This window comes from Heptranchias perlo, chromosome 11, assembly GCF_035084215.1.
Source record: "Heptranchias perlo isolate sHepPer1 chromosome 11, sHepPer1.hap1, whole genome shotgun sequence".
Taxonomy (NCBI): Eukaryota; Metazoa; Chordata; class Chondrichthyes; order Hexanchiformes; family Hexanchidae; genus Heptranchias; species Heptranchias perlo.
Window position 1 is genome coordinate 32,108,463 of NC_090335.1, and position 61,050 is coordinate 32,169,512.

Genomic DNA, 61,050 nt, shown 5'->3' on the forward strand with positions numbered 1-61,050 from the left:
GCGTGGGGAAGCCACAGAAGCTTTCCTGTCAGGCCAACCTAGCAGGAAGAGGAGTTGGGACCAGAAGAGGTGAAAAAAGAAAAGTGGTCTTACTTTTTTTGATTTTTCTTTTGGGGCCAGGGGGATTAGGGGTGCTTCTTCGGGACCCATGAGAAAAATTTAGGCTCCCCCCGCTTGATTGTGAGGCCCTCCCAAACCGCCTCCTGGTGACTTACCTGCGTGCTGGCGACCGTTCCTTCCATCCCTGGTGATGGCCTCCTGCCGCCTAACATTCCACTCCCACCCGCCGGCCTCCTGCCACTTCCCACCAGTTTCGGGCAGGAACCTGACTGAGCCTATGCAGAAGAGACTGGGAATTAGAATCTCCCGGGCCTCACGTTGCCGAAATCAGGACAGTTTTCTGCCCACATGACTGCCACCTTGAATTAAAATCGGGGATAAAGACAGGTCAGATATTTAATAAGTATTGAATTAAAGGACACCACACGTAGTTTTAAGATAACAAATTAAATCTGAAATGGCATTGAATGTAATTCCTTTATTGACTTGGAAAAAGAACTTTGCTTCGCAATTACCTAATAATAAAAAATTATTTACTCCACAGTTCATATATAGGATTTATTTTAACAAATTAAATTAACAAAAACAGACCTTGACAAACATACCAACATATTTACAACAAATATGTAAAACATCACCCAAAATATAATGGTTTGCACACAGTTAGTTCAATAAGATCCTGAAGAAATGATTACAATGGTGATGGCACATGTACTGTACAAACGGAATAAACCCCATGATAGTGTATCAATCACCCCGGAAACAATTTCAGTTGCATACCCTGCCAGGAAATGCTCTCAATTTAATTATTTGGGTACATAGTTGTAGTGACAGAAATCCGTCTTGGAATATGCTGTCCATGATTTTTGTAAATGTGAGCTATGGCCATTTCCAAGTGGATCTTTTCAACGAGGATTAGTTGAGAATTGGGAGAATGTTAAGGACGTTAAGCTAATAAAGTGGTGCAGATGATGCTCTAACCCACTATAGACTTGGAATCACATTGGCATGATTTATATAAAGAAAATATGCCATGATTTTATGTGGTCAATTTATTCCGTTTATTTTGTCTGTAGAAGCTAGCACTAAGTTCATACTGTGCAACTGATGCCCGAGGTCTGATCAATTCTAGGATGAACAATCCTATGCCCTCCAGACATATGTCCAAAAGACAGTGGGAGACAGCGGAGGATGCCAGGTGCTCAGCATCATGAACATGGATGCAGTGCAGGAAGAAGTTCAATGATTTGACATGAGTGGGCAAGGTGAGTGAGGTCAACTGTCAAGTGGCATCTCCTACCAACTGCACCACGCATTGCAGCCCCCATCACCCACATACCAACAAACTCACTCTTTCCATCAGTACTCAACTCTTCCAACCAGATGCTTCTTCTCACCCTTACATATTACCACTGTTTCAAGCCATCCACCCACAACTCACAGGCCATGCACAATGGCAGCTATTCAACCATGTAGCACATCACCCAGACACACGTCCCGTTTTCTTACAGGAGAAGGTGGTGCATATCAGGAGGCAACAAGTGGCAGTGGCATTTAGCCTCTCCAGCCTGTTCCACCATTCAGTGAGATCATGGTGGACCAGTGACCTAACTCCATATACCTGCCTTAGCCCCATATCCCTTAATACCCTTGGTTCACAGAAATCTATCAATCTCAGATTTAACATTCACAAGTGAGCTAGCATCAACTGCCATTTGCAGAAGAGCATTCCAAACGTGTAGAAGCATTTCCTAACTTCACTCCTGCATGTCAAGCTCTAAATGTTAGGCTGTATCCCTGCGTCCTAGTATTCAAGTCTAGGAGACCTCCAAAAACACTTACAAATGTCTCAGCGGCCAGAAGCAATAATCCAGCCACTAACCTGTAAATCCTGCATGGTCCCTTTTAAATAGCGCTGGTGGGGAGTCCTCCAGGTACTCTCAGATACGTTCAGATGGTTGAGGTTAAGATTGTGCGTTGTGTTGAGCGTTAGACACCGTTTTGGGACTTATCACTTTAAATCAGCGTTACACAGGGAGTGAAATAATTTTCTCCCTACTTTACATGATTCCAGTGTTCGTTATCTGTGCCTGCGCTAACTCCTATACCAAGATGACGTCTGGCACACTTCACACTGGAAACGTGTGTGCGCATCCAAGACGCCATCTTGGATGTTGGAGAGGCTGTGTAGCGCCGAAACAATGGGCGTTACATGGCCCAATTTAGCGCCCAGTGTTACAACACAGTAGTGCCAATTCTCCTTCCCATGCTTCCTGCGAGCGTAGCTCCCCACACGGCGCATAGGTTCAGCGAGTTTACTCTTGCATCTTTTTATATGAACTTTTAGCTACACTGAAGTTGGCAAATTCAAAGTGATTTCTTATAAGTGCTCACTGAAAAAGATTCCTCTGCCTTTGTGTGAGCGTAAGCAAATATACAGGGGCTTGAATTTTCCCATGTGTTATCTTCATATGGCCATATACCATTAATTTTAAATGGCTTACCGCTGGTGTTAAAATAACGATGATTGGAAGATCCAGATCACGTTGCTTGGTGTGAGACCCAACAGCCTTTAAAACTCTTTATAGGACAATTAAAGTTTTATTTATTTTTACAGCCTGACACAAACGGCATTTAAGATATTAAAGGGGGAATCTTCTGACATTGTGCTCCTGGTAAATCTTCCAGTTGGGAATGCATAGTCAGAAAATGATGCCTTACTTCTTAGCCCCTTTAGTGCCATATATATAAATGTATATTCCATTATTCATACTGTTGATCAGCTTGTGTAGGATGAAGAATCATTAGAATTTTAGTTGAGTCATTAGACATGAAGGGGAAAATAGCAATTCCTTCCCATCTGCTTGTTTAACTCAGTTTATAATTCAGGAATTGCATCAATGGAAACTCTATCAACACTGATTTTGTTTAGTGGGTTAATATTTAAGCACCTTACTGTACTGTTAAATGGAATCAGAATTGTATTCATTAGTTTTAAATCTTCAACTTGTGCTGTAAATTCAACACATACTCCAAGGAGAAAATATTTTTTTATTCGTTCATGGGATGTGGGTGTCGCTGGCAAGGACGGCATTTATTGCCCATCGCTAATTGCCCTTGAGAAGGTAGTGGTGAGCCACCTTCTTGAACCGCTGCAGTCCATGTGGTGAAGGTTCTCCCACAGTGCTGTTAGGAAGGGAGTTCCAGGATTTTGACCCAGTGACAATGAAGGAGCGACGATATATTTTCAAGCCAGGATGGTGCAAGACTTGGAGGGGAATGTGCAGGTGGTGTTGTTCCCATGTGCTTGCTACCCTTGTTCTTCTAGGTGATGGAGGTCACAGGTTTGGGAGGTGCTATCAAAGAAGCCTTGGCAAGTTGCTGCAGTGCACACTGCAGCCATGGTGCACTGGTGGTGAAGGGAGTGAATGTTTAGGGTGGTGGATGGGGTACCAATCAAGCGGGCTGCTTTGTCCTGGATGGTGTCGAGCTTCTTGAGTGTTGTTGGAGCTTCACTCATCCAGGCAAGTGGAGAGTATTCCATCACACTCCTGACTTGTGCCTTGCAGATGGTGGAAAGACTTTGGAGAGTCAGGAGGTGAGTCAATTGCTACAGAACACCCAGACTCTGGCCTGCTCTTGTAACTGCAGTATTTATATGGCTGGTCCAGTTAAGTTTCTGGTCAATGGTGACCCCCAGCATCTTGATGGTGGGGGATTCGGCGATGGTAATACCGTTGAATGTCAAGGGGAGGTGGTTAGATTCTCTCTTGTTGGAGATGGTCATTGCCTGGCACTTGTCTGTCGCAAATGTTACTTGCCACTTATCAGCCCAAGCCTGGATGTTGTCCAGGTCTTGCTGCATGCGGGCACAGACTGCTTCATTATCTGAGGGGTTGCAAATGGATCTGAACACTGTGCAATCATCAGCAAACATCCCCATTTCTGATCTTATGATGGAGGGAAGGTCATTGATGAAGCAGCTGAAGATGGTTGGGCCTCGGACACTGCCCTGAGGAACTCCTGCAGCAATGTCCTGGGGCTGAGATGATTTGCATCCAACAACCACTACCATTTTCCTTTGTGTTAGCTATGACTGCAGCCACTGGAGAGCTTTCCCCCTGATTCCCATTGACTTCAATTTTACTAGGATTCCTTGGTGCCATACTCGGTCAAATGCTGCCTTGATGTCAAGGGCAGTCACTCTCTCCTCACCTCTGGAATTCAGCTCTTTTGTCCATGTTTGGACCAAGGCTGTAATGAGGTCTGGAGCTGAGTGGTCCTGGCAGAGCCCAAACTGAGCATCGGCGAGCATGTTATTGGTGAGTAAGTGCCGTTTGATAGCACTGTCGACGACACCTTCCATTACTTTGCGGATGATTGAGAGTAGACTGGGGCATTAATTGGCTGGATTGGATTTGTCCTGCTTTTTGTGGGCAGGACATAACTGGGCAATTTTCCACATTGTCGGGTAGATGCCAGTGTTGTAGCTGTACTGGAACAGTTTGGCTAGAGGTGTGGCTAGTTCTGGAGCAGTTTTAAATTTAAAAAAATAGTGGTTGCAAAAGACTTCATGTTAATCACAGCAGCATTATGGGCACTGTGTTTAATATTTGTAACTCATAGACTGATACACTGAGATGTGATCTGCTTCACCAGGCAGATGCTAAAGTTCCCATGTTATTAATTGGAAAGGTCAAAAAGGTAACCTGGATGTCCTGTCCAAAATCTCCCGCCCGCCACCCCCCCCCACCCCACCAAAAAAACCCCTACCCTACCAATCTATCTAAAGTACTCTGCTTTACCCAAGACCTCAGTGTAAATGAAAAATGCAATTTCATCAACTCATCCTTGTCTTAACACTAATTTATTGAATTAAGAGATAGCTTCTATTTCTGTTTGTGTATGAGGCAATATGTGACTGATTTCTGTGTTAATGTTTTTTAACCTCAACATTTAATCAAAGTATAGGAGCTTCTTATTGTGAATGGCACTCCGAAGAACTAGAAGTTATTATTCTTGCACTCTATTTTGGTGCTTGAAGTAATGAGTCAAGATCATTACTCATTAAGATATCACCATGCAATGCACTCATTTGGCAGCATTTTTAGAGTGATTGAGCAATGTACACTGGCAAGTATTATATTTTTATGATTTTTAAAAAATTTCTGCTTCAGTTTATTATCAGGCTCGCAGATAGTTGTGGATTAGAATGGCAAAGCTACAGGCAGAGCTGATTCTCTTATCACAACAGAACTCTCGAGCTACGCAGCTGCAAGAAAGATATGGATCTTCCGTAACTCTATGAAAAGTCAGGACACAACGAGTTTCCCTTAGCGTTCAGTAGCGATGTTGTACATATAGGTATGGGGATCTGTCGTTTCTGAAGCCCATCTAGTAGTTGAAGTGAGCAGCTGCAGGCATCACTGTGTGTAACAGAATGATGATGCCCAAATATGGAGTGCAACACACACACAGCAAATTTAATATATTAGATGAATGTTGCTGTAACCATAAGGACCGGATCATTAAATTGTACACAAGCATACTGTAAATTCTGGAATTAAAGGGAGTCTCTGGTGCCTGCTGGAGGCAGGTTATAACGGGCATGGATGACAGCCTTGGAACGTTCTATGTGTCCCTCTCTTGGCTGTGGGCATCAGACTAGGCAGATGAAGAAAAGCCAATTTAAAAAAATCCAAACAAAAGGGGGAAAACTTGCCCAAATACTTCATTTAAAAAAAACTACAGGTAAAAATGCATTTTGTTCGAAGATTAGTTACACACGAATATATGACATTCTAATTGATTGACTATGGGGGTTATCGTTACAAGATTTTACATGATCAAGAATGGAGCAACTTTATTGGTTAACCAGTGACACATATTGTCGAGTAAATTGTCAGTCACATGACTGGTGCAAATGACCACTGATTTCATCCTATGGTAGTTAATCCTTATATTAATATATTGAACATCAAATACAAACATACAAAGGTTTTAAGTAATTAACCACTTTGTAAAGCCTCAAAGATTCATACGTGCCAACTGACTGTTTCATGGTGACAGCCAGCGTATCAGCATTTGCTAACAAAAAACCAGTGTAAACCGGGTGCTCCGAGTCCGGCTACAGGGGAGGGGAGAAATTGATGGCATTGAAGGGGAAAATGGATGATAAGGTCGAGAACAGGGATAGGAAGGATTAATGCATGGCAATGAAGGTGGGAGGGAAGGGGCAGAATCTGAGAGTAGTGCTTTAGGACGGGGAGAGAGAAGAGATCAGAAGCGGGGAGAGGAAATGTCAGCATTAACTAAGAGGAATGGGGAGAATGTGAAGGGTCAGGACAAGTGCTGGCTTGAAATAAGAGGTTGGAGGGTGAACAAGTGCTATCTTGAATAAAGGTGGGGGAGAAGAATGCCAATGTGAATGGGGAGGGGTGAATGCTGAATACCAACTTGAACTGGTTTGGAGGGGGAGAATAATGCCAGGTTGAATTGACAGGGGAGAAAAGTATCTAATTGAATTGAGAGGTGAGGGTGTCTACGAACTGGGAGGATTGGAGGAGGAGGAGGGTGTCTCTGAGAAAGGGTGGGGAGTTGGCTGGAATATATTAAAATGAACCTGCATGCATAATTCTTAAAATAAATATTCAACATTTTCAGGGGAACATGCTTCTGGATCCCCCTAGAAATGCACCACCATATTTGTGTCTTCTGGCTTTCATGTACTTATGTTTTTTTTTAACCTCCAATACAGGAATGTTGGATATGCCTGCAGCTGTGGAAGTACTGGTTTTTACAAATCATAGGTTTGTAATCAAGGCCATTCTTGAGTTGTCAGCTTTTTTGCTAGATTTTTAGGTTGGCATGTATGAAGCTTATCCTTTTGTTACATAAAGACAATTAAGTGTCCAATTCTAATCAAGTCCAATCCTTCCTCAAATTAACTCAGTTGCAAGATAAAGTCTATAATCAGCAACAGAGAGATTTCACTAGTCCGATCACTACATTTTGACATCTTCTAAAAACAAGATGCTAAAATAAGGTACACAAGGTCACATTGTTTTGAAGTGAGGAAGCTGCTTGCGATTGAAGGAATTCTTTATCGGGGGTCTTTGTCGTGTCTCACATCAGAAGCGATTATCCTAACTTTCTATTCCCAGGCCACGATAACTTTACTGAAGTTTACAAATACGCCTTTTTTCAACTTGCTGTGAGGAAAACAGAAAATTACAGTTAAACTATTCAGATGATGATGCAGTAACATTTACATTAAGTATAGTTAATTACTGCCACTAAAGTTGCCACCAAGATTTTCACCTGAAGGTCTTTAGGGGTAAGAATACTGTATATCTTCTCATGCATTAGATTGCTTTCGCCAGACCTTGCACTGTCTTCACAACAGCTATTGTACTTTTACGGTTCTAAGTTGGGCCACTAGTATCAGTGAAATTCTAAATGTTCAGTATAAGATCTTGAATCGAGTCATGCAGATAACCATTTCAGTCAAGATTGCACTTGCGCTTCATGTCTCCTCTCACTAATCTATGCTAACTTGGATGACAGCAGAGAGCCTCCATTGCTCCTGGGAGTGTGACCGAGGGTACTCACTGACCAGAGAAGGCTGCAGGACAACCACTGTGCTCTTTACCTGCAACACAATGAGAGGAGCAGTTCAAAACTCTGCTGTAAATATATTTTACCTCACATAAACTCCATCCTGATTTGACCTGACCGATGTGTTGGAGGAACCATGACCAAAAAGGCATTATGTTATCCATGTTCTGGTCATATCATTGCCTCCAGACATTTCTAGACCACGATCCTGCAAGCTGCAGCTACTGTCGCGGGTCTTACCATCATGTAGACCCATCCTCATGACTAACTGGCCTGCTTAACCAGCTCTCTTTTGGCAGCAAGAGACAATACACCCTTCAGATGTGGTACAACCTGGCACCTATCTGAGCGAGTGTCACAAAGGTTGTGTACAGAACTAGGGAAACATAAGATATGGTCCCATCAGCACCTCAAAACACTGCCTAAAACATGCAGTGATATCGAATAAGCTCTTGTCAGCCCTCAGTAGTTGATGGTAATGAAATGTGCAGAATGATGTATGAATCTCATTGTATTTATCAGCAACTACCATGTAATGCAACCTGCAATGTATCATAACCCAGCCTTGCTTGCTTTATTAAAAACAATTTAAAAAAATTATACTTGCGCAACATCAAAGTAATAGAAAACTAATGGGATGCCAAGCCAAATGATTTAAGTGTTGCTAATTGTTCTGAAAGGTATGCAATTACAGTGGTGACATTCTGTCGGTATGAGTTCTATACATCTTTTATGTCTGTTTCAAAGACTCTGAGATTAAGATGCTCCATCAATTTTATTCTACAAAGATATACTTATGCTGTGTCTGCAACAATATCCATTCTATTAGTAAGTTTGGTATACTTTACTATTACAACTCTTATCCCCTTCATCTCCATATTACATTTTGTATTTTTCATCAGTCATATTTGTGTTTAAATCACCTGTGGAATGTATTACCCTCAATTGCTTGCATATGTGTGAAAATAAATATCTCTTCCTCGTTGATGTGGTTTTAAAGAATTTTAAAGATATTTACTAATGGTCACTATAGAGGACATAATAACTACCATGGTGAATTGTTCACATTGCATGCTGCCCTCTGTGGTTAGAGATGATGTTGCTGTGTTGTGCTTAAAGGCTAGAACATTCGCTGCAGACAATACTGGTCGTTCAGAATTGTCGTAACGGGCTCACGTGGAAATATGAAAAGTGAAATAAAGCATTATGATCCCCTGTAAGCAAATAGCCATTATTAATTTGTGGGTATTGTCATTGTTATGTATTCAACCAGCTTCCTCCAACAATCAGTAATATGGCCAAGCACACAAATCATTAACACTGCTACACAGGAGCTGACCCAAAATGTGATGCATATTGGGTGCATGATGAATATTTTTCCGGGGTTCTCGTGTCGTAACTCCACTATTTGATAAAAGCAGAAATTTAAGTTAAACACGCACACTTTAAGTATAGTTTGCTTCAAATCCAAACTTACCAAATGAAATAACGAACTCCTTCAAATGTTCCATCATGTTGCCCGACTTCATTACCTTCCAGTTCTATTCCCAGATATGCTTCCTGTCGACCCGGTAGGAGACCCATATATTTGATCACACCTTTGCTGATTTTACCTGCAGGCCGGGAGAATTTAACGAGATGTCCAATTTTTAGATCAGCAATGCTCCTGGGAGCAAATGGACGTCGGGGCAGGACTGCTTTATTAACTATCGACCTGTTGTAAAGAAAGGAAATCTTTTACTCCTGATTGCAGGTTGTAACTGCTCTAACAGGGTTCTAACCACTTCAAACTTACTCAAATGCCAGGGGGACTGGGTTACAGAGTGAATTAAAACATTGTCCATTCAAATCTAGGATCTTGCATGACATCTTGTCAGATAATAGTGGCCTTTTAAGGACATTATTTAGGCAGTGTAGATTAAATTTTACCCTGGCGTCAATTTACATTGAGGCTACAGCACAGAAACAGGCATTCGGCCCAACTGGTCCATGCCGGCGTTTATGCTCCACACGAACTTCCTTCCACCCTACTACATCTAACCGTATCAGCATTTCCTTCTATTCCTTTCTCCCTCATGCGGTTATCTAGCTTCCCCTTCAATGCACCTATGCTATTTGCCTCAACTACTCCTTGTGCTAGCACGTTCCACATTCCTACTACTCTTTGAGTAAAGAAGTTTCTCCTGAATTCCCCATTGGATTTATTAGTGACTACCTTATATTTATGACCTCTTGTTTTAGAATTCCACACAAGTGGAAGCATTTTCTCTACGTCTACCCTTTTACATTCCAAGTGTGGTCTAACCAAGGTTCTATACAAGTTTAACATAACTTCTCTGCTTCTCCATTCTATCCCTCTAGCAATTAAACCCCAGTGCTCGGTTTGCCTTTTTTATGGCTTTATTGCCCTGCATCGTTACTTTTAGTGATTTGTGTATCTGTACCCCAAGATCCCTTTGCTCCTCTATCCCGTTTAGACTTATTATCCAAGCAGTATGTGGCCTCCTTATTCTTCCTACTAAAATGCACCACCTTACATCTGTATTGAAATTCATTAAAGTGATAATGAAGGATTACACGTCCATTCTGCAAGTTTATTAACGTCCTCTTGCATTTTGACATGTTCTTTGCATTAACTATACCCCCCCCAATTTGATGTCGTCTGCAAAATTTTGAAATTGTACTTCTGATTCCCAAGTCCAAATCATTAGTGTAAATTGTGAACAACCGTGATCCCAGTACCAATCCCTGTGGAACACCACTTCCCACCTTCTGAGTAGCTAATCTTAATCCCTACACTCTGTGTATTCTATTTTGTAGCCAGCTTGCTATCCATTCTGCTACCTGTCCACTGACTCCACATGCTCTGACCTTAGTTATGAGTCTACTATGTGGTACTTTATCGAAGGCCTTTTGAAAATCCAAATATATTACTTCTATTGTATTACCCTTGTCTACTCTTTCTGTTACTTCATTTTACCCATGGCACCCAATCCTGGAAGTACTAAATACCAATCTTGGATTTAAAAAAAACTATCATTCCTTAGTCCCACCCCATATAAATATGCACACTTACCCATCCCCCCCAAAACCTAAATTCAGGTATTTGTAGATTGCTTGATTGCAGGTAGAACACTTACATGTATAATCCTGACCAAACGCACCATGAACAACTGTCTGTGTTTTCAGTGTTGCACACTGTTTATCCATTGCCCGATCTTCTCCAAAAAAAAAGTGGCACTTCGAAATCCTTCATTGTCACTTTAACATTGCGTTTTTCTTAAATAACTATAGTTATGGTACATTATGATGGTTTAATTTAGATTCAGTTGCATGTTGAGTGGTAGTATGCGATTTTAGATGCTGACATTTTTAACAAACAAAATGTTGCTTTTGTTTCCTATTTTTGCACACCCCATTTAGTGCTCACAGGTTTATGAACTGAGGTAATAAATATTATGCAATCTTTCTATTTCTGTTCCTGTACCCCCACTATGATACCAACATGATTGTTCATTGATGGGGAGTATTAATTGTCTGTTACTGGTATCTGAATCTCTGCTGCGGCCCTATTTTAGTAATAAATTTACTTGTGGGGGAGTAGTTATGCTTTAATGATCCAACTAGATTGGTAATGGGCATATTCTCCTAAATAAAATGGTTGGACAAGGCAGTTAAATTTTAATTAAAAAAATATATCCGATTACATTAAAAGAACAATGCTATAACTGGAAGCATGTTTCAATCAGTCCAAAGGATAAGAAAAATAGTGTGGCTGTTACATCACAACAAGGATATATCAGCTGATGTTTAATATAAACTGCATTTTGTGCAACTATTCCTATTTTATGTACTAATTTTATACCGCTGTGAAGTATCACTTATGACTACATTCTGATCCACAGTTCACAGGTGTCGCCTCTGAATCAGAAGCTTGTGGGTTCAAGTCCCACTCCAGAGAATTGAGCACATAATCTAGGCTGACACTTTAGTGCAGTACTGAAGGAGCGCTGCACTGCTGGAGGTGCCGTCTTACGGATGAGATGATAAACTGAGGCTCCATCTGCCCCCTCGGGTGGACATAAAAGATTCCATGGCAAAAAGTTCTCCCTATTGTCCTGCCCAATATTTATCCCTCAACCAACATCATTAAAAACAGATTATCTGGTCATTATCACATTGCTATTTGTGGGAGCTTGCTGTGCTCAAAATTGGCTGCTGCGCTTCCTACATTACAACAGTGACTGCACTTCAAAAGTACTTCATTGGCAGTAAAGCGCTGTGGGACATCCTGAGGTTGCGAAAGGTGCTTTTAAATGCACGTTCTCTCTCTCACGGACTGCAGCGATTCAAGAAGGTGGCTCGCCACCACCTTTCTCAAGGGCAATTGTGGATGGGCAATAAATGCTGGGCTTGCCAGCAACGCCCACATCCCATGAATGAATTTTTAAAAAAACACAACTGTATGGAGATCTGTTAGTTCCTTACTGGTTGGTCAGCTTAGTGGGACCTTTGAGAAGAAACTTTAGATAATTTTCAACTTCACCGTCTGGGCAATAATGTGCTCGAGCAGATCTCCCGCCTATTTTAGAACCCATCCTAGTTTCATCCCATTGAAATCGATAGGGTGAAAATCGGACAAGTTCTATAAGGGGCGGATGACCTGCTCTGCCACATTAAAACAAAATGTGACAAAAGCAATCCTTTTGCAACTCTCTAAATTCAAGTGCCTAAGACTTTTCCTCACTAACCTCATTGGGTTGTTCCTGTTGAGGCAGCTGCTCCAAAAACCAGGAAATGAAGGTATGGATTTACAGGGAGTTGAACTGGAGCAGTGAGTATACGGGAACTGATGACGACCATTAATCTGACTTATAGATGACATGTCATCATCGCTCAGCTCATCCAGGTCCAACAGGCTACCTAGAAGTGGTGTGGGGGGGGTAAATAATAGTTAGATTTTTGCAAAGTCTACCATGCTGTTCGTGGTTCTCAAATTTGCTGGGCAAGGTCATGTATAACAGGAGACATTTTTTCTTTTTTCTTTCTTTCTTTCTTCATTATTCTTGACTACAAATCAGGCCATAGGCTGTGAATGAAGACTGAGCTTGTTGCAATCTCTGCTGTGCAAAAATGTGTCAAACAAGGAAGGGATTTTGCCAAATGAATATACTCCGTCCCTAGATTGGTACATTGGTCTAAGGTGCAGTAACAGTTTAAAAATTCCTGAGTTTCACATTCATGAGAATCGCAGCCATCTCTCTTATTTGATTGCCCCTGAAAGTTCAAAGCACATGCTAGTATATTGGTCAGATTGTGAAGAAGCTAAATGTCAGCTGTGGCTCAATGGCAGCACTTTTGCCCCTGAATCAGATGATTGTGAATTCAAGACTTGAGCTTGATTTTTCCGTGCATTACTGAAGGGATGCTGCTGTCTTTCAGATGAGACGTTAAATTGACCGCACCTCCCTCTCCCCCCGCCGCTCCATGGCACCACTTGAAGAGAAGTGTTCTGGTCAACATTTATCACTTAAATTACCAGTTAATCTGTTTTAGTTATCTCACTATTGTTTGTGATACCTTGCTGTGTGCATGTTGGTTGCTGCATTTGCCTGCAGAACAACAGTGACTACACTTCAAAAGTAATTTATTGCAGTAAAGCATGTTTAGATCTCCTCCATAGAATTTTACAGCACAGGAGAAGGCCATTCAGCCCATCGTGCCTGAGTTGGCTCTGAAAGAGCTAATCAATTAGTCCCATTTCCCTGCTCTTTCTCCACAGCCCTGCAGGTATTACCTTTTCAAATATTTATCCAATTCCCTTTTGAAAGTTAATATTGAATCTGCTTCCACCACCCTTTCAGGCGGTGCATTCCAGATCATTACAACTCACTGCATAAACACATTTCTCCACATCTCCCCCTGGTTCATTTGGCAATTGTCTTAAATCTGTGTCCTCTGGTTACTGACCCACCCGCCAGTGGGAATAGTTTCTCCTTAGTTACTCTATCAAAACCCCTCATAATTTGGAACACCTCTATTAAATCCTCCCTTAACATTCTTTGTTTTAAGGAGAACAATCCCAGCATCTCTAGTCTCTCCACATTTTTTTCTGCTTCTTTCCTACTCTCTGATTCTTTCCATCTCTCGAGGTGTGACACTCAGACTTACAGTGATGACACTGTTTCTCTGATTCTTTTTCTCCCTCTTTCGGTGTCTCTCCTGTTGGTCTTTTGAATGTCTGTATATCTCACACATTTTCTCTTTCTCTCTGCATAACTGTCTCAAACTTTCTCTTCTTTTAACTCAGACCGTTGAAGTTTGCCGTAATGAAATTTAATGCCTTGGTTTGTGACTCTTCTCTCAAACAGAACATCAAGTTCAATTATATCATGGCAACTATTTGCCAGATGTTCCCTATAAATGCTAAGCATAGATGAGTAAGGCCAGGACTAACAATTATTCTCTAATTGCAGCATACAGCTCATTGGAGGTCACGTGGGATACCCACCACCTCTTCCTGCCTCTTCTGAAAGGCACAAGATACAGATTGTTAATTAATTCTGGTTCATTATTCAACATCAGATCTAGTATAGCCTGTTAACTTGTCGATTCTAAAACGTGTTGGCCTAGAAATTGGATTGTGCTACGCCCGTTTTACAGGCGCACACCAAGCGCCTGAGTCCAATATGGCAGGTAGCGTGCGCGCGCTCATTCCATACTGCATGTTGGTTAGGGCTCCTCCATAGGCATCCAGGGCGAGGTGCCTGAAACTGACGTTAGGCCATTACATATGCAAATTGGGGGCCTAATACCTGTTTCAGTTCCCTTTGCGAAATTGGACTCTGAATAACTGGAGTTAATATGTTAATGTTAATTTGATGGAAAAATATTAGTAATGTCTAACCTTTAATTACATTTCTTGAAAAGCTTCTCTCCTTTTCTTCAGCCGTTACAATTCGCTTCTCTTTGAGTTTGCTCAGAATCTGCAGCCGGGCAGGTGTTAATAGGATGTCAGTGATGACATCACTCATTGCATCATTAGAACTTCCAATGCTTTGCTTTGTCTGGATATCTGGGTGGGAAAATAGAAAAAGTAAAAGGCTAAAATAAATCTGGGTAATCTCAATAACTTTCAAAAGTATAAATATCCGTACTGCAAAGCTGTCTACATTTTGCCATTAGCTGGTCACTATTATCAAAGAGCTGATCTGGATGCGTAAAATGGAAATGTCACACTGGTGCAACGGGTGTAAGGCTGCGATATTTTAGTGGAAGCCTTACCTTAACTTTAATTTTTTTTTTATTTAACCTGAAAGTATTTCCTATAATCCTTAAGAGTACAAACATATTATGGCCCAGGGGTTGGTGCAAACAGTGGATTTGCTTCAACATATGTGGCAAAGGATCTGCCTGTTGCCAGGATCAACGAGAGGAGAATTAACATTATAGTTATGCTAAGGTGGCTGTCATTTTTCAGGCTTTCCCCAACACTTTTGTCTTGTGTTCGCAGTGAAAAGGCAGCTTCCGTGAGCAGACTGAGTCTACTATGATTTGAAACCTTATATATGCTAAGCATGGATTAATAAAGCAAGGATTAACAATTATTCTCTACTTGCAGCATATAGTTCATAGGAGATCACATGAGATGAACACCACCTCTTTTGAAAGGCATAAGATACGGTACCAACAGATTAATGCACATGAACTAAAACTACTTGTTTAAATCAAAACAGCAACAACACCTATAATGTAGTAAGATGTCCCAACGTGCTTCACAGGAACGATTTTCAAACAAAATTTGACACCAAGCCATAAAGGAGATATTAGGACAGGTGAGGTCAAAGAGGTTTTAAGGAGAGTCTTAAAGGAGGAGAGAGAGATAGAGGCGGAGAGGTTTGGAGAGGAAATTCCAGAGCTTAGGGCCGAGGCAGCTGAAGGCATAGCCACCAGTGGTGGAGTGATCAAAATCGGGGTTGCGCAAGAGGCAAGAATTGGAGGAGCGCAGAGATCTCGGAGGGTTGTAGGGCTGGGGGAGGTTACAGAGATAGGGAGGGGTGAGGCCATGGAAGGATTTGAAAAGAAGAGTGAGAATTTTAAAATCGAGGTGTTGCTGGACAGGTCAGGGAGCACAGGGGCGATGGGTGAAGGGGACTTGACGCGAGTTAGGATACGGACAGCAGAGATTTGGACGAGCTCAAGTTTATGGAGGGTGGAAGATCGGAGGCTGGCCAGGAGAGCATTGGAATAGTCGAGTCTAGAGATAACAAAGGCATGGATGAGGGTTTCAGCAGCAGATGAGCTGAGATGGGCAATGTTACGCAGGTGGAAGTAGGTGGTCTTGGTGATGGAGCCTGTCTTGATTATCAAGACATTAGATGAGAACTGATCTTTTTGCTTCTTAGTAAAAAGCCAGTCTAGTAATTACCTTCAAGGTGATGTTCCTTTGAATTGGAGGCCTGACCAAAGGTCCCATTGTTGCAGGATGCAATCAGAGCCTCTGTGCAGTCACTATCCACTGAAATCGGAGAAGCACTACCTGTTGCCCTGTCTTTATCTTCATCTGTGGGTGGAAAGCACGGTACCGCTATGTGAGTCACGCTAGGTGTATTGGATATGCATGCAATCTGATCCAATGATCAGATCAGAGGAGACCAAAACAATACAGTTTCATCATATTCTCCGGAAATGTCATCGGGGGTGTAGTAACTTTGGTGGAAGTTCGGTGGAAACCCTGTTTATACACGTATCCGGGATTTCTGCCGAAGTTACGGCAGCTGATCAGGACGACCCCTGAGGAAATTCCCAGCAATTATGAAATGGATCAAATGAAGGGACCAGCAAACTGGGCTTGATTTCGATGTTTAGTTTTGTTTGAATTCAAGAAGGGCCAGATTTTATGAAATAGAATAAAATCGACTACAAAATGACTATTAAAGCTCCCACCCTTCCCCCCCCCCCCCCCCCAAAATATACCAAGTGTAAGTACATTTGTTATGGCAGGGATGGGAGAATTTAAGGGGTGATTTATAATCACGCACTGCCAGTGGGCAGCTGTGCTCAACTCGTATTCTCTTTGAAAATGCTCTTGGAATGCTGTTTCTTCCATGCTGCGATTGTGGAATGGATTCCAGGAGTGTGGCTGCACGGATTGAGTTCTTCACCTGTGCATTTTTATTTAAAGAGACAAATCTAACCTAAATTGCTTCAATTCGAACCAATCTCTGAAATTCGACTAACTCAGATCTCCAAAGCCTATCCTAATCAATTGTCAAACTGCAAATCTAATATTGCACCAATTTATTAATTTATCACCATTCTAGCAGCAATGAGGAATATGGCCACAAATTTACAATGACCTAAAATAAAGTGAAATTATGTCTCCGACTAATGTAGAGTTGCACCTTGTTTAGAAACCATCCGCCTATAAACTTTGATAAGCACAGTACCAGATTGAAACTTCTGTACTGGCTATGTGGTAAAAATAGTGGAAGTAAATTTTCACCACCTTTCCCATTCATGCATTTTATTGCACTTAATAGAAAATTAACTAGAGCCTTCTTTAACAGTTTTCTTACCTGCTGTTCTTGTTTTATTAACCTTACATACAGTACAAGGTGATGTTAAGCAAGATTAATTTACCATCCCATGATTGGAGCCTTTGATCAAAAGTCATATTGTTCACTCCCTCGCTTGCTTTAGTTGGACCATTTTTCTCTTCAATGTTGAAATATTCAAATCTGTCAACAGTTTTGAAAACAAATCAAGATAGTCAGTTAATTTATCCGTGAATGAAAATAAACAATCTTCTTCACCCCCACAAGGGAGTTAAACATGATTCTGTTTGGCCTTGATGTTGTAATAGCATTTCTTGTGAGACAGGACATTCCGGCTGACACTGTGTACAGACTCATCCACTTACCCTCCCACTACTCTCTGACAGATGCTGCCAGCTGGACTGGGTTCTCAGCTATGTTCTGACAGAAACTGTCTACCCTGCACAGTCAGTCTGCAGTTCCAAATGGAAAAAGCTACTGGCCAATGTAGAAGAATGCCAATCTCTCTCCTTTCATTAATACTCAAAGTAATTGTTGGGGGAAAAAAATACATTGGAAATGGGTTTTGAGAACTGTGTCTCAGCACAGCCAAAGACAGCCATCCTGTCACTGCAGAATGACATTAACCAGCATTTTCTCTCCTTACCTGAGCTGTGAAGATGTGGAGACACAGTGCAACTGGGACAGAAGAGGAGACTTTTTCTGTGGGACAGTCTCCTGTTCTTTTTTATGCAGTTCTACCTTCTGTGCTGATATTGCACCATCACCTAGCAATCCAAAAACACATAAATTACTTGCCAAAAGAAAATGGAGAGGAATCCTGAGAGCTGACACAATACAGAGATTTAATGATATGGAACCAATTAGGTCAAGTCACCTAACTTCTTTTATGCCAGTGACCAAAATTTTCCATTTTAATTGGAAGTATAAAGCACAGGATGGGTTAAAATTAATTGTGAAATTAGTGCATTGGACACAGGTAATACACAATGAAAAATACATTAAAACAAGTAGGAACTTTGATCTTTGAACCACATGACTTTATGTGGCTTATATGTAGATCTCTAGTTTCAAAGATATACAAAAAGCTATCACATCAAACTTGTACTTTGAAATTGGGCTCAGTTACCAACTCACTTACTTTGTGAGTTAGCACCTCTGTTAAAATAAAGGATAAAGGTATTCCACACAAAACGTTAAGTGTCCGTGCACTAATTTCGAAGATTTAAAATGTAAAACCTGTGTAAAAAAAAAACTCATCAGCTGTGTTCCTTTACTGGACTTATTATTTTCCATTACCAATGCACTGGACAGCTGATGCAACTTTTTCACATATTGTCGGGCAATCTGTATGTCTAAAATATTAACACTTGCTTTTGAAAAGTAATGTAGAAAAGTTAAACTATGCTTGCATTTTATTTAATTTGAAATACAAAATTTGCTTGTGAATTGTTGTTTATTTCACTGAAAAAAAAATCTGCATTGCCTCCATGTGCAGCGCTTCCCACTACCAGCACCCCTCTGTGCAGTTCATCTACTTGGCTTCAGGCTTTTCTTACGCCTATGAAAAAGTAACAGTTTGCTTGCCTCTGACAGCTCTTAGATTTTTAGAATTTTCCTTCATGTGTAGAAGTACTTATTCTCTGGGTTCTGATTTCATTAACATATTCATAGCAAAGGCATCTTGACTGGTGCCAATAATTTTGCAATTGCAAACTTCCAAATGTCTAAATCAAAACGAGAGACCAGGACTCGATAACTTAGTGACTCCCTTGATAACTTAATGAAAGAACAGGGGAGTGGGGCTAATTGGATAGCTCTTTCAAAGTGCTGGCAAAGGCATGATGGGCTGAATAGCCGTCTTCTGTGCTGTATGATTCTAGTGGGTAAAGATACTTCCCAGTGCAGCACCAGGCCCAACGCACACAAGGTTCCACGGTTAAGCCCTGGTATGTGCTGAGTTATCTGATCTCCGCCTTGGTAGCAGTTAATCCTAGGGAGGGAGGAAAAAAACAGCCAAGTTTCCTGCTCTTGATCTAGTGACGTCTGCGACATAGTACGTATGTGGAAATTGGGTGAAAACAGGATCAAGCTCGCCTGTGTCATCTTCACTGTCTTGGCTCACACATAATGAGTGATCAACTTGGGTGAGGTACTGAAATGCTGCAGTGTTATGAACTGCACTGAAGTGAGAATGAATGCTTTTAGGAGAGAAGGGAGAAATTAAGAGAAGAATAATTAAAAGAAAGAAAATGATATTAGTACAGCAGAAGATGTTAAGAGATTCATCCCATAATAATAGGCTTAGTGGTGCTTTTAGCTCACATACAGTAATCCATTTTCACTGTGTTAAATCTTGTCCTTGCTCATCTGATGTAGCACTACTACTGCCAAAACTACCTTTACCAGTGAAATTGCCATTGTTGCTTGGCAGTAATATGAATAAGAAAGGAGGAAAGACCTGGGATTTATATGGTGCATGATCAAATCATCCAGATGACTGTACACACTTCAGAATTAATTAATTACTTTTCAAATCACCGTTCTTGTGCAGGCAAATAAGATAACCAATTTGCGCAGAGCAAGGTACCAGAAACAGCAAATGAAAAATGCTTTTGATGGTGAAAAATGCTTTTGATGGTGATGGTTGCGGAAGGATCGCTGGCCAAGAGACCAGGACCTCTGGTCTTCTTCAAATAATGGCAAGGGATCTTTTACATCCAGGCAGAGTGGGTCTTGATTTAACATCTCATCCGAAAGATACACCCTCTGATGATGCAGCACTTCGTACAGAAATATCAGCCCAGATTGCATGCTCAAGTCTAATGGCATTTGACACAGAGGTGAACCTAACAGACCGAACAAACAAGTTCTTAGCAATTTCTTTGTACCGTATCAATATAAGGTGTCAGCCGTGGCTCAGTTGGTAGCACTCTCGCCTCAGAATCAGAAGGTTGTGCGTTCGACGTCCCACTTTAGAGACGTGAGCACAAAATCTAGGCTGGCACTGCAGCGCAGTGCTGAGGGAGTGCTGTACTGTCGGCAGTGCGCTGTTTTTCGGATGAAATGTTAAACTGAGGTGCCATCTGCCCTCTCAGGTGAATGTAAAAGATCCCATGGCACTATTTTGAACAGCAGGTATCCTGGACAATATCTCTCAACCAACATCACTAAAAAAAAAGATTTTTTTAAAATTCAGCCATGGGATATGGGCGTCACTGGCAAGGCCAGCATTTATTCCCCATCCCTAATTGCCCTTGAGAAGGTGGTGGTGAGCTGCCTTCTTGAACCGCTGCACTCCATGTGGTGAAGGTTCTCCCACAGTGCTGTTAGGAAGTTCCAGGATTTTGATCCAACAACGATGAAGGAACGGCGATATATTTCCAAGTCAGGATGGTGTGACTTGGAGGGAAACATGCCCTTGTCCTTTCAGGTAGTCGAGGTTTTGGGTTTGGGAGGTGCCGTCGAAGAAACCTTGGCGAGTTGCTGTGGTGCATCCTCTGGATGGTACACACTGCAGCCACGGTGCACCAGTGGTGAAGGGAGTGAATGTTTAGGGTGGTGGATGGGGTGTCAATCAAGCGAGCTGCTTTGTCCTGGATGGTGTCGAGCTTCTTAAGTGTTGTTGGAGCTGCACTCATCCAGGCAAGTGGAAAATATTCCATCACACTCCTGACTTGTGCCTTGTAGATGACGGAAAGGCTTTGGGAAGGCAGGAGGTGAGTCACTTGCTGCCGAATACCCAGCCTCTGACCTGCTCTTGTTGCCACAGTATTTATATGGCTGGTCCAGTTCAGTTTCTGGTCAATGGTGACCCCCAGGATGTTGATGGTGGGGCATTCAGCGATGGCAATGCCGTTGAATGTCACGGGGAGGTGGTTAGACTCTCTTTTGTTGGAGATGATCATTGCCTGGCACTTGTCTGGCGCGAATGTTACTTGCCACTTATCAGCCCAAGCCTGGATGTTGTCCAGGTCTTGCTGCATGCGCGCACGGACTGCTTCATTATCTGAGGTTTGTGAATGGACCTGACCACTGTGCAATCATCAGCGAACATCCCCACTTGTGACCTTATGATGGCGGGAAGGTCATTGATGAAGCAGCTAAAGATGGCTGAGCCTAGGACACTGCCCTGAGAAACTCCTGCAACAATGTCCTGGGGCTGAGATACTTATCTGGTCATTATCATGTTGCTGTTTGTGGGACCTTGCTTTGTGCAAATTGGCTCCGTTGCCTATATTACAACAGCATCTACACTTCAAAAGGACTTCATTGCCTCTAAAGCGCTTTGGGATATTCAGAGGTCATGAAAGGTGCTATATAAATACAAGTTCTTCCTTTCTATTAAAGCCTAGATTTTTTTTTACACACAGCAAATAATATTATTCCTGTTCTGTTATAAATGTGGTTGTTGACCATTTCTGTTGAATATTTCAGGAAAACTTTGACGTTCTGAACTTGCTGCATTTTAAAATCATACCCCTTTTGTTAATTTCTACATTCTCCAGCTTTTCTTTGAATCTTTTCGTTGAGATCCATTCCCGCTGTCGCTTGAAATCCCACAGTACGTCTTTCAGTTGACGGTTTTCTTCATCAAGTCTGTGGTTGGCGTCTCTGAGCTTCCGGGACTCATTCCGTAATTGTTGGATTTCTTCCAGTAAGTCAAACGTGTTGTCCTCCAATATATGCCGGGCTGGACCACAGTGCAATCTGTTAATCTGTGAGTGTGAGAATTGGAGTAAATCAGAAAGCCTTGCTTATAAACTGCACATTGACATTCCAGTCACTGAAAGTGGTGAAGCACCGAATTGCCACTCTTATTCAGTTATGCATATGATACAGTGTAGGCTTTCTGACTGGGGTCTCTGCGATTTCTGCCTGCTATCAGACGCTTGCAATTGTTGACTTACTCGCACATTACTTCTGTTGTTATAAAAATGTTTTCTGCCATGATGGTACTGCTTTACTATGGACAGCTGATACTTTGAGGTTAGGACATATCATCCCTGGGAATGTGGCAACATTACACAAAGAAAAGTTTGAAAGCCACGAACACAGAATATAGTGGAAATGTAAAATTTGTCTGGGGGAATGACTTCAGACTAAACTTCTTGATGATACAATGCAAGAAATGGGAATAGCCACTAGATGGTGTCTGTGCGCTAATTTAACAAATTTTATATATTTATTTGAAAAATATAAGAGAAACAAAAACAGCAAATTCTGGAAGTGCACAGCAGGTCAATCAGCATCGGAAAGAGAACAGATTTCCTGTGATAAGTCCCAGCTACAACATTAGCTTAAAGATGATGAGTCTGTACACTTCCAGCATTTTTCATCTTTATTTCATATTTCCAACAAACCTCATTTTCTTTTGATATATAATTAAAGAAAGTTTAATTTGCATATAATGGATAAATAACACACGCTGGCTGGCTGATGTATGGAAAATGAACTTGTCATTTTCATACACTATTGCTAATTTGAGTCTATTCTTCATTTAATCTTTTGTTCTGTGTTTTAAATGCATCAAATTGCCAGACACACAAGGAATGAGTTACATTAGTACAGTTTCAACAAAGACAAGAAAAAACTGAGGGTACAAAGTTGAAAAATTATTCCTTATAGGCAAGTTGAAGCACATTGTAAATTATATAATTTTTTTAATGTGTTTACGATATTAGAAACCTTAGGTTGGAATTACCTTGCATGGGATATTGGTGAAAAGGTGGCAAAATTGGACCGTAAGGCTGCTGCATTCCTGCCTTGAGCTAGATTTTCCTTTTGCTGCCCCAGCCGCCGCTGGATCTGCTGCTCGCCGCCCCTTCCCCACCTGTCACGTGCAAATGTTCGTGGGGCCGAGATTCCTAATGGAATTTCCTGCCATTTGCCTGTTGTCCTGCCACTCCCCGAGACCACTGAGTTCTTTGAATGGAGGGAGATGGGGTAGTAGCCTTATTTTGTTTTAGGCCTCGGCCTCATATGAGGCCAAACAAAGAATTCTTGGCTTTTCTTGGGGTTCTTCTACCCCCTTTAAATCCCTGTCTGCCTCTTGTGGTGCTGCTGTGGGAGTTCCGCCAGTTTTTGAACTCCCATGGTGGCAGGCTCCCTCTTGGTAGTGGGGATCCCACCACCAGCGCCCCCCACCCCCCTCATTACAAGTGACCCCCCAATCCAGGAAAATGGGTCGGGGTCATTGTGGGGTCAGGGAGGCTGCCAGACGCAACATTATGTTATAAGTTTTAACTCTTACAACTTCCTATAGATCCCTCCTCACTTCCTGAAGGAATTGGGGGTGAAATTGGGTGGTGACGCAAAACGGGCAGTAACGCAAAACGGGCAGTAGTGCAAAACGGGCAGTAGTGCAAAACGGGCAGTAACACAAAATGGGCAATAGTGCAAAACGGGCAGTAACGCAAAACGGGCAATAGTGCAAAACGGGCAGTAACTCATCGGCAGCCCGTTTTACACTCTGCCACATGAAATAATCGGTCGGTGTAAAACGGGCTGCTGATTTGCAGGACTGCCCAAGATGAACTTATTAACTCCCTTTTACTAGAGTACAGTTCCATGGGCAGTGGTTGTCCCCCAGTTCTTCAACCAAGTGACCATTAATCATCTGCAAATCCTGACGGTGACAGTTGGCAGACTATTCGATGATGGAAAACATCACATCTAGGTCCGATCTTGCTTTCCAACAGTTGTCATTTTAGCAATGTAGCTATTTTTAAATGGTAGCTGGTAGTCCTAATAATTCTTAAAATTGAGCACCTTATCTTTAAAGTAGACACTCTCTTGCTTGGCATCCTGCAGTTCTTCCGCATGTTTAGTTCTTAGTTTAGCTATCTCGCCTCTCAGTTGGGAGATTTCCTCATCAGCTTTGGTGAGTTCATTGATAGCACTATCATTGGCCTCCTGGAGATCCTTGAGATGACTCTTTAGGTCCTCTGAAAAAACAAGGACTTTCGTTGTAATCAAGTGAAAGAAAATAAAAACAATTACTGGAATTGTTTATAAAGGAATGAACATATGTAGGCTGTGAATGATGGGCCAGAGACACACGCAGCAGTAAGTTTGCCCAAGGACCCACCTGACGGGAGGTTGGCTGCAGTGAGCCACAGTGCAAGTGGTGTAATTTGAGTGCTAGTACCTTAGAAGGTCTAGATGGAAATTCAACGTTGTCTTGGATTTATCTAACCTGTGGTTGTTTACTTACCCCAGAAAAATCAAACAAGCTTTGGAGAGTCAAAGATTAAATGGCTTCTTCTCTTAACCATCTGTTCTTATACACCATAGATCATTTACACTGTATACATCGATAAAGATCAGTGGAAACAGGATCATATGAAGACAATACACATTCTATATATAAACAGTTGCACTCGCATGGCAGTAATTTGGACTAACTAAACATCAGAAAGTTACTTCTTCATTTCTCACTTATGCAACATTAGTGACTGTCTCAGTGGTCTGGGAATCTCAGATGGTATTGTCAGACATGTGAACTATTTGCTGGACAAGCTGCCTTCTTTGGAGGAGTGAAGGGACATCAGAGCCACGTTACAAGAGAAGGGAAGAAACTAAAGGCAGAGGCATAGTAGAGAGCCCAGGATAACTGGATCACCATTTCCAACAGGAACCTTCCCAAAAGAGAAATTAAACATTGAACATAAAAGGAAAAAATAAAGAAAAGTGGTTGCAATTCTTGTTATTGCTCATTTGATTTTCAGAATACCCATCACTGTACCAAGATAGAGTGCCTTTTTGAGTGAGCAATTGCTGTTTTGACCCTCCGTGGTGTGTTGGAGGACCGACATGCAATGTCACAGAGTGAGGGGACACTGTTTTGATGTTGAATATGGCATTTGACGCACTCACTAACGAGTCCTCAGTTTGTGTCAGACTCTCAGGTTTTTAGCAAATGCAAGCATGCAATAACCAACATTGCTTGGAGCTAAAGACAGTCCTGGAGATGCTGCTTTTTATAATCTGAGATGTGCATTTCATCTATTTGAAACTATACATGGAATATGTGGAAGGAAGGCTTACCTATTCGTTGCTGCAGCGCAGCAGGTGCAGTTGGGTTATAAGCAAAGTAATCTGCTTCACTTTCATCTCCTTTTACCTTGTCTTCTAGAGCTTTGTTAGTCTAAGTAGTTAGAAGAGTAAATGATCTCACTAAAAATTGTTACAATTTCATTTAGTGCATTTATTCACTAATTTCACATAAATTTGATCATCTTTATTCAACCATCAAATCATTTGTTATGTCACATTAGTCTTCACTGAAGATATCTAGACAATACAAAGATCAACAACTGAGTCAGATGTATGCTGTTAAAATTGTGCCTTCACAGCAACATAAATCTAAGCCTGAGCCCAGTCAAAGCTTGGCTTTCATTCATCTTTTATGAGAGAACCATATTAAAATAAGGCCTGATTTCAGGTCCCGATTAACAGCCCCACAGGCTCCACAGAAAGTGCTTGCAGCAAGAGCGGAGCCAGGGACAGGGTACACCCCCTCTCTGGTAACTGGGCTTTGAGTTCTCATTATGTCAACTGAATATATTTGCATACATTCTCTGTCATGAAATTTGCATACAATTTACAGTTAATCGTCTGTGCAAATGTAAACTAAATAAAAAATATCCATACAAGGCTCTCCCAATCCAGTGGGTATCCTGACCCATACTAACCAGCAACGCACCAGATTCAACTCTCAATCAGTGCCAAATTAGCTCTCAGCTGGGGCAGTAGAATTGGCCTCAGTTCCATCCACGTTTGTTATCACTATCCAGCAACCCCTGCTGAAGTGCACACGAAGCCATCGGGTGAGGAGAGGATCAAGCACAGCTTTGATACCCCCTGCAGTCAAACAGCCTGTTAACAACTCACTGTCAAGGCTCACATTAATAGTGGACACTTCACCATAGCCTTTCTTTTGATAATGTCAATCTGGCTCATTGCATTGTGGAATGCGTTGAGACTGATTTTAACCCGAACCGCCCAGTGGAAACTGGGCAGTTAAAAACGAGGGGGTTATTTACCTGCTCAGAACTCGACCTTCTCATACATTTTCCAACTTTAACCTGCAGGGTTCTGCAAGCAATTAAGGCGTCCGCCTCAAGCAGATGGGAGGGGGCCTCATGAATTTATGCAAATCAGGGTCCTATACATCAGGAGGACCCCCAATTCCATTTGAACTCGGGACTGAGCAGGGAAGCCACTGTGGGTCTGTACGTTAGCAGGCCTTGACAAATGTTTCCATTTCTAGATGTATTTTTTTGTTGTAACTAGTCAATCTCCTGTGGTGTTGCACATGTGAAGGTCCGATAGTGCCGCCACTGGGAGGAGGATGTTACTGCAGTATGACAAGTTTACATAGGCAGTTTCCATTATACATGTGGATATAGGAACATATCATAAAAAAAGTTGACACAAAAGTGTCGTAAATACACGACAAGATGTGCATGCATTTGCAGGATTTTTAATAATTGATGATGGTGGGATGATTTTTTTTACCCCTGAAGTTCACCTTGCCTCTTATGTGCCTTTTACAATTTGTTTACATATGTCAGAATTCCTGCATGTTGGTGAAGACCATTGATGCTGGGGGTGCATAAGATGGGAGCTATCTCTAACACTTATGTATTCATCCCAGACTAGAGGCTTTCAAAGTGAGGTTCCAGAGGACCACAAGTCAGATTTCTGTCTGGTCATCCCATTCCTACACCTGTTGACTAACACTTTATTTCTATTGCTGTGTACTAATAAAAACATTTTGAGCAACAAAAGTGCTACTTCTTTCAGTGAATTGACACAATCTTTTGGAGGTTAGGACAGGGGGTCCCTGGATTGGTTACTGTCACACAGAAAAGTTTGAATAACTCTGATCCTTGACTGAGAGTCTGACGTGTGAGATTGTGATATTGGCTCTTCCTCCTCAGAGTGGTGATCTCACACTTACATGGACCATAATGGTTATCTCCAGTTTCCATCATATATTTCATTTGCTATCCAGTTAAAAACCCCAAATAGCACTGGATACAGCAAAGGCTATGGGCCCTGACAACATCCCGGCTGTAATGCTGAAGATTTGTGCTCCAGAACTAGCTGCGCCCCCAGCCAAGCTGTTCCAGTACAGCTACAACACTGGCATCTGCCCGACAATGTGGAAATTTGCCCAGGTATGTCCTGTCCACAAAAAGCAGGACAAATCCAATCCGGCCAATTGCTGCCCCATCAGTCTGCTCTCAATCATCAGCAAAGTGATGATAGCACTGTCGACGACACCTTCCAAGCACACTTAGTCACCAATAACCTGCTCACCGATGCTCAGTTTGGGTTCCGCCTGGACCACTCGGCTCCAGACCTCATTACAGCCTTGGTCCAAACACGGACAAAAGAGCTGAATTCCAGAGGTGAGGTGAGAGTGACTGCCCTTGACATCAAGGCAGCATTTGACCGAGTGTGGCACCAAGGAGCCCTCGTAAAATTGAAGTCAATGGGAATCAGGGGGAAAACTCTCCAGTGGCTGGAGTCATACCTAGCACAAAGGAAGATGGTGGTGGTTGTTGGAGGCCAATCATCTCAGCCCCAGGACATTGCTGCAGGAGTTCCTCAGAGCAGTGTCCTAGGCCCCAACCATCTTCAGCTGCTTCATCAATGACCGTCCCTCCATCAGAAGGTCAGAAATGGGGATGTTCGCTGATGATTGCACAGTGTTTAGTTCCATTCCATTAGTCCGAGCCCGCATGCAGCAAGACCTGGACAACATCCAGACTTGGGCTGATAAGTGGCAAGTAACATTCGCGCCAGACAAGTGCCAGGCAATGACCATCTCCAACAAGAGAGAGTCTAACCACCTCCCCATGACATTCAACGGCATTACCATCGCCGAATCCCCCACCATCAACATCCTGGGAGTCACCATTGACCAGAAACTTAACTGGACCAGCCATATAAATACTGTGGCTACAAGAGCAGGTCAGAGGCTGGGTATTCTGTGGTGAGTGACTCACCTCCTGACTCCCCAAAGCCTTTCCACCATCTACAAGGCACAAGTCAGGAGTGTGATGGAATACTCTCCACTTGCCTGGATGAGTGCAGCTCCAACAACACTCAAGAAGCGCGACACCAACCAGAACAAAGCAGCCCGCTTGATTGGCACCCCATCCACCACCTTCACCACCGGCGCACAGTGGCTGCAGTGTGTACCACCCACAGGTTGCAGTGCAGCAACTCGCCAAGGCTTCTTCGACAGCACCTCCCAAACCCACGACCTCTACCATCTAGAGGGACAAGAGCAGCAGGCACATGGGAACAACACCACCTGCACGTTCCCCTCCAAGTCACACACTATCCCGACTTGGAAATATATCGCTGTTCCTTCATCGTCACTGGGTCAAAATCCTGGAACTCCCTTCCAAATAGCACTGTGGGAGAACCTTCACCACACGGACTGCAGCGGTTCAAGAAGGCGGCTCACCACCACCTTCTCAAGGGCAATTAGGGCTGGGCAATAAATGCCGGCCTCACCAGCGACGCCCACATCCCATGAACGAATAAAAAAGAAGACTGCGTTCACATTAGTGCTAATAGAACAGAAAACTCAAATTAAAGTATAGAAATTTAATCTACTGCTTTGGATGATTCTTATATTGTAGGCACAAGGCAATGCCTTGGGAATGCTGTTGACTTGTGACTGAAAATCTCACAGAAGTTCCCTTTGTTGACAGCCCTGCACTAGGTAACTACAAGAAGTAACAATGATTCAATATTCAGTTTTAATTTATCTACAAAGCATATATTTTTTTAAAATCCTGTTAAAAATGTTTGACGTTTATTAAATAGCAAAATGTGCATCCTCAGACTGGTAAATCCCATCAGTTACAATCAGTGAAACCCAAACTAGCACTCGCTTCACTGTTACCATGGTGATCAGGCCGATACAGGAGAAGCAAGATTTAAACAATCTCGAGTTAAGCCAGAGATCTTAGCTCAGCCATAGGTAGTATCAGTAACTGCCACATGAAAGGCCACCAATAAAACATTGAGCTTTAAAGCAATACTCCATTGTAGATATCATTTCAGTGTACAGTTATCAGGCTGTGGTTCCAATTTTTATATCAGCTTCTGTGACAACATTTAACCTTCTTAATATTTTAATAGATTTCTAAAAAAAGACATTTGTCCCCATCAATCACCCAACAAGTTAATCCATGGAGTAAGCTAATCAATACCGGCCAGGAAGGCCCCAGCACTCATCCTTGGTCTGTACCGACTTCACCCGGAGTGGCAATAGGGATACTTCAATTGACCTCAGCACTTGAGTTAAAGGAGGAAGGATTTAGGCAGGGTTTCTGCTCTTAATTGCTATCCAGCATTTCTTTTGCCAGAAATATGCACCAAGAGGATCAGACTCAGCCCATTAACCAGCCCATTCACACTCACCGTCAAGGCTCAGACATTAATAACTGTGAGGTATGAAAGGGCGACCAGCATTTGTTGCACCATACTCAACAGAGAGTCAATGATTTTCATATAGGAGGATGGGGGAAATTGGCAGAAAAAGTTGAGGAATAACATTTTATTTAAAATAAAATTGGGAACAAAATCAAAGAGCAAATACATTGCAAAATTAATGTGTACCTGGAGAGCAAATAACACTCTGCAATGCATTATACCTATAACAATTAATTTTAGCAGCATTTCAGTGGAGCTGCTAAATATATCTTTGGTGATTTTTTAAAAAAGTACAAAATGACATGTCATATTCTGTGGTATAAATTGTCCTTCTGCCCATATTACAACTGTGCACCTACTTAAAATGTCACAATCAGATATGCAGAAGTCTGGCAGAATTACTTATAGCATCAATGAAGTTTACAGCGCAGAAGGAGGTCGTTTGGCTCGTTGTCTGTGCCAGCTCTTTGCAAGTGCAATCCAAATACTAATCTCACTGCCCCACACATTCCCTTAGCCCTACATTGTCCTCTGCTTCAAATCTTTATCCAATTTTCTATTAAAAGATGCAATGGTCTCTGCATCAACCATTCCCACTGGCAAAGCATTCGATGCTCCAACAACCCTCTGTGTAAAGTAATTGCTCCTAATCTCTCTTCTCAGTATCTTAGTGACAATTTTAAGTTGATGATTCTTCATCACTGACTCCCCAACCAAAGAAAGAGTCCTTTCATATTCCCTCTATCAAAACTCTTCATAAATTAGGAAAAAAAAAATCCAATGAACTTGCTGTTAGCCTTCTCTGTTCTAGTGGAACTAATCCCAGAACCTCAGGTCTCTCCTCATAATTATAGTTTCCCATCCCTGGCATCATCTTGGTGAATTTATATTATATTCTCTCTATGATTTTAATGTCCTTTCTATAATGGAGCACCCAAAACTGCAGACTGTAGCCTAAACAATGTTTTGTTTAAATTTATCATTACTCATTTACTTTTATACTCTATGCCCCCATTTATAAATTGTTACTTTTATATTCTATGCCCCCATTGTTAAAGGCCATTTTTATGGCTTTATCTATCTGGACTTGCACTTTCAGGGAATTATGTATTTAAACACTAAGTGGGTGATTTTAAACCCCAAGAACGGGTGGGTTGGGGGCGGGCGGGAGTTGAAAATAGTTGTTTTTTTGGGTCGCAACCACAAAATTTTCGGACATTGCATTCCCAGTGGGAAGCCTGTACTTTTACACGGTGACATTAAACCCGGGTAGTGGTCGCGACCCAAAAGACAACTATTTTCAACTCCACCTGACCCCCAGCCCACCTGTTCTTGGGGTTTAAAATCACCCCCTGTTTATCCACATCCTTCAGCATCTTTCCATTGAATATACATTACACTTCTTTTCCTTGTTTTTCCTCCCAAAACCTGGATACCTGGTTTATTCACATTACATTGCCACCTATCCCACTATTTTTGTGTCATCAGCAAATTTCGAGACTGTGTTCCCTATACCCAGTTAAAATCATCTATATATACGGAGAACGCAGCACTGACCCTGGGATATACCAGTTCCAAACCTTCTTCAGTCTGAGCAACACCTATTTAGGCTACCTTTGTTTCCTGGTAATCGGACGACATGAATTTTGTTCTGAATAAACATTTTTTCTTCAACTACTTATACATTAAGGTTTTAAAATGGCTTCCTAACAAGGTAAGAGTATAATTGGGTTTTTGGCATGCGACAGATGATGCTGTTGTCTTGAACCACATTGAGAAACTGTCTCTCCCTAATTTCTTGGGTTATCAAAAATGAAATCACGAAGTTCCAAGTTATAAACTATGACCTTTTACCCAAATCCCAGTTGCCTGCCTCCAAATAGCTACATCACATTTAACATGGAATTTGATCTTGTGCGATCTCACAGTTAAAGGACTGACATTTTACTTCTTCAGGATACACTGCTAAAACAAATAGAATCAATTTTACAAAAAGTGTTAAAGCCTGTGAAAATAATCATAAATATTATCCATTTCTTTATACAGCTGTCAATGTCAAAATATATTTTGTGCTTAGCATGGAAGTTTTGAATTCCTTTGTACATTTCTTTACTCAGTTGTATTCCTTAGTTTTGTTTAAAATTGAATTCATTCAACTTTTAATACAATCTTTTTGCCAACAAGAGTTGAGAGAATTGTCTTTACTCACCATAGACACTGATTTTCGATATGACAGTGTAATAATCCCTTCTCGCACATAAGCAGCTGCAACCTATCACCTAAAAGTTCTCTGCACTTGCTCTCTGTTACAGTCGCCTTTGATCCTTTGTATTGAACGCAATGTCCAATGGTGATGTATCAAAACCAGTAAGGTTTTGGTTCAGTGACTCAGTATTCCAACATACTCCAGTGTGTTTCAGATAGATCAAAGAAAGAACTGCTCTAGTGTCATAATTAATTCTGGGCGACGTTCATTTCATTGAAAAGCTAAGCTGTTTTCTTGTTGTTTATTACCCTCTAGAGCAAACAAACTGCCTCCTACAAATCTTGAATAACAAACAAGCTCTGTCCTCCGTTCACCTGTACCATAGTGAAATGTTATTGAATTTTGGTGCTCTGAGGTTTATTGGAACAGAAGAAAGTTGGTGTGGGGAATTTTAATTCACCCCGCTCGGAGGGGCTTTAAGATGGAGCGGCTCGTTTTCCCATTCTGTTCCCGCTAATTTTGGATTTTAAAGCCACTGGCTTGGTGGCAGATGAGGCTCCCTTCGGACTCAGGCAGGTAGCTCATGAGTTAACGCAAATTGGGGTCCCATGATGTTAACGGGACCCTGATTGTATTTTAATCCCAGCCTGAGCAGGATAGCCCACGCAGCTTTCCTGCCAGGTAAAACCAGGTCGAGAGTTACTGGGAAGAGGAAGAGGCCCTCCAAGGTAAGTGGGGCCAGGACCAGCAGAAGCTCACCTGGCACAAAACTAAATTGCTGCACTTCAGAGTTACAAATCCTCCAGTTTCCACCACTGTGAATGACAAAACCATAGAGATAGTTGACAATTTCAACCACCATGGGAGTTTGATACACAACTTAGGTGCCTCTGGAGGAGATATCTTGGCGATAAAAGAGATCGCCAGTGGTGTTACGTGATCTCTCAAACAAACCAGGAGGCTTTTCATTTGTATCACGGACTAGCTGCAGTGCTTTGCCTGGTCCCACAAAAATAAACGTTAAGGACCACCGGCCAGACAGGCTCTGCTCGTTTGTACCTCAAAATTGCAGTCAGGGACCTAGGACCCCAAATTGCATATTACAAGTGGTCTCCAGCCTGAAAGAGGTGGGCACTTTGGCCTCTCATCTCAGGACCCTACCCAGTGGGGCAGCAACATTTTTCTTAGTTTCCTTTACTTCTCTTTCTGTTCATTGACAAGGTCAAATAAGAACTGACTGCTGAAAGCTTTCATTCTAGTACTTTGTCAACTCCTTTATCTCCTTTGAGTTCAAATACAACAAAGCTCTTGTGCTGTAGGGTAATTCTTGTCACTGATGTAGCACAGCCAATTAACTCTCTTCAATTTATGCTGTAAGGCTATAGTCTGGGTGTTATGTTACATAGAATTACATTGGATTCTATGCAACTCTACACCCAGACGATAGCCTTACAGCATATTCTTTCAATTGTACAGGCGAGACCAGCAATTATATCTGTAAACCAATACAAGACTGTCCGTGAAATTTCAAACCTATTCACAAAGTTTTGACAGATATGGAATCTGTTGTTTGTTTTTTTGCCTCTCCCCACTTTGTTGTTTGCTGATTTTTATCACTCACAGTCATTTTCCATTTAACTCCCTGGCTGTGGAATATTAGCAAACTACCATCAAGGAATTGGTGCGAGAGCAATGGCCATATATTCAGGTTGCAGTAAGTAAACTCAAACAGCAATCGTTCTTTCCCATCTTCTTTAACACACTTTTCAGAGTAGTTTCACCAAGGATAAGGAGCACGCGTAAAAACACCAACCTTTTCGATTTCTGGGCCTGCTTAGCATGGGTAAAACTGCTGTTCCAGAAAAACGGTTAGTCCACAACCACACAGATGACCTGGGATCCAATGCGTAAAATCATTTTTTTAAATTCCACTTACTGTCTGAGATGTGGGAGTCCTTGCACCTTGTGCCTTCTTGAGTGAATTGTTCACTCCTCATGACTGACCGCTCCCACTCCCCCACCCCCACCCCCAGCTGATCTTTTCCTTTCTGTACCACCCAGGTCATTTCATTTTCACTGGCTGACCCTCCCCTCCACCCCCCTACCCCCAATCCTGTTCAAAATACCAACCTGAAGATATCGGTAAACATGCTTTCCTGCTTCCTTCTCCCTCTGCCCATCCGCTCTGTTTATCTCCATGTTGACAGCTGTTCCTTTGTGGTGCTGACTGACAGTTCGGGCTGGGGGGATTGGGGGGATTGTGGGGGAGGGGGTTGGGGGACAACACCCAGGCCAGTAGTATTTTTGCGAGGCCAGAAGGAGCATTCCTCCTGTCCCCACAAAATGCTTTGAGTCATTTCTTTCTGACCAACCTCCAGTGGTCCCTTTAAGCCGCTCAACTCCAGTACAAATGGGTAGAGTGTACGTCGTGCATGCTCTGACCAATCGTACCTCAAAATTTCACTCGGTATCCTATGTACATCATAGGTCCTCAATTTGCACGTTAAAAGTGGCCTCTCACCTGAAACAGGCGGGCAATCTGGCCGCCCACTTAAAGGCTCCTACCAAGATGGCAGCAGCTGTAACACCGGCATAAACAGGGTGGTAAATAATACACCACCATTTTCAGGCCACTACGTTTACGCCAGGCGGCCATTGTTAAAACCGGCCCCGATATATTTATTTTTCCTGTCCCTTTAACTCTGATATATAAAGAAAATGTAAAAAGATGTGTTGTATGGATTTCCAAGGCATTTTGAAATACGCACCTTCTCAACATGTATGAAATTCTTATTTACACATTTGTGCATGATATGAACGGAAAGAGAACCTGATAACTGAAAAAGTACCTCTTTCTGAAGTTTTTTATTTACTGACATTATTAAGCATTGTTCCTCCAGTAATTGGTTGTTGATGAGCTGAAGTTTCTTCAGTTCTTCGTTGAGCTGATTAAGATCCTCATCTTTTTCAGCCAGGAGAGTTCTCAGTAGAGCCACATGGCTGACTTGGGTTATACCCACTTCTGTAGCCTGAAAGCAAAAGAAAATGTATTCAATTTCTGGGAAAATAAATCTGTATATTTTTTAATTATGGCAATTATGTACAATATATCTGAACAATAGTATCCTAGATGCTTGTTCCCTCAAAAATCATTTCATCGTGCAGTTCAACATGTCTTCAACATTTGGTAGCACTCTCACCTCTGAGTCGGAGGATTCTGGGTTCAAGTCCCACTACAAGTTTCAGTACACAATCTAGCCTGCTACTTCAGTGAGATCCTGAGGAATTATCAGATGAGGTGTTAGATCGAGGCCTCGTTTGTCTTTCAGGTGAATGCAAAAGATCCCATGGTACAATGTGAAGAAGAGCAGGGGAGATCCCCCAGAATCCTGGCCAACATTTATCCCTCAACCAACACCACCAAAAGAGATTAACTGGTCAATTATCTCAGTGTCGTTTGTGGGACCTGGCTCTGCACAAATTGGTTGCTGTATCTCCCTACATAACAACAAAGACTGCACTAGGGCGGTGGGGTGGGGCGGGGGGGTGGGAGTGATATCAGCCAAGTTTCCTGCTTCTACCCCTGTCCCTGCTGAAAAATGCCTTGTACATGGATGTCAAATGGAGACTGGATCAAGCTTGGCTGTGCTGCATCGATTAAAGAGACACCTTCCAAGATTTGCTCGTAAGTGACAAATGCCAGGCAATGATCATTGCCAACAAGAGAGAGTCTAACCACCTCCCCATAACATTCAACGGCATTACCATCGCCGAATCCCCCACCATCAACATCCTGGGGGTCACCATTGACCAGAAACTTAACTGGACCAGCCATATAAATACTGTGGCTACAAGAGCAGGTCAGAGGCTGGGTATTCTGCGGCGAGTGACTCACCTCCTGACTCCCCAAAGCCTTTCCACCATCTACAAGGCACAAGTCACGAGTGTGATGAAATACTCTCCACTTGCTTGGATGAGTGCAGCTCCAACAACATTCAAGGAGCTCGACACCATTCAGGACAAAGCAGCCCACTTGACTGGCACCCCATCCACCACCCTAAACATTCACTCCCTTCACCACTGGCACACCGTGGCTGCAGTGCGTACCATCCACAGGATGCACTGCAGCAACTCGCCAAGGCTTCTTCGACAGCACCTCCCAAACCTGCGACCTCTACCATCTCGAAGGACAAGGGCAGCAGGCACATGGGAACAACATCACCTGCTCGTTCCCCTCCAAGTCACACACCATCCTGACTTGGAAATATATCGCCGTTCCCTCGTTGTCGCTGGATCAAAATCCTGGGATTCTCTACCTAACAGCACTGTGGGAGAACCTTCACCACACGGACTGCAGCGGTTCAAGAAGGCGGCTCACCATCACCTTCTCAAGGGTAATTAGGGATGGGCAATAAATGCTGGCCTTGCCAGCGACACTCACATCCCATGAACGAATAAAAAAAAAATTTAAACGGTTACATTGTTAACTTTTGCTACAATGAAAGACTGCCATTTTCTATATCAGCCGAAAATTGGACAATCCCATGTGGTGCATGGCTTGAAAATAGTATCCGTATTACAAAGCACAAACTGAGATTACAAGCTTTAATTACTGCATCACTTATGGCTATTGGTCACAACTGCACAACTATTTCGCTCTGAATTTTAATATACTTTCAATTTTAAAATATCTGCGAAGACTACAAATGTAGCCGAGAGGCAAAGTAGGTCAACGAGCACAGGGGTGATGGGTGAACGGGACTAGGTGTGAATTAGGATACGGGCAGCAGGGGTTTGGATGAGCTCAAGTTTACGTAGGGTGCAAGGTATGAAGACTCTCCATAATCTATCAGAAGCAAAGAGTTCATTGTAGTTCTTCTTGTTGCAGTATGTCCCCTTATTTTGTGTCTCCAAGTTAACAGTTATAACAGCATCAACACAATGCAAAAGCAATCAACTTTTCAGAACTGCTGCTATCTCATGCAAATGATTATATTTGACATTTTCTCCACAGACTCTTCACAAACAGCCAAAAAAAAACAAACTTGCATTGATATAAGACGTTTCACATCCCTTGGACACTCCAAAGCATTTCTCAGCCAGTTAATAACTTTTTGCAGCAGGAAATTTGTACACTGCAATGTCCAACAAACAGCAAATGAGATAAATGATCAGGTAATCTGTTTTGGAGATGTTGGTAGAGAGATGAATGTTGGCTGGGACACCAGGAGAACTCCCTGCTCTTCTTTATATTCACCTGCACAAGCAGACGGACTTTGCTTTGACATCTAATCCAAACAATGACACTTGCGGCAGAGCAGCACTCCCTCAGTACAACCCTGAAGTGTCGGCCTAGATTACGTGCTCAATTCCTGGGCCAGGATCGAACCTGCAACTTAGTGATTCAAAAGTACGAGTGTTACTACTGAGCCAAGCTGACATAGTGCTCTCGGCCTTTTTTAGTTCCAGGCCTTTGGCTGTCAACTTACTAGATAAGCATTTCATCTATGTTTCTATACATGATGCAAATATTATCTGAATCACCATGAAAAAGGCAATTTTTATAGAAGTATATTTGAAATTTAACATAGCTCTGCAAAAAAACACATTGCAAATATTCACTCCAAGAACTAACCAGAGAATCGTAGAATTTGACAGCACAGAAGGAGGCCATTCAGCCCACTCCGCCTGTGGTACCTCTGTGAAAGCTTGGTCCCAATCCCCTGTCCTTTCCCCATATGCTTTAAAAAAATTTCTTCTCAAATATTTATCTCATTTTCTTTTAAAGTCTATTATGGATCTGTTTCCAATACTGTTTCTGGTAGGGCAGTCCATATCGTAACAACCCTTTGCGTCAAAATATTCTCCTAATCATAGTAGGTATAGCACAGGAGGATGCCATTAGGCCCATTGTGCCTGTGCTGGCTCTTTGAAAGAACTAGCCAATTAATCTCTCCCTTCTTTTCTTTTGGTGATGATCTTAAATTTATGCCATCTAGTTACCAATTTACCGACCAGGGAAACAGCTTTTCGCTATTTACTTTATCAAAACCACTCAATTTTGAACACTTCTACCAGATCTCCTTTAAAACCTCTTATCCCTAGTATCACCTTAGCACATCATTAATGTATCCTCTCCACAGCCTTGAGATCCTTTGTAAAGTAGGGAACCCAACTGAATAGAATATTTAACGCAGCCTAACCAATGATTTAGCATTACTTCTTTGCTTTTGTGCTCTCTGCCCTTTTCATAAAACTTAGGATCCCCTAAGCTTTTTAAAAAACATACATTTAGCAATTTGCCTTTCTACTTTTAATATGCATCTGAACCATTAATTGCCCTGTGTGTCAGCTGTGGCTCAGTCGTAGCAGTCCAGCCTTCTGAGTTGGAAGGTTGTGGGTTCAAGTCTCACTCCAGAGTCTTGAGCACAAAATCAAATCTGACACTCCAATGCAAAACTGAGGGAGTGCTGCACGGTTGGAGGTGCTATCTTTCGGATGAGATGTTACAACAACAACTTGAATTTAAATAGCACCTTTAACATAGTAAAACGTCCCAAGGTGCTTCATAGACGTGTTATCAAACCAAATTAGACACTGAGCCACATAAGGAGATATTAGGACAGGTGACCAAAAGCTTGGTCAAAGAGGTAGGTTTTAAGGAGTGCCTTAAAGGGGCAGAGTGAGGTAGAGATTTTTAGGGAGGGAATTCCAGAGCTTAGGGCCTAGGCAGCTGAAGGCATGGCTGCCAATGGTGGAGCGATTAAAATTGGGGATGTGCAAGAAGCCAGAATTGGAGGAGTGCAGAGATCTTGGAGGAGGTTACAGAGCTAGGGAGGGGCGACGCATGGAAGGATGAAAATTTTTAAATTGAGGCATTGCCGGACCAGGAGCCAATGTAGGTCAATGAGCACAGGGGTGATGGATGAACGGGACTTGGTGGGAGTTTGGATACAGGCAGCAGAGTTTTAAATGAGCTCATGTTTATGGAGGATGGGAGATGGGAGGCCGGCCAGGAGAGCATTGGAATAGTTAAATGTAGAGACAACAAAGGCAAGGGTTTCAGCAGCAGATGAGCTGAAGCAGGGGTGGAGACGGGTGATGTTATGGAGGTGGAAGTAGGTGGTCTTGGTGATGGATGGAGATGTGAAACTGAGACCTCGTCTGCCCTCTCACGTGGACGTAAAAGATCCTATGGCATGATTTCGAAGAAGAGCAGGGAAGTTCTCCCCAATGTCCTGGACAATATTTATCCCTCAACCAATATCACTAAAACAGATTATCTGGTCATTATGACATTGCTGTTTGTGGAAGCTTGCTGTGTACAATTGGCTGTTGCGTTTCCTACATTACGACAGTTACTGCACTTCCAAAGTATTTAATTGATTGTAAAGCACTTTGAGACGTCCTGAGGTTGTGAAAGACGTCATATAAATGCAAGTCTTTCTTTCAAATTCTCCCTGGTCCTTTATTCCTTTAAAAGTTTTACCATTTAGTGTATATTTTCTCTCCTTATTCTTTTACCAAAATGTATCACCTCAAATATCTCTGCACTAAATTTCATCTGATATCTATCTGGCCAATTTACTAATCTATGTCCTCTTAAAGTTGCGCATAGTTCTATTCCCAGTTAACTATGCTCCTTATTTTTTGCCTTGTCTGCAAATTTTGATACTCTGGCCCCTTACACCCAAGTCCAGACCATATATCTATATTGAGAAAAGCAATTTTCTTAATAATGATCCCTGGAGCACACCACTGTTTACATAACTACAGACCAAAAACATCCATTAACCACTACCCTCCATTCTTTGTCCTTTAGCCAAATTAATATCCATGTTGCCACATTCCCTTTAATACCATGTGTCTTGAATCAAGGAGCCTCCTATGTGGCACTCACGTTTCTGGAGTTTTTGACCATTTTTTCATGGAAAGGATTTAGATATGAGTTATTTTAAAATGTACTTTTAAGTTACTATTTAATTTAAAGGGGTTGAATGCAAGATCTGGCAGGTGTGTATTAAATTTCAGATGGGGCATCTGAAACCAGCATTCTGGAGACAAAGAAAGATAATTTGACATTCCTGTGACATTGCAGTCAGACTTTTAAAAAGAGACACAGACACCAAAAAGAAGTCTGGCTTTTGGAAAGAGTGCCGATGCACAGGCATTCAAGCAGCTCAAGGCTGTGAAGAGAAGAGTTTCTGCCACAGGACTGTAGGACAGAATGCAGAGGGTTTATTCTGTCTAAGTTAAAGAAGACGACCCACCGAAGTGGGATAGTGTCACCGGTTCCTTATCTTGTATAATTACATGAATATAAGTTGTGCCAGTTGAGTGTTAATTCAGTTTGCCTTCAGAGAGATCGAAGTAACAGACGTGCGAAAGGTCCAAATCACAAGGGGGTGCTATTGGCTAATCCCTGGGTCATGCTATTGTATGAGTGTAAACAATTTTACAACACCAAGTTATAGTCCAGCAATTTTATTTTAAATTCACAAGCTTTCGGAGGCTTCCTCCTTCCTCAGGTAAACGTTGTTGGAAATGAAATCCTCGAAATTTCAAGGATTTCATTTCCAACAACGTTCACCTGAGGAAGGAGGAAGCCTCCGAAAGCTTGTGAATTTAAAATAAAATTGCTGGACTATAACTTGGTGTTGTAAAATTGTTTACAATTGTCAACCCCAGTCCATCACCGGCATCTCCACATCATTGTACGAGTAGTTAGAATGCAAACTAAGATGCTCAGACCAGTTAAGAGAGTGACTGACACCAATGAACCCTCAACGGTATGTTTAGCAGATCTGAATTTGTAACAGGCACTTTGTCAAACAGCTTTTGAAAATCCATATTCACAATATCTGCTGCATTTCCTTTATTAGTGCATTCTGTTATTTCTTCAATGAACCCCATTAAATTATCAGCATAACTTGCCTTTTGCAAATCCATGCTGGATTTAACTTAATTATCCCATGGGGCGGAAATTCCTTTAGACCCTTATTTGGGTCTGAAATGGTCGTCGCACACGGAGTGCGTGCCCCAACCAGGAGGCTCGACGCCCGCCCAAAATCGAGCCTTGGGTATCATTGACATCTGGGTGAGCTGCAGGCACCTGTTGTGCCTCCACAAGCAGCTTACCCATTTGATACAGATAAACTTTGGGCCTCCTGCCTTGCCGGCAGCGGCCCAAAGATAAGTCTCGGGGGGGTGGGGGTGGTGGGTGGAGCTCCACAACAACAATTTTGAAAAATATTTAAAACCTCACCTTTTGTTGGTGGCCGCTGCTTAGGCGGAGGCTGCTGCAATCCGGAGCAGAAAATCCCAGCCCCTACTCATCCTAAACCAATTTCTACACATGTAAGCAGCTTGTTTTAGGCGGCCACCAAGGACGCTTGAAAAATGGCCCAAACCAATATCAGGTCGGATGTCTTTTAGGCGTCCTTTAGGCGCAAGACGTTGTGCGTAAAAAAAGGCGCAACGGGGTCTAATTTCTACCCCCCCATGGCTTTCTGAGTGTTAATTTTATTGCCTCTAGATGCTTATCCACTACCAACGTTAGGCTGACTGGTCTATAGTTATTCTTTTCTCCCTTATTGAACATAGATCTTACATAAGCAATCCTTCAATCCTCTGGCACAAAAAGATGTTTGAAAGATTATGGCCAGAACCTCTGCTATTTCCTCTCTAACTTCCCTCAACATTCCAGGATGTATGGCCTCAAGGCCTTTTCCATTTTGAGTTCGACCAATACATTCAGTACGACTTCCTTATCAATAGTTATCCCATCTAATTACTTCACCTCCTCCTCTTATATCCTTTCATCCCCACTACCGCATTCTTCTGCAAAAAACAAACCATAGTAACCTTTTAGTAATTCTTTAGTAATGACAGTTCCTTCATTCTCCATAAATAAAATCTGGAATTAAAATACTAGTATCAGTAATGGTGGCCATGAAACTACTGGATTGTTGTAAAAACCCATCTGGTTCACTAATGTCCTTCAGGGAAGGAAACCTGCTGTCCTTACCCGGTCTGGCCTATATGTGACTCCAGAACCACAGCAATGTGGTTGATTCTTAATTGCCCTCTGAAATGGCCTAGCAAGCCACTCAGTTGTAAAATCTCGCTAAAAAAAGTCACAATATGAATAAAACCGGACGGACCACCCGGCATCGGACCACTAGGCACTGGACACGACAAAGGCAAACCAAGCCCAGTCGACCCTGCAAATTCCTCCTCACTAACATCTGGGGACTTGTGCCAAAATTGGGAGAGCTGTCCCACAGGCTAGTCAAGCAACAGCCTGACATAGCCATACTCACAAAATCACACCAGAGGTGGCGGTAAAGTGATATACAGTCAGGAGGGAGTGGCCCTGGGAGTCCTCAACATTGGCTCTGGACCCCATGAAATCTCATGGCATCAGGTCAAACATGGGCAAGTAAACCTCCTGCTGATTACCACCTACCGCCCTCCCTCAGCTGACGAATCAGTCCTCCTCCATGTTGAACACCACTTGGAGGAAGCACTGAGGGTAGCAAGGGTACAGAATGTACTCTGGGTGGGGGACTTCAATGTCCATCACCAAGAGTGGCTTGGTAGCACCACTACTGACCGAGCTGGCCGAGTCCTAAAGGATATAGCTGCCAGACTGGGCCTGCGGCAGGTGGTGAGCGAACCAACACGAGGGAAAAACTTACTTGACCTCGTCCTCACCAATCTACCTGTTGCAAATGCATCTGTCCATGACAGTATTGGTAGGAGTGACCACCGCACAGTCCTCGTGGAGACGAAGTCCCGTCTTCGCACTGAGGACACCATCCAACGTGTTGTGTGGCACTACCACCATGCTAAATGGGATAGATTCAGAACAGATCTAGCAGCTCAAAACTGGGCATCCATGAGGCGCTGTGGGCCATCAGCAGCAGCAGAATTGTATTCCAGCACAATCTGTAACCTCATGGCCCAATATATTCCTCACTCTACCATTACCAACAAGCCAGGGGATCAACCCTGGTTCAAATAGGAGTGTAGAAGAGCATGCCAGGAGCAGCACCAGGCGTACCTAAAAATGAGGTGCCAACCTGGTGAAGCTGCAACTCAGGACTACATGCATGCTAAACAACGGAAGCAACATGCAAAAGACAGAGCTAAGTGATTCCACAACCAACGGATCAGATCAAAGATCTGCAGTCCTGCCACATCCAATCGTGAATGGTGGTGGACAATTAAACAACTAACAGGAGGAGGAGGCTCTGTAAACATCCCCATCCTCAACGATGGCGGAGTCCAGCACGTGAGTGCAAAAGACAAGGCTGAACCATTTGCAACCATCTTCAGCCAGAAGTGCTGAGTGGATGATCCATCTCGGCCTCCTCCTGATATCCCCACCAACATATAAGCCAGTCTTCAGCCAATTCGATTCACTCCACGTGATATCAAGAAACGGCTGAGTGCACTGGATACAGCAAAGGCTATGGGCCCCGACAAATCCCGGCTGTAGTGCTGAAGATTTGTGCTCCAGAACTAGCTGCGTCTCTAGCCAAGCTGTTCCAGTACAGCTACAACACTGGCATCTACCTGACAATGTGGAAAATTGCCCAGGTATCTCCTGTCCACAAAAAGCAGAACAAATACAATCCGGCCAATTACCGCCCCATCAGTCTACTCTCAATCATCAGCAAAGTGATGGAAGGTGTCGTCGACAGTGCTATCAAGCGGCACTTACTCACCAATAACCTGCTCACCGATGCTCAGTTTGGGTTCCACCAGGACCACTCGGCTCCAGACCTCATTACAGCCTTGGTCCAAACATGGATAAAAGAGCTGAATTCCAGAGGTGAGGTGAGAGTGACTGCCCTTGACATCAAGGCAGCATTTGACCGAGTGTGGCACCAAGGAGCCCGAGTTAAATTGAAGTAAATGGGAATCAGGGGGAAAGCACTACAGTGGCTGGAGTCATACCTAGCACAAAAGGAAGATGGTAGTGGTTGTTGGAGGCCAATCATCTCAGCCCCAGGAGTTCCTCAAGGCAGTGTCCTAGGCCCAACCATCTTCAGCTGCTTCATCAATGACCTTCCCTCCATCAGAAGGTCAGAAATGGGGATGTTTGCTGATGATTGCACAGTGTTCAATCCCATTTGCAACCCCTCAGATAATGAAGCAGTCCGCGCCCGCATGCAGCAAGACCTGGACAACATCCAGGCTTGGGCTCATAAGTGGCAAGTAGCATTCGCGCCAGACAAGTGCCAGGCAATGACCATCTCCAACAAGAGAGAGTCTAAACCACCTCCCCTTGACATTCAACGGCATTACCATCGCCGAATCCCCACAATCAACATCCTGGGGCTCACCATTGACCAGAAACTTAACTGGACCAACCATATAAATACTGTGGCTACAAGAGCAGGTCAGACGCTGGGTATTCTGCAGCGAGTGACTCACCTCCCGACTCCCCAAAGCCTTTCCACCATCTACAAGGCACAAGTCACGAGTGTGATGAAATACTCTCCACTTGCCTGGATGAGTGCAGCTCCAACAACACTCAAGAAGCTCGACACCATCCAGGACAAAGCAGCCCGCTTGATTGGCACCCCATCCACCACCCTAAACATTCACTCCCTTCACCACCGGCGCACAGTGGCTGCAGTGTGTACCATCCACAGGAGCAGCAACTCGCCAAGGCTTCTTCGACAGCACCTCCCAAACCCGCGACCTCTACCACCTAGAAGGACAAGAGCAGCAGGCACATGGGAACAACACCACCTGCATGTTCCCCTCCAAGTCACACACCATCCCGACTTAGAAATATATCGCCGTTCCTTCATCGTCGCTGTGTCAAAATCCTGGAACTCCCTTCCTAACAGCACTGTGGGAGAACCGTCACCACACGGACTGCATCGGTTCAAGAAGACGGCTCACCACCACCTTCTCAAGGGCAATTCGGGATGGGCAATAAATGCCGGCCTCGCCAGCGATGCCCACATCCCGTGAATGAATAAAAAAAAAGATTTGCTTTATTGTCAACAACCTTACCTTTCCTTTAATTATTCTTTTACTTTTCATGTGTTTATAAAATCCTCTGCTAATTTCCTTTGTTACCCACAACTTACATGACTTCTCTTAGCCTTTCTTATCCTTTTTTGCTTCCCCTTTATATTATCTATACTCCACTTGATTTTCTTTTGCATCATTTTTCCTAGACTTAAAATATGCCTATTTTTAAGTCTCATTTTAATTTCTCCACTCATACAAAAAGATTTTGTTGTACCTCCTTTCCGTCTTGTGACAGTATGTCTAGTCTGTGCCCTAATCACGTGTTGTTTGAAAGTTTCGTACTGTTTTATCAACTGTCTTATCTGCTACTTTTCTTCCCAGTTTATCTGAGCTAGTTCCTTTCTTATCTTATTGAAATTTTCTGCTTTCTAGTTAAGTACCTTCAACTTTCAAATTTTTCAATTTTTATATCAATTTATATGTTATGGTCAATCCTGTCTGAAAGCTCTTTTAAAAGACTGATGATGCCTCCTTAAAACCTTGCAGCAATGGCCCTAAGATGTGTTACAGCTTTTGCTAGGTTCATCAGAATAAATGCAATTATTAAAATCAGGCGGTCTGTCGTTTCAGAACAAAGAAGCCTCTGCTGCAGTGTTGTAAAGCACACGGCTGCTTCTGTACTGAGACACCACACACAATGCAGTCTAACATAGGCACACAGTCTGTGTGTAAACACTGAATCTTACTTCTTACCACACGAGCCATCTGTGTAATTGAAGATGATGCTGGCTATGACTCACACACGGCAACTCGATGCAGTTCATTCATTTAGCTTCATTGTTAATTCGATTCACAAGCCGACTGTAACATCCAGCTGCTTCACAGAAACCACAGACTTAAGGGTAACGTTTGGCAATAGTGAGTTTGCATGTGCCTCACCACGTCAGAGTCAGAGCCTCAGCTGTGCTTTAACATGGATGGCTGTCACACTGTGTGCTATAATTTATCTGTCACTCTAAAGGAGAGGGCTTTGTCATGAGTACCTCAAACAATACCCTGCCATTCAGCTTCCAATCATATTTCTTCTCTTGTTTTGCCACTCCCAGCACGTACTGAGACAACGAACAGGGATAATTGACAGTTTCTGTGCTGGCTGCAATGTGTTCCACTCGGAAAATGCCCTCCAATTACATCCATCCCCTATTGCCTGGGGCTGAATCATTCAGGTATCACACCAGCTTAAAGCATTCTCACCAATTCATTTCAAAACCAGACATTTTCTAAGTCAGTACATACAGCAACAGCAAGAAGGAAGAGCTCTTACTAGGTCATACGCTATATGAAGCTAGAGCTTTGAAAAATGCTACAATAATAAGCAGCAATTTAATCGGATTGATAGTAGATGTAAAATTCTGTCAATGAAAAGGTACAAGATTAACCAAGTTCCAAAGCGACAAATTCTTTGTCCTGTTTTCATTTGAATTATTAAAACAATTTATTTTTTAGAAGGTTGATTGCCAATTTAAAGGTCATTGCAAAGCTGGATTGATATATTTAAATTAAACCAGCAACACTCTTCATTCTGTCCCTTACAATCTTCAATTCCATTTCCATTACTCATCTGCTTATGTTCTTTACTGCTGGATAGTGCCATAGCACTAAATTGACTATTTCATTTTGGAAATCATGACTGGATTCATGACTGTAACTACAAACTTTTTTTTGTGTGGGGCATGCACACATTTTTAAGAAGGGGGCTGATTGCCAACTTTAAGGACATTGCATCAGTGGATCTTCAATAAAACAGTAACTAGAATTTATTTACTATCCCATTGCCACATCTTGACACACTGCCACATTGTCAGCTGTGCAGATATACTTGCACATCTTCAGTAGCGCTTCCAATTTTTCAGGATACCAGAGCTGTCAATGTGCGGTTCATTTCGACCAGCTGCACATACTTAAATCTACTTTCTAGCTTGGGGGAAGAAGGTTTGCGGGAGGAGTTGGAGATGTACTGACATCTGTTGGTAAGTAGAGTAGTTTCAATGCTTGTCATGATGCATGCCTTGGCACAGATTAACACTAAATTGACAATCTCATTCAGAGAGGTTATATTGATGGCTGATGTTAGTAATGGAAAAATGTACACGGGTGTAATAGGAGTTTGATTGAGTATCTAGCTTTGCTATACTGGGCTGAACAGTATAGCAAACAGTGGGGGGGTGGGGAATGTTTCTTGCTATTGTTTAACAGGAACAATGGTCGGGATGAGCTTTAAAATGGATGGAAAACTGGGAGACAAGCTGAAGTTGCCAGTTTTTCCCTTTTCTACACTGCTCCCCAAAAAGGGAAATGAAATTGGTATTTTTTTTCTAAATTTGCTGCTGCTTGTTGAGGCATTAGAATGGGCTTTTCACTGTGGAAAATTACAGCAACCAGATCGGAATTAATTTACCTGCTGAGCTGGAGTTATTTCACTGATGGAACAGTGAAACTCCTTGGCAGAGTATCCATGGATTTTTTTTATGTTAACTAGTTCACTGTGCTGTTAGCGGGAGGAGTCTGACAAGGAGCGAGGTTCCACCAACGCTATGCACTTACCCACTAACAACTATTGGCTTTTAAACAGTAAACTGCGCTGTGCTCACCAGCACTTTAATCAACTGAGTGGACATATGGCTCTGTGGCACTCGATATGGATAAGCAGATAGGGTTAGATGAAGAGGGGTGGGAGGAGGCTCGTGTGGAGCATAAACACCAGCATGGGTCGAATGGCCTGTTTCTGTGCTGTACATTCTATGTAATTTTATGTAAAGCAGTTTAAACAAGTGAACAGTAAACTATTGAAAAGTTCAGAGTACAAAGAATAACAGAACTAACCAGGAAATGAATTAAAACATATAATGCTCAATACAAACTACACAAGCAAACAATACACAAATTTTAAAACTTGAATTGTAATGTACTTGTTTTGGATTTCAAAGCCCAGAGGTCGATTACATTCATACCAGCAAATGCTTTGATTCTAATACGGTGGATCTCTAATTCTGTCTTTTACAATCTGGAAATGGACTCGGCTGTACAAATTTGCTGCCATACTTAACGTCCAAAAGGTTTTCACTCACTGGAGCTGGATCTTTGCCCTTTGCTTCACTTGTTAAGTGTCCACATGGAAGGCATAAAATGAGTATTATTGCAAGCAAGTCTTGAATTTCCAGATTTCTGCTGATAATTTTAACAAAATCCTATAGAACAAACTCACTGAGTGGAAAAATAAAGCAATTAGCATTTCTATTCATTATTGTTAAAAATAAACAAGAAACGTTGAGGTAAGCATCCCAGTTTATAAATGTGGAAAACATCTTCCTGGGAGCTCAAGATTGAAGCAAAAGAAAAATCGGTAATCAGCCATAATGTTATTTTTCATAAGGTATTGGAGCTATTTTAAGTTCTGAATGTAAAGGATTTTATTTACCTCAGCATTGTTAGGCATGTTGGCCTGTGGTATACTGCGCCTGCAGGGTTTGCTGGGCTCTTCACCACGAGTTATTTGTTCTGACTCCAGAGTTCTGCCTTCCACCAGTGATGAACAGGATGATGATGATGAGGAGGAGGAGGATGAGGATGAGGATGAGAACCGGGACACTGCACTCTCGATCTGTGTATTAATTAACTGCTTGAGGCCTTCGCTGCAGGATACGGGCTGCAACTGTGACATTGTTTCATTGTGGCTTTTAGTACGACGATGTTCAGGCTGTGACCTCCCAGGACTGGAGTGACTTGCACACAAAGTTTTTCCAGTTGCTGCATCAGGCAATTTTTGGGAATCCTGCGAAACAGATGGAAGTTGCTTCTCCAGAGCTGTGCTTTCTGTAGCATCAAAACGAGTGTGATGACCAGAAGAGGCTTTAACATCAAGCTCATCTCCTATAACATTATCTACTATGTCTGAATCAATTTGTTGTTGATGTGTCCCTGCATGTTCTGGGTTACCTTTTTTGATTATATTATGCATACCCAGTGATTGATCTTTCCATCCTTCAGGATTGCCGGGACATAAAGATTTCTCATGCAATGAATGAGAAAAGTGCAGCAGACACATGTTCTGTGCAGAAGCACTGTGCTTTAATTTTTCCTCCTCGCTACTGGTGCAGAATTGAGACCTTTGGTTAGGTGCGATTCTGGAGCAAGCCCTGTTCTTGCCTATAATCCTCTTTTCAGGTCTGTTACAGTGATCTTGCCTGTTAAAAGCTTGTGCTTTCTCATTAGGATTTTTCATATCTCTTCTGAGATTCTCACTGTTGTCCTTCAGTGGCTGTTGCAGATATCGAGATGTTGCCGAACCAAATCCTGGGGTAACAGCAGAACTATCAAGAGTCTCTTGAATAGCAACGTTCTGGGATGCAGCCATGATCAGGGTAAGATGTTACTTGAACAATGTGATAATTTTCCTGAAAAGTTGAAAGAAAGAAGGAAAAATCTTGAATTGTCTAGATGTAGTCAAAGAAAAAGCAAAATTAATCTTTCTACATTGAACACATTTCATCGCAAGCATTTGTGTTGGAGGAGCTTTGGATGAACAAAGAGTAAGCAGAAAACAAAGTCTTAACTGCAGAGTAGGAATTATCCCCTCTGTCTGTACCACTTTATCCAAGGGTTTCGGCTTGTTTATGGCAGCAATCCGCATGGAATCAGCTGAAACAGAGCAAAAGATTGCGGAATTTAAAACGTAAGTGAATTACACCCAAAATCACTTACGCTTGTGTTTTCCGCGATCTTTTATGCTGTTTCAAGATTCAATTCGCTCGAATCAGGCCTGCCCACAAAACCGGCCACGCCCCCAGGTCAAAAGTGCGAGATTCCGCTGATTGTGCTGGTTCTTCAAATTGTGCTCATTTTCTTCGGCGCACAGGCACAAGTAGGCACGATTTTAATGTTTTGTCATATCAAAAAATATCTAATTTACTAATAAACTGCGTAGTGTACACCAATGAAATGGTTCAGTCTCATTTTTTTTAGTCATTTTCAGTGATTTTACATCAGGTTCCTCACAGGTGGAGGACTGGACACTTATTAAAAATGCTTATTTTTGGTGATAAACCCATTTTCAGCTGCATTAATAAAACTGCACCAGGTTACCACTCTTAAATACATCAAGGAATACTTTTTAATGGAAAAGAAACAATTACGTTCTATTACGTTGCCCGATTGCACTGGTTCGTGGAAGATTTTACATTTGTGATTATGCAAATGAATTTTAACCGAAGCTTGAAACGTAACCTAACCGGCGCAATTTCAAGTGCATTTTCCCGATTGCACCCAAAGTGGAAACTCTACACCCCCCCAGTCTTTGTCAGTCTCCCCACTTGGTGCCACATGCCTGGGATGCACCACTAAACAATATGTAGGAGAAAATCAATAAGATAGTCCATCCCAAGGGTTGCAGGGAACACCACTGCAAGTCCCACCAAACAACGTGCTGGATCCCTGGCATAGCAGGACTGTCATATGAGGAGAGATTGGGTCGACTCGGCCTGTATTCACTCGAGTTCAGAAGAATGAGAGGGGATCTCATTGAAACATATAAAATTCTGACAGGGCTAGACAGACTGGATGCAGGGACGATGTTTCCCCTGGCTGGGGAGTCCAGAACGAGGGGTCACAGTCTCAGGATACGGGATAGGACATTTAGGACTGAGATGAGGAGAAATTTCTTCACTCAGAGGTGGTGAACCTGTGGAATTCTCTATCACAGAAGGCTGTGGAGGCCAAGTCACTGAATATATTTAAGAAGGAGCTAGACACAAAAGGCATAAAGGGGTATGGGGAGAGAGCAGGAATATGGTATTGAGATAGAGGATCAGCCATGATCATATTGAATGGCGGAATAGGCTCGAAGGGCTGAATGGCCTACGCCTGCTCCTATTTTCTATGTTTCTAAGTTTCAGATTGATTTCATCTGCTTCAAGATTATGACCCAATACTGCTGGACCTGAGGACCTGCAACACATCAGGATCTCCAAAGCTCCTCCAACACACTAGGAACATTGGAATCTGAATAATAGGGCTGCACTGATGTGTCATAAAAGAAGGGGAGGACTTTTATCTCTCAAGCGATTATTCAGACATTTTGGTGGCTGATAAACTCACATCCTCTCAATCCTCCTCTAATTCATTGCCCTAGCTCAGACGCCCACATCACCCTAAGTTAGCTAGTACCCACTGCTGGATGGAAAGTTAAAATGGAATAACAAAGCAATTAAACCATTCCTGCCTCAAGACAAAGAGGTCCTCGGAAATGGACCCCCCAGGTGAACTTAGCCCCATAAAACATTCATACGACCTGATGTGACCATTCAACAGAAACTGGGAGATGCGACTCAGGCCCTTGGCCTTCCACTTATCGAAACACTTTCCTTCAATCATGGGAAGGATCTCTGGATTATCTCAAAGAGGGGAATTAGTGGATAAACCAGCTAGGATATGGAAAAAAATTGCATATAACCTTCCAGACAAAGGGCATGATTTTAGCCTGGGGTTGGGGGGTGGAATTCCTGATGGGAAACCCAGAACCCGGTGGGGTGGGGGTCAGCCATCAGGGGGGTCAGTCATCAGGTGGTCAGTCTTCGGGGGGGTCAGTCATCTGGGGGGGGGGGGTCAGTCATCTGGGGGTCGGGATCGGGGGGGTTGGAGATCGTGGGGGGGGGTCAGAGATCATGGGGGGGATGGAGATCATAGGGGGTCAGAGATCGTGGGGGGGGGGTAGAGATCATAGCGGGGTCAGAGATCGTGGGGGGTGGAGATTGTAGGGGGACGTCGGAGATTGTGGGGGGGAGATCGTAGTTGGGGTTGGACATTATGGGGGGGGTCGGAGATCGTGAAGGGTTCAGAGATCGTGGGGGGGTGGGGGGGGGGTCGTTGCAGATAGGGCCTGTAGGGCCATGGGGAAACACTCCTGCTCCTCCAGGCCCACAAGCTGTGCTATAAAGGCATTTACCAACAGTTTCGGGCCATCTCGCTTCCTCTCATGTAGCGTGAAGGAGAAGGCCCAGGAATCCCGGCTCCCAGGGGCTAAAATCAACAAAACTTTGAAAATGGAGGCCCACAGTCTCCTTAAAAGATTTTGATGCCTGACCCGCCTCGTGGGAGAAGGTTGGTCTCCTGCCCCCATGAAAACCAGAAATGGGCAGGTTGGAGGAGAATTTTCGATTTTTGCAATTGTTATTGCCCTCCCCCGCCCTCAACCCACCTGTTTTTCCAGGCTTAAATGATGCCCGAAGAGTTGCACACTGCTTGGTGAGATGAAGCAGCAGTCAAAATTTCTGAAGGGGGGGGTGGTGGGGAGAGGAAAATCAAGTTAGCTACGGTATTGGCTGACAACACTCCTGGTCAATACTATCCGGGATGTTGTTGGCAGGGCCTCAGTCTAAAATGGGCCTTAGCTGTGCCAACCAATCACAAAACATTCAGTTAGTGTCATTGTTTCCTGAATTATAGAGAACTGTTGACAATCCAACCAAATCCAAGCCCACCTTCCATTCCAGTTGAACAGACATCTGTCAGTTAAAGGGACAAGCAATAGGAAAATTGGCCACAGGTCCCTGCTCCTGATTGCCATCAATTTACTTGTGCTGAAAAGTGCAAATATGTACATCAGATGACAACAGGATTGAGGTTGGCTATGATCTCCTCATGGTCAAATAACTTGCTAACATTTACTGAGTTCACATACAGGAAATAGCAATATACCCTCAGAACCATATACCAGCAAAGGCTGGCATTTGAAAAGGAAGAAAGTTGAGGCAGGGAAGATATCTGTGAATCTAATAACGAGTCATTTAATTTTGAAGAATCAAAGTCTAAACTAAGTCAATTAACCAGTGATTCCTGTTAAGATGCAAAAGGCATGGACTAGTATCTTTTTTTTATTCGTTCATGGGATGTGGGCGGCGCTGGCGAGGCCGGCATTTATTGCCCATCCCTAGAACAAATGTTCCCTTTAAATTAATGTTCTCAACTGTAATGTGCCAGACCTAACTTTTATAAAGGTCTGCTGTTGTTACTGTACCTTTAAATATGTGTAATATGTGTACTCTAATACCAATAAAGTGAAAAAAAATTTGTATGAAAACAATATACCTGTTTATGTTGACTGTTCTTAAAGAATGATCATTTCTTTGTTGGTTTTATGAAAAATAAGCCAAGGATTTTTGGAAGAACGGGTGGAATCCATGTTATAAACAATTTAACCCTGAGAGACACCATATCTTCTGAAGCAATGCCAATAGTTTTATTTTGGTTCTTAATTGTGACTTTTGCAAACCGTACAAGAAAATGTAGAGCATTTATTTTTAGAACCAAAAAAAGAGAATAAAATAAGTTACATCAGTTGTAGATTTCAGTGTTTTCTGATGCCATTTCTTTAGTGCCAGGATTTATCTCACAGCAGCAAGTAGACAGGTGTTCGGTGAATCATGATTTATTGACTCTGGTCAGTAAATCCATTATAAAGGTAAATCGAGAGCATTGAAATGTAAATGTCTTAAACGATTAAATAAACCTAAAATACCTGTATAGCAGATAAAGGAGGTCCTTCAGTTATAGGTTTTAGGTTATTTATTATTGAGTGTGCTCAGAATGAACTATTCAATTTGTAGCCGTGAAAATAAATCCTCTCTGTAGTACATGTGGCCCCCATTATTTTAACATTGCTGGCTGTGAAATGTTTAAGTCAGACTGAACATGCATCGAGTTTGCCTATTGCCCAAGAAGTTGGGGGGCAGGGGGTGGAGAGGGAGATTCTACAGGTTGTTGAGTTTTGGCATTACCATTTACCCCTAGATATTTCAAGCTGGATCCTGACCGTGCAAAGCGGGCCAAGTCTCATGGATTAGTCTGGCGATGAGAGACTTTCCCTCTGTAACCTGCGAGACCACATTCCTCGACCTTTTGGAAAATAATGGTTGGTTACATAAAGTAGGACATCATCAGCATACAGCAATATTATCACTGAGAATGAGGAGAGGGGTTAGAAGGAATTGCTTTACACAGTGGGTTGTTGAAGCATGGAGTGCTTTGTTAATACTCTCCCTGGTTGCATGGTGGGTAAATGCTGACTTGGACTGGTTGGGCCATCCTATTCCATGGATGTTCAAGCTCACTCTGAAGTTGGCTGCCAGGGGCTCTATGGTCAACACAGAGGAGGGGGAACCTTTGGAAGGCAAATGCCAGAGAACTGGTGCACACATTTGATGTAGAGTCAGAGTATAGGGTTTTAATCCATTTCTGGAACATGCAATCAAAAGCCATTAACATGAGTTAAGCAAGAGAGAGTTCCCACTCCAATCGATCAAATCCTTCTCTGTGTCTGGGGACAGGATTAGAGCAGAAGTGTTGGTGCTAAATAGTGGTGAACAAGGTTGAGTGGGCATTTAGTGTTGTATCTAGAGTGGCACCCTGTGTGAAGCCTGTTTGGTCAGCGTGGACCATACCAAGGCCAACCACATCCAGGAGCTTGGTCAGTATTTTGTAGCTGGTGTTTAGTACAGAAATGGGCCTGTAGGAAGAAACAAGTGAAATCATTGTCTTTTTTGTGTATTCGTGTATTTGAAACGGTCCTGAAAGTATCTGGACGGCATTTATCTCCTCAAAATAGCAAAACAGTTTCAGTTCAAGAGGTATAATTTCATAGAATTGGGCCTTGTAGAACTATACTAAGTAGCCAGTCGGTCTGGAGCTTTCCTGGACTGGAGGCTTTGTATTGTTCATTGGCACTTCTTAGAGGAGATCAGGGAGTGATCTCTACCTGGGTGAGTTGGGGGAGGAGAAATTTGGCAAGGTGGTGAAATCAGAACTTACATCATGGAAACAGGCCATTTGGCCCAACCAGTCCATGTCAGCACTTACCTGCCATACAAGCAGGGAGAGTATTTGCAAAGCACTCCATACTTCAACAACCCACTGTGTAAAGCAATTCCTTCTAACCTCTCTCCTCATTCTCAGTGATAATTTGAAATGAATGAGCTCTGAGTCACTGGCTCCCCAACCAGAGGAAATAATCTTTCCTTATTCATTTCTGTCAAAGCCCTTTATAATTTTTAAAAACATCTATTAAATGTTGTCTCCTAGGGGCCGGCTCTAGGGGCAGCGACATCCTTCCCCACCCAAACCGCTGCGGAGATGGTGTGACCACTATCACCAAATCACATTTTGGTCTCTTTCATAACTCTTCTGATCCCTTCTCCTTTGAGTACATGAACTTGTTCCACCCTTCTTGCTTCTCCTTTAAAATCATTGTTCTCTACCACTGACCACAGAACCCCACCCCAAGTTTCCTCTGAGATAGCCTCACTCTTTTCCTCCCTCAGCCTCTGCACTGAGCGGCTCCTCACCCTCTCTTTGATATCATGGTCTTCCATTCCTCAGGAACTGTCCTCCTCCCTTTCAACCCCTGCAATCATCAACCCCTTCATCAAAAAACCCTCTCTCGATCCCGATGTCCTTGCAAACTACCACCCCATCTCCAACCTCTCTCTCCGTCCTAAAGTCCTTGAACATGTTGTCGCCTCCCAATTCCATACCCATCTTTCCCGCAATTCCATGTTTGAACCTCTCCAATCAGATTTCCTCCCCTGCCAGAGCACTGAATTGGCTGTAATCAAAGTCACAAATGAAATCCTCTGTGACTGTGGCCATGGTGCACTATCCCTCCTCATCCTTCTCAACCTCTCTTCAGCCTTTGACACGGTTCTCCAACACCTCTCCTCCATTGTCCAGCTTGGATTGCCTTTGTTTAATCCACTCTTACACTCTTACCTATCCAGTCATAGCAAGAGCATCTTCAGCAATGGCTTCGCTCTTCCTGCCCCTGCATCATTATCTCTGGAGTTCCCCAAGGATCTATCCTTGACCCCCTCCTCTTGCGTCGATATCTATGGCCCTTCCAGTTCACTTCCACTGTAACTCCGGTAATTGGGAAATTGGACCAGGATCTGGACGCACTGGAAGTTTCCGCAGGGCCTGAGAAGGGGTGGAGCCTCCGCCTGCCCCAAGTAAGTCCCAAACCAGGGTGGGGACTTCCTCTTTTGTACCAGCCTGGTAGACCATTAAGTGGAACCATATGGTGAATGAGACTAGCATACTGACCTGCCAAATGATGCAAGTGAGGCCCATCTAGGGGTTCAGGCTTGGTTCAGGGATTGGGCTCCCCCCAAAAAAAGTGTTGGAACACTGCACTCTCTGGCAGCCTCTCCACCATGGCGGGCCCCTGCTATCTGCACCTACTGGCGTGGGTGCCCACTCAGATTCAATTGAGGTGACCTTCCCCGACCCCGCAAACTTTGTTGGGGTTAGCGCTGGAGGTCACCTGCAGACAGATCCTAACATTGCCTGAATCAAAGGCCTGCAAATTTTTGGCCCCATTATCTTTATTCCAGATCTTTTTGGATCGATTTCTGAATATTCATAGAACTATGCAATTAATGGGAATGCAATTCCATGAAAATGACCTCTTTTAAATATTAGAATTGCATTAGATATCTTCCATTATCTGGTACCATTAAATTGACTAAATTTCCAGCATCATTATGGGTCAATTTGAACTGCTCCTCCTGGGCGAGAAATGGATGGCAGGGGATTGTCCGCCTGTTTTACATCTCACCCGATTTTCCTTTCCATCGAGTGGGGTGTAAAATGGGCTCCGTCTTCTGAATACAGGGGTGACATCCAGCGGGATACCCGTGTCCGATGGGAGGGATGTGGCGACCCTCCATCGCATCTAGTGGCTTTTCCTGATAGGGAGTTGTGAGTCAGGCTAACGACCGGCCCACTTTAAAAAGGGACTTTGTTTTGGAAACAACCCAGAACACGGTCTGCTGGAGGTAAAAGCAGCAGCGGAAGAAATAGGTTGCCTCATGTGTCATTAGGCAAAGAAAAGAAGGTGATGCTATATAGTGATGCCATTAAATATACCTGAAGCATGTCGATGAAAGGCTAACTAAATCATTTAAAATCTAAATCCAGTTTAATCCAGGCAAAATTGCATTTAGTTTTGTTAATTTGCTTTTCACTGAAGATGAAACCAAAGTGTCTTTTCCACTGAGATTAACAAATAAATCAAACACCATGAAAACCATATAACTTTTCTCCTACAATATTACCTACATATAAATTCCTATTGTTTAAAAGAATTCATGATTTTTAAAATAATTTTCTAAAAGTTTGGCATTAAAAATGTCAAATATTAAACTTGAACATATCTATACATACAACAGAGACAGACCTCATTCTTTCATCAGTTGTCACTTGGTATCCAAATCATCTAGGTTCTAACAAAAATGCACTTACCTTAAAGCCTGTATCTGCCCCAACGACAGAGCTGAGTGGTTAAAAAAACTGTACAAAATTGTACATGTAGTCAGCTGAGCGTTTACTCAAACTGCAATAGCCTTTTTATTTGCTCAGTTGTTACTTAGTTACACTGCTATAATGCAGTAATTGGCTCTCCTTAGCTTCCTTTTCACTCAAGGCAAAGCCAAGTAATGGTTTATAGTGTTCCACTCCCTTTTATTCAGTTGTCAGGTATGGTGAAAGCAGCACAAGTTTGTTGCTGAGCATTTCCCAGTCTTTAAAGTTTCTGTGGACAACAGATTTACAAACAAAGTGGCAGGCTTGGACTTGTCTACTTGATTGAGGTGTTATATGAGCCTGGTAACTACAGACTGGCACCATTTGAATCCATCACATTGGATATGATAATATTTGTCAACCAAATCTTTGTAATCAAGTTTCAAAATCATATTCTACCTGACAAACAAATTCTACTTGAGAGTGTTGTAACATGAAGCTAATTTTTGTAACTAATCCTAGAATTCATGATTTTGACATAAATGAAATGGAGATGCTAGGCAAGCTAAAAAGGCTTAAAATAAATACATTTCCAGAAATGGATGATATTTATCCTAAGGTGCTAAGAGAGATAAGGTTTGAGATTTGTCAGGTGCCAATGTCCATATGAGATGGTTGATAAATGCTCTGGAGATCGGGCTAGATTGGAACCAAGCTAACATGGTATCCATCCTTAAAAAACAACTCAGACAACTACAGATTCATTGGGCCTGATTTTAGCAGGCCTGCGGGTTTCCGGCGGGTTGGGTTTCGGGTGCGTGGCCTCTGCGCCCGGTGAAATTAGTGGGTTGCCTGCGCGATCGTAGCAGGCAATCCACTAATTGGAGCCACTTACCTGCTCCTCCGGGGTCCGCGCTGCTGGTCTGCGCGTCGGGCGGGCTGCGCATGCGCAGTACGATCTGTCAGCTGGAGGCTCTCTAGTTAAAGGGGCAGTCCTCCACTGACAGATGCTGCAACCATTGGAACAAATTACAGCATGGAGTAGCCCAGGGGGAAGGCTGCTCCCAGTTTAATGATGCCTCACCCCAGGTATCATCAGATGGGGTGAGGAGGAGGGGGAGGACAGAGCTCTTCCACCCGGCGGGCGGGAGGAAGCGGCCTGCCTCTGCCACCAAGAAGGCCTGGCTCGAGGTGGCAGAGGGGGTCACCTGCACCACCAACATATCGCCCACCTGCATACAGTGCAGGAGGCGCTCCAATGACCGCAGTAGGTCAGCCACAGTGAGAACACGTAGTCTTTCCCCTACACTCCGTCTGCCACAACACTGACCCCACCCCACATCTCCTTCGGCACCGCCAACACTATTCTGTCACATCACCCTTCATACCCACTCAAACCCCATCCTCATCTTACCTCCACCTACTCACCTCGCCAGTACTCATCCTGCCACTAACACGCAACCCAATCCTCATACAATCTCATTGCTCCATCCCATACTCACCCTCCCGTGCATCTCCCTCACGGCCAGCCTCACTCAACCTGCCACCACCTGTGCTGCAGCCACAGGGCATGCATCACATATGTGCAGTAGGCAGCGTAAGGCAAACGTGTCGTGAGCATGAAGGGGATGCACAAGGGTGTCTGAGGGTTTGCCATGGGTGTTACCCATATTGACTTTCAGAGCAACAAACATCACACATTATATTGACACCACCACTGCCATGTCTCCGCGAATCCTGTCTGTTGTGTCCAATAATGCCCGCTCCTGGGTATCACTATGAGGACCCGCCACTGATGCCACCCATCGTGTTACTGCAGAGTAGGTGTAGGTGTATTTGCAGGGCTCTTCCGCGCAGACGACTGAGAGACATCGGCGGTGTAGCCGGCTGCACCCTGGAAGGATGCGGAGGAGAAGTTGTGGAGGGCAGTGGTGACTTTGGCAGCAACAGGTAAGCAGATGGTGCTGGGGCCAGCCAGGAGCAGCTCGGCATGAAAGAGCCTGCAGATCTCCACGACTACATGTCGAGCGAATCTGCGCCTCGGAGAGGTCCGGGGAGCTGCGCCTCGGTCTGTGGACCCTGTGGCGAGGGTAGTGCCCTCTCGACGCATCTCTCTCTGCAGTTGCCCTCCCTCCTGCTGTGCAGGTGGGCGTGCAACAGCACCGTGTTGGGGGGCTCCACGTCTCTGCGGCAGACGGCGTGGACTGCGAGGCTGCTGGGGCTGGTCATGCTGTTCGTCCTCCGAGGGTGTCCACGCACCACCCATCTGGCAGGTGTTGGTCTGAGGGGTTGTGCAGGGTAGGTGGGTGGTTCCTCGGACTGGGGCTGCGGTTTAGCGTCGGTCTGTCCTCTGGCTTGGCGGGGGGTGGTGGGGGGCAGGGGTTGCCCTATGTGACGCGGTGGCCTCCTGCGTGGGTGAGGGCTCTCCCCCCCCAACCCCCGTGGAGTGCACCTTGGCAGCTGCCACAGGCTGCTGGCTGCAACACGCCTGGTTGGAGGGAGACTGTTTCCCCCATTGTGTGAAACACTCTGCGTTGAAGGTAAAATCCCACACTTCCTGTTTTGACAGCTGATTCAGCTCATTTAATGACCTCAACAAGCAAGGTAAGTACACTCAAGTGGAACCCCGCTGGCTTTAATTGCCTGCGGGATTCCCACCAGCGGGGGCCGCGCACGCAGCCCCGCACGTCATCGGGGAACCCGGAAGTGGTCGGGATCGTGGCGCGATCCGGTCATGTGACTGGATATCGGGATATTCGGGGGCCCCCCCGCTGGAAACCCACAGGAAACCCGATGGTAAAATCGAGCCCATTAGCTAATGCCAGGTAAAGTAATCAAATTTATTATGAAGAATAAACTTGAGCTTCACCAGTTTGATAATAACCTAGTAAATAACCTTGATAAAATTCTGCATGAGTAATATCAAATGAGAATAATCTGTATGTCACTATTGCAGACTTCTGCTACCTCTGTAAGCTAAAAAATGAACAGTTGATAATGTGAAACTATCTGAAAAATTAATTCTGCAATTTGTGAGTTTAACAATAATCTCTACACCGTGCGGTAAATAGGGGTAGATTTTCACTTTGGGTGGGCAGCGGGAGCCATCATAGAATTACATAGAATTTACAGCACAGAAACAGGCAATTCGGCCCAACTGGTCTGTGCCAGTGTTTATGCCTCCTCCCACTCCACTTCATCTAACCTTATGAGCATACCCTTCTATTCCTTTCTCTCTCATGTGTTTATCTATCTTCCCCTTAAATGCATCTATGCTACTCATCCCAACCACTCCATGTGATAGCAAGTTCCACATTCTAACCATTCTCAGGGTAAAGAAGTTTCTCCTCAATTCTTTCTTGGATTTATTAGTGATCATCTTATATTTATGGCCCCTAGTTTTGGTCTCAAGTGGAAACATTTTCTCTATGTCTACCTTGTCAAACCCTTTCATAATTTTAAAGGCCTCTATTAGGTTACCCCTCAGCCTTCTCTTTTCTTGAGAAAAGAGCCCCAGCCTATTCAATCTTTCCTGATAGTTGTAACCTTTGAGTTCTGCTATCATCCTGGTAAATCTTTTATGCACCTTCTCCAGTGTCTCTATATTCCTTTTGTAATATGGAGACCAGAACTGTGCACAATACTCCAAGTGTGGTCTAACCAAGGTTCTATACAAGTTTAACATAACTTCACGGGGAATCGGAGACTCCCCTTTAAGAATAGTCACTGCATGAAGAGCCTGGCTTTACACAGTGACAGGGTTACGTTCCATCAAAGTGCCGCCCCCCCCCCCTGAAATCG

At 43.2% G+C, this 61,050-nt stretch overlaps 1 protein-coding gene and 1 long non-coding RNA gene across 2 annotated transcripts; one reads left to right on the forward strand and one right to left on the reverse strand.

Annotated features, from left to right (window-relative positions):
• The first annotated feature begins 1,196 nt into the window (after positions 1-1,196).
• LOC137326925 (uncharacterized) lies at positions 1,197-24,990 on the forward strand. The gene is made up of 3 exons (XR_010964296.1): positions 1,197-1,325; positions 21,743-21,891; positions 24,531-24,990. It is a non-coding gene; the product is annotated as an uncharacterized lncRNA (long non-coding RNA).
• On the reverse strand, positions 5,885-34,819 carry LOC137326924 (putative leucine-rich repeat-containing protein DDB_G0290503). Its single transcript, XM_067992306.1, has 11 exons — positions 34,755-34,819; positions 25,284-25,383; positions 24,006-24,181; positions 21,715-21,952; positions 17,881-18,001; positions 17,320-17,417; positions 16,106-16,240; positions 14,585-14,752; positions 12,429-12,600; positions 9,155-9,391; positions 5,885-7,271 (listed from the first exon to the last, which is right to left on the reverse strand). Exons 1-11 carry the CDS (start codon positions 34,782-34,784, stop codon positions 7,214-7,216), a joined length of 1,533 nt encoding a protein of 510 aa, XP_067848407.1. The 5' UTR covers positions 34,785-34,819; the 3' UTR covers positions 5,885-7,213.
• Between the last annotated feature and the right edge of the window lie 26,231 nt (positions 34,820-61,050).

Excerpts from the sequence above, each read along its gene's own strand:
- LOC137326924 (XM_067992306.1), bottom strand. The coding sequence starts at position 34,784 with ATGTCAGTAAATAAAAAACTTCAGAAAGAG. Across the intron at positions 16,241-17,319 it reads AAGGCTCCAATCATGGGATG|ATGAAGATAAAGACAGGGCA; the intron begins GTAAATTAATCT and ends TTCCACCCACAG. Across the intron at positions 9,392-12,428 it reads AACAGGAACAACCCAATGAG|GTCGATAGTTAATAAAGCAG; the intron begins GTTAGTGAGGAA and ends TCTTTACAACAG.